Consider the following 72089-nt stretch of genomic DNA (forward strand, 5'->3'; position numbering starts at 1 on the left):
GCCCGACTTCTGTGACATGTTAAGTTTTCCCAAAATACGCTGTGAAGCACTATCATCATAACAGAGCAAAAATCTAGGCATTTTTTCTGTCATAAATATAATTAAATTTCAAGTCAATCGGTGAGATATATTTTTGCAAATAAGGACTCCCAATGGGAAAATACATGCTAAACTTGTTTCCTCACACTTGAAAATCAAATTCAATTTGCAGAGTTCTGTATTATGAAATTCATCAAAAATTTAACAGAAAATGATGAAGTTTGGGAAAATATTTACATCACTTTTTCGCCATAAACTGTCATCTTATAAAAGGATAAGCAGAGAGTGAACAACACCAACCGTCAACAAAACTTTGTTCAAGTGAATTAAGCTCATCAGAAAATTAAAAATCCTTTACAAACAAACTTTCACAGTGTCATAGTAAATCCTTCTAACTTACCTGTGGAATGTTTTCTCACAGCCACGAAACTGGCGATTAACGCATGGTTGTTTTGGGAGTATCAAGATGGCGGATGGCAACTTTACTTTTGGTGGCCAATGAGCCATCCAGTCTTTTTTTTTTTTTTTAGATCTTTGGTTGCCAGAGCTTGCTAGCCACTGTTGAAAAGAGGAACTTTGCGGTTGTGGGGGGAGGGGTGTTGGGGGGGGGCATTCATAACAGAAGCCAAAGTGTAACCTGGGCCCTCTTTTAGCCCCGCCCCCCAGATTATTGTCCAACCGAGATGGAGCAAAAGAGTTGAACATTTTGTTGAACGAGTTGAACGATTCAATACCTAATTGTTTATTCTTTGCACATTTTCAGCACTTATTTGGAAATCTGTATGTATTTTGAAACTAATCCCGAAAATGGCTCTGTAGTGAAGCAGAAGAGAGCTTGCATGTCATTCATGACAACTTCAAATAGTGCATGTGACAATCATATTTCAAGACTTATGTGTTGTTTTAAGAAGTAAGGCACACAAGCTCAGCGTGGAATTCACCCACGTATGATGTATTTACTTCAGTCTCCATTTAATTGAAATTGTCTCGCTAAATTTCCTTATTTTATGAATGCATCTTGCTAGCATGCATGGTGCCCATACTAAGCTGCTATCAAATCACATGACACATTTTTTACGATGTTTTTATAAATATTTCTTTTGAGGTATGTACGCAGCCATGATCCGTTCAAGAAGGCAAATGTCCCATGAAAGACAACCAGAAAATTGAAATGAAGATGATTCCAATTTCCCACTACACACAATTACTACTACTAATGTATATTGTACTATAGACATTTCATAAATCTATGCCAGTGCTAATAAGAGATGCGATAAGCACGTCTTCTAATGCTAATTTTACATGTTTTACATCCCAGCAGGATGTCAGGGACTGAATTGAATATGTCTTAAAGGTGCTGTTTGACATTAGAAAAGTCCAACATAATCCCTCTCATTCTTGAGTAACATTAGCATTTCTATCTTTAAGGTCAAAAGGGTATGAATAATACATTAACAAGGGCGTTAAGCCCACAACCGGCCATACGTAGCAGCTGAGATCAGAGATTGCTGCAGAAACGATCGATTCATTTCACTTCGGGAAGCTATATGTGATGCAAACACAGCGCAGCATCCTGGTGCCTACCGTACTGCGCTGTATTTAGAAGAACGCAAGGTCGGCTGAAGGCCTTTTCCGATGACGCGCGCCTGCCGATTTCACACCGTCCTTTGGAGTGGATGCACGCAAACACGCGTGTGCAAACATCTCGAGAGTGCTGGGTGCAACGTTGGGCAGTCCCATGTAGGTCGACCTCGGTTTAAGACCAAAATGAGTGCAAAAAAAAAAAAAAAATGCAGACGATTGGACGAATCCATCCAATCGACTCACCGTTTGATGACAAGACGCCGAGCAGCGATGGACACGCGATGACTCAAAAGACGGGACCGCGGAGCTCTGCGAGTTCTTCGTGGCACGCCGCTCCTAAACGCAGAACGCCATCCAAAGGCATGACATACTCGCCTAGGAATTATCTGGATTTCTCCAGGAATTGGTTACGAAATGTAATCTGATCTTCGCGTAAGTCACAACAACAGACATTCTTAAACTAATACCGCACGGGCGATTCTGTTTTTACTGAACACGGCGTGTAAACGTCACAGTGTCGCGTGGAAAAAGGAGGTGACCCTGGTTGAGCCTCCTTTGGGAGAAATATTGGAATACATTTCAAGTAGTTGCAAAGATGGAATTTTGGATCATTCCTCTCGAATTCATTTTTATTTCTTGGCACCTTCCAGGACACTGTACAAACATCCAGCCATTATCTTTGCCGCTTATCCTCACAAGGGTTGCGGGGAGTGGTGGAGCCTATCCCAGTTGTCAACGGGCAGGAGGCGGGGTACACCCTGAACTGGTCGCCAGCCAATTGCAGGCCACATGGAGACAAACTGCCGCACTCACAATCACACCTATGGGCAATTTAGTGTCCAACTAATGTTGCATGTTTTTGGGATTTGGGACTTAACCGGAGTTCCTGGAGGAAACCCACGCAGGCACGAGAGAACATGCAAACTCCACACAGGAAGGTCCGGGATTGAACCCCAGGACCTCAGAACTGTGAGGCCAACGCTTTACCAGCTGATCCACTGTTCCGCCCCTGTACAAACAAACATATGCAGATAAAATAAATCAATCAAAAGAACAAAAGATAAAGCAACACCTCAAATAAGTAGCAAATAAACGGCTTTTTACGCAACTTTATTTTTAGGACTGTATTTTATTGTTGGCCTTTATGGTGGTTTTTTGAGACTACTGTGGTAGAAGCCTTGTGTGGATAAGCGGCTTGGAAAATGGACGTGGCCATCGTTGTGCTGTAGTAGTGGTGTAGAACACTGCATGCTGTTTCTCATATTTTGCTTCTCTCATGTGACCAAAATATTAAGTAGCGCCGTTCGACACCACAGCAAAAGTACAACAGCCACAGGAAACATTACAAAATTCATCTCTGAGAAGATTAACCGTAAAAGTGTAGTATCGTCGTCATCTATGTGCAAGGAGATACTTTGATAGCGGTTTCACGTCGAATCGCTTTAAAATGGTTCCGGTGCATCTAATGTTCTTACTTTTGAGGTTATGCTATGCAAAGTGAGCAGCCTGGAATAAGGAGCATCCGGCTTAGTCCGCTCCGTGTGTGGCCTTCAAGGGACACGAGTCAGGACTCCGTACTACTTAGTTACGTATAAGGTTTAAGTGGCAGATTGTGAGGTCAGCAGCCGTGGTATCACATTGCTGCTCTGGACCAAAGATAGCAAAACAACACGTCGGAAGTCTGTTGTGCCTGATATTTGCTGAAAAAACTGAATGGTACTTTGAGTCGTGATTTGTTTTAAACGGGCTCAATAGATCCATGACCAATGCTGTAACGGGCCAAGAGTTGTTTTTTTTTTTTTTATGAATGTGGTTGTAGTTTGCAGTAGTGCAATACATTTTCCTGTTTCTATGCGCATGTAGGAATCCAATAATCTAATATGCCTTTCATCATGATACTTTGACAACAATGAACAATTCTCTGACAGTACATGAATTTATTTGTAACCGTAGAATTTTTGGTACACATTAGATTGCCAAGGCAAAGTGACTCAGCTGGTCAGCGTTTGCCTCACAGTTCTGAGGTCCAAGGTTCAATCCCGGCTCCGCCTGTGTGGAGTTTGCATGTTCTCCCCGTGCCTGCGTGGGTTTGATCCGGGCTCTCCGGTTTCCTCCCACATCCCAAAAACATGCAACATCAATTGGTCACTCTAAATTGTCCCTAGGTGTGATTGTGAGTGTGGCTGTTTGTCTCCATGTGCACTGCGATTAATTGGCTGGCGACCAGTTCAGCGTGTACCCTGCCTCCTGCCTATTGACAGGTGGGATTGGCTCCAGCACTCCCTGCGACCCTCGTGAGGATAAGCAGACAATAAAATGGATTACTGGATGAAATTGTCCCTAGGTGTGATTGTGATGCGGCTGTTTGTCTCCGTGTGCCCTGGGATTGGCTGGCAACCAGTTCAGGGTGTACCCCGCCTCCTCCCCATTGACAGCTCCGGCACTCCCGCGACCCTCGTGAGGATAAGCAGCTAAGAAAATGGATGGATTGCCTAATTGTGAACAAGCATCGGCCTACAATCTTTATCACTTATCGTATCCAGCACTTCTGGTTATCCTTGGAAATAAACAATGATGCTTTCATTGTCAACATATTTAATGGAGTGCTTTTCCAGCCCAAATGCCCCCCCCCCCCCCCCCCCATAAGACGTCGTGCGGCGTCACTGTTTGCCCGGGTCGGTCCACCCCCCCACCCTCTCTTCTCCGGCATAATTGGCCCGTCTCTGGCGTAAGTCCTCATCTCCAAAGGCACCCCAAAACTGTAACCTACCTCGCGTGTTCTCCACTAATTGAAATGCCTAATGAGCTCCCGAGGGCTGCAGCCCGTTACCTATGAATGAATTAAAGCCGAAGCTGCTCGCCAAAACGGCGAATCAAGACGCCGTTAAAAGAGCAAAAGCAACACGAGAGCGCAGGCAGGTTTGGCTGTGCTGGGACAGCGCTGACCTGCTTTTGTGTCATCTGATTTGGGACACTTCTACTGGATGTTGAAAAGGAGCAGATGTTCATTATGATTTTATTTTGTGTTTACTGCAGGCTTCAATTTTTCGTCAGCCCGGTTCCGGGGTCCTCATTATCCAGCGCGGTTTGCCTAATTGTGCTTTATTAAACATTAAACTGCGTGGCGGGATCAGCACGATTTTTATGGAGCCGTTTCCAGTTCAGCGCCGCGCACGCAATGACGTTCTTGGCCCGTTAACTCAGTTGACGAGAGTTTTATACAACAATGCTCATCGATAAAGATTTTTTGCGATCACAAGAATATAAATCCCGGCGACGCCGATTTGTAAAAATGACAATATTAAATCACGTGGACTACAAGATCCTGAAAAAGGGGGAAACATTTTGCCGTAAGAAACCATTTCAAATGTTTATTTAACATGTCAAAGAAGGGTCACACACTCGTGAATTGAAAACAGGGCTGAAAAATTATTGGCCAGCTCAAGGAGGAAAAAAAAAAAAAAAACAATGCTAACATTAATCAGATTTTGGCTACAAAGAATATGTTTTTGTTTGATTTTTGTTTTTATAAAGAAACTGTATGTACATTGGATCTTTTATACAAGAGGTTGACTTGGATAAATGCGTCAAAACAAAATCGGTTGGCGGTGAACTTTACAAAAAATACATTTTGTTTTATTGTGGGACGTAGAAAAGGAAAACAGTCAAATATTGACCAATAATATTTCTTCCTTTTCTTTATTTAGGAAAAAAAAAAAGGTGGCTCTACTACCTATCTTAAAGGAAAGCAATATACAGCTTAATAAATGGTAGAAAAAAAGGAGTTTTTGCAGATTCATTCAGTTGGTTTGGTAACCAAGGACAAGGGCTGTGACTGGAAGAGGGCATGGTGGGAGTGAAGGGCTGCCTGATGGAACGACGAGGGGGGGGAGAGCATGGAGGGGTGCAGAGACGCGAAGGGGATCGGCCGGCTCAGGATGGGCGTCGTCGGCTGGCCGCCCGAAGCGCCCATCGGGATGGAAACGGTCGGCTGGGAGACGGACGACGACGAGGAGAACGAGGAGGACGTGCCCCCCGAAGCTTTCCCCAGTACGGAGAAGTGGTGGGGCACGCGCCCCTCCGGTTTAGTGGTGAGCGACAGCGGCTGGGCCTGCTCCGAGTGGGTGGCGGCGGGGGCGGCCGGCGAGGCCAGCGCGGCGGACGGCGTGGCGGGCGAGTCCAGCATGCTTCCGTGGGACGACGCCGGGCTGTCGCACATCTTCTCGGAGGGCAGGTACTGAACGCACTGTTTCTTGCTCCTTATCGAGAAGTCTGATGAGCACAAAGGAGAGACGGAGAGAGGGAGGCCTTTGAATAATGGATCTGGCGGCGCCGGCTTAAAAAAAAAAAAAAAAGAAAGAAAAAACTGGTACACGTCCCTCAATGCCACCGACTGACAGAAGTCAACGAGTGATTATTAAAACAACGGGGATGGCAGCGATGACAGGTTCGAGTGAAAAACGCTCAAGACTCAACTTGACTAGACATGAATGATTCAAAAAAAGCGATACACTGAAATGTGGACGCCCCCCCCCCCCCCGACTTTGACCAACTTCTGATGTTTCAAATATTGATGGCACAACAGCAGACATACCTGCCGCTATTGGCACTGTACCTCATAAGCTGCTTGTCAAAGTATAGATTGAAGAAAGGAGCGTTAGTGAAGGAAGTGGAAAAACACAAAAGTACACTCAGAGTATTCATTGCACTTGAGCTTTGCTGCTGCTTTTAGAAGAAGAAAAAATATACCGTAATTTCCGGCCTATAAGCCGCAACTTTTTTCACACGATTTTTATGCAGTGATGCGGCTAATTTGTACAATTTTTCTCACGGCCGCAAGGGGGCACTCGAGCGGAAAAAGTAAGCGTGACACCGGTGGAATATATGTGCCGAGAAAGTAACTTTTACAGGTCCGACCCTGTTAGCGCTGAAGGTAGCGTGTTACTGCCATGTCTTAGTGATTTTTACCGGTAAGGTTCTTTTTTTTTAAACTGGCCCTTTTAGCTTGGCGCTAGCATTAGCATTAGCGCGGCGCTAGCGTTGAACTCTCTGTACCGTCTTTCTTTGTAAATATCTGTGTAGGCAGATACTTTGATAGCGGTTTCATGTTGGATCGCTTCAAAATAGTTCCAGTGCACCTAATGTTCTTATTTTTGAGGTTATGCTATGCCACATGAGCAGCCTGAAATAAGGAGTATATTTTGAGTTGCTTCTTCTACGTCTGGCTTAGTCCGCTCCGTGTGTGGCCTTCAAGGGACACGAGTCAGGACTCCGTACTACTTAGTTACGTATAATGTTTAAGTGACAGATTGTGAGGCGCTAGCGCTAGCTTTAGCATTAGCATCAATGCGGCGCTAGCGTTAAACTCTGTGTAGCATCTTTCTTTGTAAATATCTGTGCAGGCAAATACTTTGATGGGGCTTTCATGTCGGGTCGCTTTAAAATAGTTCCGGTGCACCTAATGCTCTTATTTTTTAGGGTATGCTATGCCGCATGAGCAGCCTGGAATAAGAAGCATATTTTGAGTTGCTTTTATAATTCATAATAAGGCTACGGCTGCCTTGGTCCGCTACGTGTGTGGCCTTCAAGAGACGCGAGTTGGGACCACGTACTCCTTAGAACGTATAAGGTTGAAGTGACAGATTGTGAGGTGCTAGCGTTAGCGTTAAACTCTTTCTGTGTACAGTCTTTCTTTGTAAATATCTCGTGTTTCAATGCGGGCGCTTGCGGCTTTAACACAGCTGCGGCCTATGTATGTACCAAATGGTATTTCCTTTACAAATGTACTGTGTGAGCCTTATAACCAGGTGCGCTCTGTAGGCTGGGAATTACGGTAAGCGATCGACTCGTTACCTTCTGGTTTTGAGTCGGGTTTATTGTCCCGCTTCCTCTTTTTCCGTTTTCCCTGCACACATTAAAAAAAAATGATAACATTGCTTAACGTTTGCAGATCCGCCTGGATGCCGAACGGTGAAATGGTTTGGCTCACGTAGTTGTCTCGCGCTGACCATCCAGGGTAGAGCTGCGAGTGGAGTTGCCTCTCTTTCCTCGCCAGCTCGTAGTATTTGGCTTGTTCCTCTCTCGACAGGGAATGCCACTGTGGTAAAAAAACAGGCAACGTATATCAAAGGTTCAGTCGACGTCCCGGCGGACAAAAGATTAAACACATAGTACCTCTGTCGGGGCCACTTACCCGTCTTCCAAGGATCTGGTTGATGGCGGCGCTTTCCTTCAGAGTGCACTCTGCCACTACTTTGGCTCTCATCTCCTTCATATACAACATGAAAGCGTTCAGAGGCTTTTTGATATGCGGCTTCTTGTCCTCGTCTTTCTTGGGAGGGATGGGAGATTTCCTGCTGATCCAACAGATATCACGTTAATGAAGCGATTGTCGCAGCAAAAACTTGATTGGAAATCAGAATGTTTGCTTTGTCGTACGCGTGCATCGACGGGCTGCTGTTGTCGCTGTTGGGCTCCTGCTTGATGGCCGGCGACACGATGGCAGGATGGGGGATGCCGGTCTGGTGGAGGCTGTGAGGTGGAGGAGTCACCATGTGAGGGGAGAAGCGACTGGACACCAAGCTAGGAACAATAAAACAACCCCCAAAAAAGAAATAAAATAAAAACAGGCCGTGAACTCAACATTAAAAAGGTTGATTGAACATACTCGAAAATGTTTCCCTTCTTGAGAAAAACTTCAAAACTAAGCATGTGTGTCTGTCTAGACTACATTTACACACAAACAATGAGCTACATGCTTGCGTTTTTTTTTCTTCTTCAAATAAAGATTTTTGAAAGGACCCCTTTATTCAGCAAAGGAAAGAGAAAGTGAAGTGTGTTGCTACCATGGCAACAGCATGGCCGTGACACCTGAAACCACTTTCCTTGCCACGTTCCAGACTAAGGGAGTGTGTTCGAACAGCCTTGCACACAGAACACCTTTTTTAAAGTAACGTTCAATTTTTTTTTTCTTCCCCCCCAATGCTTTATACAATGAAGCTCTGTGGGAAAAAATTAGGCACCATAACCCGACGATCACGAGGGCCTGTTGGATCGGACAATTCCGCGATTTTGTCTTTTCGCAAAGTTGAACGCATCAGGAATGACGCGACACAATAAAAGCTTGTTTCCCTCCTGAGTTAAAATGCAAAGTCAGCAGGTTGACTTTAAAATGCGCACTCAGTCGGCGTGAGCCTAAATGCTGTGTGGGGGCTGTTTCAGTGGTTTGGAAGAGATTTGGCGAACTTCACGATTTGTAGAAGTGTTTCAGTAAAGGCAGTCTAGTGACGTTTGCCAACATATATAAATACATACTGTACTCCGAATAATTTGACATGAACCAAACACAAAATAACATTCATTGTTTTTTGGGGGGGCGGGTGTTGTTAAATAATTGCGTTATGCTTTTTTCGGTGTGAGTGCATCTTTGACTGATGTTGCATGATCTGAAAAAACATTTTCAAAATGCATTTTTCAACCATCACCACGAAGCTATCAACAATTCCATTTTGAGTGAGGCTCAAAGTTGACTCTGCCTTGCTTCAGATAAGCTGGGATTTTGTCCCGAATGAGTCTTTGCTCAGTACGTATTTTGTAGTGACCCACAAAATCCGGGCATGACTCAAAACTTTAGCATATTTTAGATAATTTCTAATTTCTTTCTAAGCAGTCTTTTAAGTCATTAATTGCTTTTCGATCTTAACAACACAAGTTGTCTAGTATCTGGCATGTTGTCATCGCCATTTTTTTTTTGGTTTGTTTCCCAATGGTTCGACTTGTCAGCACTGACAATTGGAAATCATATCTGTAAACACACAAACGACAGGAAGTGAAATTGATTCATTCGTACGAGCCCAAGAATGGAGTTAAGATTTATTTTACCCATCCATCCATCCATCCATCCATCCATCCATCCATCCATCAATCCATCCATCTTCGTAGCCGCTTATCCTTACAAGGGTTGCAAGAGTGCTGGAGCCAATTGCAGGGCACATCGAGACAAACAGCTGCACTCACAATCACACCTACGGGCCATTTAGAGTCTCCAATTCATGTTGCGTGTTTTTGGGATGTGGGAGGAAACCGGAGTGCCCGGAGAAAACCCAGGTAGGCACAGGGAGGACATGCAAACTTCACACAGGCGGATCCGGGATTGAACCGGGGACCTCAGAACTGTGAGGCCCACACTGTCCAGCTGATCCACCGTGCCATCAAGATTTACTTTTTTTTTTTTTTAATTAAATGCAGTACAAACACTACTCTCATGTTTACCTATTATGTCCGAGTTTCACAATTAGGCTACCTAATTACCAACACGACCTTACCTATGTGAAAGCAAATCAAAATTAAAAACAAAAAATAATAATAATAATAAATCCATCAAAAAAGTCATTCGTAAACCGAGGATCCGTTGAATAAAATTTCACTCTTCGAGAAGGTGAGCGTGTTGCTCAAATGGATCCACTCACCTGGACATGGATGCATTCATAGCGAGTGCTGGATAGGGGTGACGGAACCCCCCAGGAGGGATGGAGTACATGTGCTGGCCCTGCCTACGAGATAGAAGGAGAATGTGATGGGAACGTGAGGTGGATCTCACGCAGCTGACAGCAATCCCAGCAGAACTAATTCCCTAACTCATCAACTCAAATCCCCCGCTTGTGGAAAAGCACCGTGGAAAGCAGTTCCGTGACTCCTGGAAGAATTCCAAAATGGCCCGAGTAACTCTTGACTTTACCGTCTGTTTTATTGATTTGAAGTCTGAAGCGCAGATTTCGCGTTGTAACACAAAATGGATATATTACACTAAACATTGCACATTTTCGAGTGGTGAGAAACTTACTGTGGCATGAGCCAGCCTAACGGGTGGGCAATAGAACCGACTGCGCCGGGAGACAAGGGGTAATACGGAGAAAGTTCCGATGGGTGGGGTGTCCGAGGAATACCTAAAGATGACAACAAAAAAGAGCAGTTCAGCTGCTGAAGTGACACATTCTTCTCAAACCGGGACTTGAATGGAAAAAAAAAAAAAAAAAAAAAACATAGCTCGAGCCAGTGGAATTGACAAAAGATTCAAACAACAACAACTAAGGGTGGAGCACTTCACAAAATACACAGTTCAGTTCCTATCTCGGCCATGCGGTCACGGTTTTCACTTCAGTACATGTTGACGCTTGTGTGGAAAATGTAAAGTACCGTAATTTCCGGCCTATAAGCCGCGACTTTTTTCACACGCTTTCAACCCTGCGGTTTATTCGGCGATCGGTAATTCGTGCATTTTTTCTAACGCCCACAAGGGGTCACTCGAGCAGAAAAGGTAAGCGTGAGACCGGTGGAATGTATGTACCGAGGAAGTGACTTTTACTGGTATGTTTTTTTAACTGGCCCTCTTAGCGCTGTGCTAGCGTGTTGCTGCTGTGTTACTACCGTGTCGCCGTGATTTCTACCGGTATGTTTTTTTTAACCAACCCTGTTAGTGCTGCGGTAGCGTTAGTGCTGTGCTCGCGTGTTGCTACTGTGTCACTGCCATATCTCAGTGATTTAGGTGTGTTTTTTTTAACTGGCCCTGTTAGTGACGTGCTACCATGTTGCTACTGTGTAGCTGCCGCGGCTGTTTTTTTTTTTTTTAACCGGTAAGTTTTTTTTTTTTTTTTTTACCAGCCCTGTTCGTGCTACCATGTTGTTGCTATGTTAAGCTAAGCTAAGGTATAAAAACTTTGAAAACTCTTTCTCTGTACCGTCTGTCTTTGTAAATCTCTTGTGTTCCAACGTGGGCATTTGGGGTTTTTACATAGGTGCGGTGTTGGTATACACCAAATGATATTTCCTTTACAAATGTACTGGGTGAGGCTTATAACCAGGTGCGCCCTGTAGGCCAGAAATTACGCTATTCAAATGTGTTTCTATTCATCAGAGATGTTAAAGTGTTATACTGGCATACACTGGCTGGCAAATGATACAATAATCTGTGTTTCCACCTGTTGCAATTCATGCGAGAGAAGTGCAACAGATGTCATGGCTTCCTGAAAATACCTCACAGCTTTTTGTTCAACCCAACAAGCCCAAATGTCACATTTCACGTTACATTTGTGAGTACATTGAGACAAGGTCGTTATTTCACCATGCATACTTTGATAATATTTATGTTTGGTGCTTTACTGTGTGGTGTTTCTAATGTGAAATAAATGCCCTGGTTCCAAGAATGCTTTGAAAACACTCATGTAGTCATTACTCACAAATAAAAGCTTATATGATAAGAAATACTTCTTCATCGGTTCTTTCACAGGACATAGACACTACTCGTTTTAAATTTTTGGCTCTCAACCCCACCACAGTGGATTTTTAAAGAATTGAACAAGATGTGCAATAACTTTCATCTTGAATTTGAGGGCAATTTTCCATCTAAATCAGGTAAACGGTGAATTCCCACATCCCAAAAACACGCATTCATTGGAGACTCTAAATTGCCCCTTTGGCGTAATTGTGAGTAGTTCTCTGTCTGCATGTGCCCTGCGATTGGCTGGCAACCAGTGCAGGGTGCCCGAAGAGTGCTCCGGCACTCCCGCGACCCTCGGGAGGATAAGCGGCTCAGAAAGTGGATGTATATGTCTCCCAGTTTTAAGGGACCATGCTAGCTGCATTGTAATATCCTATATACATATCCTCGAGTTAAGCCAAGTTTCCATAGTAATCCATCCATCCATCCATTTTCTTTTGCCGCTTATCCTCACAAGGGTCGTGGGGAGTGCTGAACCCAATCCCAGCTGTCAACGGGCAGGAGGCAGGGTACACCCTGAAATGTTTGCCAGCCAATCGCAGGGTACATAGAGACAAACAGTCGCACTCACAATCACACCTCGGTGCAATTTAGAGTGTTCAACAAATGTTGCATATTTTTGGGATGTGGGAGGAATTTGGAGTGCCCAGAGAAAACCTGCACAGGCACGGGGAGAACATGCAAACTCCACACAGCCGAGGCCGGGATCGAAGCCGGGTCCTCAAATCTGTGAGGCCAACGCTTTAATTGCTGACATGTTGGCGGGATAGACTCTGTACAGACGGTAAGATGAACTTGCTCGTCATTATTATGAATCCCGCTCGGGTACCGGGCAGGCTGCGGCATGTTGCAGTAAGATTTGTTTGTCGCACCGCTGGAAGGTCTTGTCCAGCCTTGAACTCAAGGGGGCGTCGGCATCTTCTATGGCAAAAACCGCTACTGTACTGTACACTGGTTTGCCGCATTTTTCAATATGGATAACAAAAGAATACCTAGAAACCGAAAAGGGACACATGCAAATGGAACCAAAACAGTTGAACCGAACCATTTGGATGCTTTTCAAAAAGGGTTCCACGCTTAAAAACAACTTTAAATGGAGAAAATGTGTCAGAAAGTGAAGCAGACCAACAAAGCGAGTTTTTCTTCACCCAAACACTCTTAAAATCAACAGCTTTGCTCAAGTGTGAAGAAACACAGCTGATTCATGAGCTGAGTACAAAGAGAGCGAGAAGAAGGCTGTGCCGATTTAGAAAACCCACATCAATGTGGTTGGTTTGGTCAGACTACATCTTTTTAAAGTTGTGCCTTCACGTAAGGTGAAAGTTTTATTTCAGTGTATCCAACATGAATTTGAGCAACTAGTGCATTACCTGTCTTTGGGTCAAGTATTTCCGGAGAGAGGTGTGATGGTGGCGTGCCAGGGGAGAAATGTTCATTGCTGTAGGTGATGAGGGGTGTCAGCGGGTGAACATGGTGGGCATGCTGCACCACAGGAACTTTATTTGACTGTTGATGCAAGAAAAAAAGAACAGTCCAAGTTAAAGGACCACTGTCATGAAATGCATGATTTTTAGTATGTTATTAATGAAAAAACGTTTTTTCACCCAAAAAAATTTTGACGTCTACGGCTTTTTGTAACTCCCGCCATGAAAATCCTCTCGAGGTATTTGTTTTCGAGAAGAAGCGGGAAGTGACGCACAGGGCAGTAGTGCACTCAATCGGTCTCGTCTGTTTATCCTAGTTTTACCTGCAGGACGGTAGCTCGTTGTTTCTACGTGTTAGCCAAAATGTCGGCTCTTTGTATTGCTGGATATTGTTCGAACACTCGGGAGGATGGATTCGCTCTTCATACTTTTCCAAAAGATCCGTTTCGTCGTGAAAAATAGATTGGAAAGGACGAGAGCTTTGTGGGTTCCAAATGACACCTAGGTGTGTATACAGCGATGAAAAAAAAAAACAATAGTTGGGGGGGGGGGCGTAATCCGTAAATCATGGGTGCTAAATGTGTCGATGTGTGCATCGGAAGGCTTCTGTGCAGAAGCCGCTGAAGTACGGCCTCCGCAGGCCCTGTGGATCGCCACCGGCCTTGTTGACAACGCCAAGCCGGCCGCGGGTCTTGTCGGCCGGGGTGGCTCGTCACGGCGCCGGGCCGCGGTGGCTCATCTCCGTTGCGGAAGTGGATAGGACAGGGAGGCGGTTTGGCCGTGGCGTCGTCGCTCGAGGGTGGCGTTTTTTTTTATCACCACCACGCGGATCGGGCAGGGGAGGTGGTTTGGCTGTGATCCGCATATCATCTAAATATGGCTCGAAACAATAGAGTAATATTGCCCGGTCACTTCACTCGGTTTTGAGATGTTCTCTTCTTCAAAAAGAGCTTTCGTGTCAGAAGGGGTGTGTTCGTCTCCCGTAGTCGGTGGCACAGTGTGTTTTCAACGGCGAATGTCCGGAGTGACGTCAATATGGCGACCGCTTGGATGTCGAATGACACTTCCACAACTTTGCGCATGGATGACGCTCCACTCACATTTATTTTTTCGTATAAACATTGAAGTGAATAATGTTCCATGTATTTTTCATTTCAATATCTATTTTAGAATGTTTATAGTGATGACACTTGGGTTTTAAGGAAGTGATCACCGGCTAAAATCACACTAAAACATGGAATTCATATCCAGGAAATGTTTCGGCAATTGGGTATTGTTTGATAATCAAAGGAATAAGTTTTCATTTGCAAAAGGGCTTCGTGCGCGCAGCATGTGTCTGACCGTTCCTCTGATGCAATCTGGACCAGAACCAAAAAACACTTAAAAAGGCCTTGCAGACACATGCCAAGACCATTACAGCCATTTAGCAGAGGAAAGAACTGTTTGTTCAGCCCAACTACAAAAACAACAGCACCACCACGTCCAAATGTCACACCAGTAACTCACAAACAATCGGGCGAAGGTAAACTTGATGCCGGTAAACAACTGGAGACATCATCTCCCGCTCGGTCTGAAGAGCACTGAGTTGGCGCGTATGTGGGGAAAAAAAAAACACGAATGGCTGGATTACGCTGTGATACTGTACGCATGACCCCAACCAAATCTCACAAAAACACTGCAACTTCCTCGTGGAGAACACGAAGTCCTGAGATAACACCTAGCTTAATTAAAGCCCTGGCATGTTTTTTTTTTTAAACAAAAACATTGCATCACAAGGAAAGATGGGGATAATTTAGCAGATCTGACCAGTGTTCCCACTCCAATGAAGGCGAAGCTAATAACAACGACCAGCGTCTACTTTCATTAGGCAAGGCTCAGCCTAGCAGTCATTTCTCTCTGGCTGCCTGCTGAATGGAGCACTTGTTGGCTCAACTTGTCACATGGGAGGGTCAAGGGCTGGGGGAGGGGGGAAGGTGGGGGAGAAAAGAGTCTTGTTCATCCAGACTAACCTTTCTTCAATATCCCTCCCCTCCCCCCTTCCCAACCTCTCGTCTGTCCAACGAGGTCTGCAAGGGAACAAGGTTTGCATTGAGCGCATTTGTACGCGCTCTTGCTTCACGCTGCTTAGAATTGTTCCAAATCTTCGCCGTGCTATTTTTTTTTTCTCTCTCTGCCATTTTGAAGGAGGGCCCTGCCATTTCCTCCTTTTAAATCCTAAGCAAATTCTTTTCTGCAATTTATAAAGGATACTTTGATTCTGGTGTTGCCAGATGGAGAGAGGAAAATATTTACTGGTGTTAAACATGGCTATATTAAGATCCCTTTGCTCTGGGATTTTCGACTTTCCCCAGACCCCGGAGCGTTTAAGGGCAATGTATTCTTAGCAAAAAAACATTTTATTTCTCTACAACTACAAGGAGGCTTTGATGAAACTTCCAAGCCTGAATTATTGTGGACTTGCTCGGTTGGAATCCCAGGTGCCGCATGTCATGTATATTTGAGTTGTACTTTGTTGTTCTTCTTGTGTACGATCTGCTGGAATTTTCCCTATATTGTGGAGGCTGTTTGAGACCTCTAGACCTGGGTGCCAGCACATTTTGGGAAGCAGTTCAGTGAGAATTTGAAATGATGCCTATTAATATTGCATAGCCTGGAATACGCCAATAGTGTGCTCTAAACATATCTTGGGAGTTTGAAGGCACAACTTTCAACTCCAAACTGCCTGACAAAATAACAAAATATTATGACCTGTTTTCTTCGGGTTGAGGGCACATGTGTTGAAGTCATCTTGCTATGCATGTCGAACGATTTAAGAATGAAAATGGTATTTTTCCCCTAAAGTAATCCCAACAGCGTTGATTAATATGTCCAATGTACAGTTACAATCAAAAAGCTAGAGTATGGCTCAAACCTAAACACAGTATAAATATGTCACTGGTTTAACGGACTCCATTTATTTTGGTAAGTGATGTTCCTCCAGTGTGCAGCTTCATATCGTAGTACGTGACCCACAAGAAAAGTATCCAAAGGAAACCTCATGTAACACGAGCTGTGTTTTAAATATCAACAACATCCACTTGGTAGCACATAAAACAAGCAACCTGGGACCAGATGGGATCGACAATGGCCGATAGAAACTACGCTCTTTACGTTGAGGTGCTTTCTGCAAACAACTCTGCAGCGTGCTGCATAAATATTAGCCAGTAACTAAAAACAACCAAGGACTGGTCCTGCAGCGATAAGACCTAGTCACGGGAATTTTAACAGGAAAAAAAAGCAAATGAGATAGTCCAGAGGAGATATATCCGTCTCACACCATGAGGTTCTGAAGCTAGCTAAAAAGGCAGAGGTGGCAGTACCTCGCCGGGCTGTCCAACTTGGAATGGCGCTAAGAAAAGCACAACCCTTAGTCAATGTGGGTGGAGGGGTGGATTTCATTCAAGCAAACATGTTTTTGGATCCTGCACATCTGAATTGAATTACTAGGCAAACAGCCGATGGGGAAGAGAGCTTAGAACAAACTGAATAACCCTGCAGCTTTGTGTGTCTTTATGCTTGGCAATTCTGGGTGGGAGGCTCAGAGGCCTTTCAAAACTCCAGGAAAGACAGGGTGAAAAGAATGTCTGGCATGCTGAGAAAAATCCAAGCCTTGTTTGTCAACGCCAACAGGAAGCGGACGTGAGAGGGGGACTGACCGTGTCCTATGTCTTTAAAATCAACCACTCCAAATACCGCCATTTGTCAAAGACAACGTGGTTTACGTCTGGTCATTGAGTCTCAGAAAAGGTCAAATGCAGCAATATTGCAGGGTTAGAATAATAAAGCGCAGACTGGCATCATATTACTGCAGTCGCCAATTTAGGGTGTGAAAATCCCCCTCGGTCATTAAATTAAGGGCACGCAAAATCGGCAAAGCATCTGCGGGACGCAAGCTTAAATCCTCTGAATTTGTTTGGCTGGTACACAAAGTGACAGAATAGCAACAGTATTATAACCCCCAAAGGAACTTGTATGATTCAGACTACAATACAGGAACCGGTTCCTTCATTTTTAAAGTGGGATGTTGTGTCTTGAGTGTAGCAAGACTACAAGACCGAAGATCACTATTCAGTTCATTCTTCTGAAAGCCTTTGATTTCACGATGGATCCCCTTTTCTCCCCCGGCTTAATACAAAACGAGGAATTCTCAACAGGCTCGCTCTCACAGGGCTGCTGAACCAATATTGATCAAAAGCAAGTAAACATTTAACTTTAATATTCATAATAAATACAATGTACTGTAGATAGCAGTTGCCTGGAAACCCAACGGGACTTGACGCTACATGCAAAACAGAAGCAATAACAGCAAGAGGGGTGGTGACCGTGTAAGAGCCGCGGTCAGGATAAAAAGACGGGACTCCGTCCAGCATAGCAACGCCGGAGTTGGACTTCGGCTTCCCGTTGAATGGAAGAAACTGGAACAGGATTAAACCACCATAGGGCAGATGGGAAAGAGTCGAAGTTGGAGGAGGATAACCAAAGCAGGACAGAAAGTCATCCATCCGCCTGTGCCAGGAGCCTGCTAGTTGAGGGAGCTAGTTAGCTGCCATGAAAAAAAAACCTGCCAGCGAGAGCGACCCACAACAAGACACGTGAAAACCTATCTGGGTTCCATCATCAGGCCATTCAAGCTAAAAAAAAAAAAAGAACAACTATCTGACGGAGAAGCAGCAGACAAAATGGCGTGATATAAGACTACACTTCACGAATCACAGTCTGGCCCAAGAAGTTGACAGATGCAGGTAGACATACGACATGCGAGGAATGCTCCTCCCGACCGTATCATTTCAATTACTTGAAGAATTTGGTGACTAAGTGACTTCTGAGATGCTGACAGGATCATGTCTCTTATTGGGAGTTGGCAGTCGTGCAACAGTCGAACAAAGAGCCCAATTCTTACATCAACGTCAAGGGAAGAGCTTCACGTTTGAGCTGTGATCCCATAAGCATCTGGGGTCGGACGCTGGTCAGTTTTACCCCATTTAAGAGTCACAGCTTCCAATCACCAAGTCTAACGGCAGAGGGTATTGAGAATGGGAGAAGCCCTTCGAGACAGATGACTGGACGTGCCGGAACGAGCTCAACGGGTGTCGTGCACAGATCTGTTTTAGAAAATGATACACTTATAATTCATACGGCAGCATCTCTACTCTCAGGTCCAGCTTGACAAGTTCCTCATTGCGCATCAGCTGGCCCTGAAGCTCATTTGATGGATTATTCATAAAGAAGCCGGCAGTGGAACACAAACACCTATGAGGGCTTTTGGGGTCTGCGTGTTGTTTGTCTAGTGTCCGTTATCCTCACGGAAAAGCGTATTCCCTTCGTCCCAGTCTTCCCACTACCATGGTTACGGACAAATGCAATACTCGCTGAATGCTAAACAAACCTGTCTATTGAATAATTGAGGCTCTCGGGGTCAAAGGAGGCTTTGATTAGCATAGAAGCCCCATGGACCCAATCTGCATAGTGACAGAACTGGTCTTTCCATGACATTCCCATCCAACAAATATTAGGATTTCCAATTTGTAGTATTCTCCCTTGTCCTACAAGGGAAATGCAACTTTGACAAATACAATGCTGTTAGGGGTGGTGAGTAATCAATAATATTTTAAGGATTTGGTGATAGCGCATTCTCTATTGAAAACCAGGCTATGGTGTCGGTCCTGGATTTATTTTCATACATAGAATATAGATATGAGACTATTGAGAATCTCTCTTTACAAGTAGACTGAAAAGGCTGAATGTATACTATATGAGATTTATAAGAGCCTATGATTAATGTATGTCTGCTCTGGTGTAATATAAGAAGAAAAAGCATAATGCACACCATGTCAGGAAATGAGTACAAGTCTGCTTAAGCAGCCGCTTCTTGCGTATCATCTCCTCGGGTCTCTCTGTGGCTCCCTTTTCGCCCTGGGCAGTAATCCTTGGGACCCCCGCGGATGCCCACCCGTTCCCCTCGCTCTCATTAGTGCGGAGTTGGGGGCCACGGGAAGCCTGCAGGCCTGGGGAGACGGGCTCCCGCCACCTTCCCACACCGACTCTCTCCCTCATCTGGAGTAATGAGCACATAATCAGCAGAGGGGAATGCGGGCTGCAGGCCCCAAGTGAGGTGGCAGGGCACCTTCACTCAACTGTACCCAGGATACCTGAGATTAGCACCTTCATACATCAAATGATCCTCTGCTCACCAGATAAAGCGTGGTGAATTCCTCGTCTATTCCTATTCACTGGCAAATCTACAGCGCCAAATGTTCCCTTCCTTGATTCTGCATTTGAGCTCAACCGTCATTAAATTGTCCTTTACCAAACGAACTACATTGAAATTACATGCCATTAGGTTTATTGTAGTGAGATACATTGACCTGTTGCCTTGTTATTCCTGAAAAGCATCTCATTCGTAATGGAGTGTTATCATTACACTTAATATCTTCTTTTCCTTTCGGCTTGTCCCGATTAGGGGTCGCCACAGCATGTCATCTTTTTCCATCTAAGCCTATCTCGTGCATCTTCCTCTCAAACACCAACTGTCCTCATGTCCTCCCTCAAAACATCCATCAACCTTTTCTTTGGTCTTCCTCTCGTTCTTTTGCCTGGCAGCTTCCATCCTCACCACCCTTCGACCAATATCTTCACCCTTTCGCCTCTCGACATCTCCGAACCATCTAAGTCTGCTCTCTCGAACCTTGTTTTCAAGACATCCAACTTTGGCTGTCCCTCTAATGAGCTCATTTCTAATCCTATCCAACCTGCTCACTCCGAGCGAGAACCCCAACATCTTCATTTCCGCCACCTCCATTTCTGCTTCCTGTTGTTTCTTCAGTGCCACCGTCTCTAATCGTACATCACGGCCGGCCTCACCACTGTTTTATAAACTTTTCCCTTCATCCTAGCGGAGACTCTTACGTCACATAGAACACCAGACACCTTCCGCCAACTGTTCCACCCCACTTGGACCCGTTTCTTCACTTCCTTACCACACTCACCATTACTCTGTATTGTTGACCCCAAGTATTTGAAGTCGTCCACCCTCATTCTTCCCCCTCTGCCCTTCTCATTCACTCAATTTAAGTGGTTTAAAGTTTTATTTTTAACGAATGCCCAGGAGTACGTGACAAATGACTGATAGTGCTTCAGTCGCGCCTTTTGTTTCTGATTGGTGGATTTTCCTCAGGCCCAGTGATTTGTTGCATATCAAATTAGAGAAAAGATGGCAAAAAATAATAATCATAAAATAAAGAGACACATGATGGGGCCAAAGATAGCTGATTTTTTTTATAGTAGTAGTATAGTATAGTGTAAAACTAAACATGGTTGTTCATGTATCATTTCAAAATATGCCTTCAAAAATGTTCATGTGATAGCCAAAGGTTTATTTATTTACTGTTTTCTGATTCTTTTTGGAAGAATCATGTTGAACTTTTCCAATTACGGAATTTTCTGCACTACAAGGCGCACCACAATATAAGGCGCACCTGCAATAAATGCCCTATTCAAAAACTTTTTCCATATATAAGGCGCACCGCATTATAAGGCGTATAGAATGGACACTGCAGTAGAGGCTGGGGTTACGTTATGCATCCATTAGTGGGAGCTGCACTAAAGGCTCAATATTGATCCATATATAAGGCGCACCGTCGGCTTTTGAGAAAATTAAAGGCATGTAGGTGCACTTTATAGTGCGGAAAATGCGGTACTTTAAAGATATGAATAAATTCCCATCATATTATTAGCAAACGCCACCTAAAGTCTTTTAATTTAATTGTTACTTTCATTTTGGTACTTCAAAACCAAGTGAACAACACACAATGAGGTTGCAGAGCCACTGTGACTGTGACACGAAAATCCATCAGGGTCATTGGCAGGTCATGATGGTTTTTTTTTTTTTTTTCTGAGAAAATACTGTATTTATCATTGCTTTCAATTGAAAGCAGTCAGTGTTGAATTCCCACGGGCCAACAGCAACCCATCCACAACAGTTTTCATTGAATGGGCCCGATGAGGACATTGTCATGTGCACCACCGCGATTATGGGACGCGGCAAATTGCCCACAAACGCGGCAAACGTCTAGAAAGTCCAACTCAGGTCAGGCGGCTGAGTCACAATGGCTTCAAGTGTGACTCTTGTTCCACGTGGTGCCTGGCATGACCTGTCTATCAGTACAATCAAACAGGTGAGCATGTTGACAGATGCCAAGAAGTTCACACAAAGTTAAGCCATTAAAAAAAAAAACAAAAAAAAAACGGTTATGTTTTCAGTCCCACATGTCGCAGCCCAAACGGGTCTTCTGACGCCACGCATCATCTAACCGTGCTGAGACTCTATGAGGTCCACAGGCTCGCACCTGTGTGGGAAAGTTCAAGTCGGGCAAAGAGAGGAACGCTTGAGAGTTTTATGGAAGGAGCTAGAAAGAGTTATTGCCACATAGACAGACAAAGAGGTCAGGAGTTTGCCCCTGGGTGCTGCAGCTGTTTAGAACTGGATGTGCAGGGATGTGTTAAACCCAGGCTATAACTTTGTTATTGGGACTAACCATATTATGCTTATAGTTTGATTAAAGCATTTATTTTCTTCACTGTAAATGGATTCCCCCTATAAACCTGCATGATTGGTTTGATAATTTGATGAACGTTCTTAGGATAAAGTCTGGAGGAAACGTCATTAGTAACAAACATGCAGGAAGGAGCCATTTTTAGAGAGTGTCTACTCAGACTTGACCCCTGCACCACCCGCGACAAAAATTTTGAATGTGTTCCCCCCTTCTGGTCATGCAGCACTTTTGTCAAAACAGATAACTCTTTATCTCCGAAGATATCAATGCATCAACACAAAAGTTTCACTAATGTGAAAAAAATTTAATAGTCTGTAAAACGGGCAACAAGTCCAAATTTGATCCTCGTTCCAATTCAATATATCACTTAAGATGTTTACTCGACAGCTAGTGCGTTCCAGTGTTCATGTGCACTTACTAAATGGCCCGGCGTTGGGGAACGGGAGTCTTTGAGTCCTGCAGAGCCGGGGACGTCCAACAGGGGCCATTTCATCTGCAGGTACTGTGGGGAAAAGACAAAATAGCAGATTGAAGAAACAGCGCAAGGAATAAAGCTAGACAAGCATACATCAGTGTAGAGCTCGTGCACGTGACGTCACCATTTTCACGGCGCCATATTGCCGGTCAAAAAGAGCTGCTCTACAGTGTGGGGGAGATTGAAGCGGAGCAGAATATACACAATGCCCAAGACTTGTTGTGCTGTTGGTTATTATAACAGACGAGAAAGATATTCAAAGAGGTCATTTTATAGAATACCAGCTGAAAAGACCAGAAAAGATAGATGGATTTCGGCAATCAAACGTGACGGATGGTGCCCAACCAAATACACTTGACTGTGTCGCGATCACTTCATTTCAGGTAGGAATTATTCTTCTGAATCTCAAATTCCTAAGAAGTATTTATAATGCCAAGTTGGCTCATTTGAGAAAAATGCATACAAAAAAAGACAGGGAGACATCTCCAACGTACACGGAAGCGTATTGCGGCCACACGTTAAACTTTGGTAAACCTCTCCGCGACAGACGTTGTTTTTTTTTTTTTTTAATATGCATTGTTCTCAAATGAGTCCAATGCATATTTAAAAAAAGGGGAAAAAAACATTGGTCACACAGGGGTTTACGTAGGTTAACGTGTGGCCGCAACACGCTTCGTGTATGGAGGAGCCGACTCTTGTCTTATTTTTTTTTTACGCATCGTTCTCAAATGAGCCAACTTGGCATTATAAGTACTTCTTGGGAAACGCTACGGAGGAGCCGACTCGCTCAATCTGAAATTACCAATAAGTATTTCCAATACCAAGATGGCTACTTTGAGAGCAATGCGTATTAAAAAAGTCGCAGAGGTTTACGGAGGTTAGGTGTGGCCGCAATCGCTTCCGTGTACGTTCAGTGGGGACTCCGTCCTCTTTTTTTTGTGTAAAACTATCGGGTCATTTATGTAAATATTGGTATTTGTATTGATTACTATCTGAAAAGATTGATGGATTTCGGCCAAGGTTAATGTGTAGCCAAAGACACTTCCGTGTTCACGAGCCGTGTCCCCGTTGAGAACAGATCAAGCAATGAAGTATTTGTATGCATCCAGACTTTTCTACCCTTTCAAACTCTTCCGTGTAAATCTCGACGACTTACTCACCAGATCTATGTGTAGATCCAGTTGTCCAACACAAACGGAAGCGGGTTAACTGTCCAATTTCTTACCGGCGAAAACATCGATTTCAGGATTAAATATGGGTGTGTCTCTCATTTTTCCACGCACCTTCTAAATGTTTAACAGTGTCGGACAAACTCTGGGCATTGCGCAATAAGACGTATTTTCGTGATGTCGCCAACCGACTTAGCATTGAGCAATGCTTTGCTTCCCCGGCAGTATGGCCAGCCGCGTGACTTCGGTGACGTAGGTGCACGAGCTCTATAAGATTGGCTGCATTAATGCATCATGGTTTCTCATCTATTGACACCATTTACTAAAGTAAAAGTGACTGGTGTCAGCAGCAGACTGTGAAATTGCTGTTTGTCAAGGAAAAACAAGTGGCCAGCTGTGGATGCCCATCGCAGCGCGGGTGGGAAGCGACAGCTGGAAGGAAGCCCCAACAAGGGTGCAACCAAAGGTTGGGCTGCACACTTGACGCAAAGTCGGTCTCAATCGATTTGGCCTTTTTGTCCCACCTTCTGGATCACAGTTTTTCCACAGATATCATAAGGTTGTTTGCATTTAATATCGCTCACCATCACAGAAACTTGGAAAAAAAAAGAGAGCTGTGTACTCGAGTTTTTTTCCCCACCTCTTTTGATTTATAGAGCAACAAGCTGAATATTTTTTTTTTGTCCTGCAGTAATCGAGTTAGCATGAAGCCAGATTTCGAAAAGCACGTCTCAACCATCTGGTTTATGAATCACTTTAAATGTCGCGTACAGCAGCTTGTCAGGCCATGTGGGTTTTTTTCACCTTGGGACAACTTCAAATTAATTTTGCTCATCCTTGTCCGCATTATAAAAAAAAGGGTATCGAAGCTGATTTTTGTTGTTGTTTTTATCTTTTGGGCACATGCATTACGCGCTAGTAGTTCCAGCTCAGCTCACAACACCACTGTCATTTATTTACATAGCATTGTCCTAACAGCACAGTCTGCTCTCCATTGATACAAAAACTGCTGATGGATAGTTTGCACGTGACACTTTTGTGGTAATACTATTAAAGCAATATCTGAAATGTCCCGTTTTCAAAACCTTTTGCAGGATAAATGATGACAAACAAGCTCGGCGGAGGAGTCATGCCTTCACGTTTGGATTTTTAAAAGGCCATTCATCACTCTGGTTTGTAAAGAGGAAGGAAGCTTGGATGGCTGTGGGTTAAAAATGGAAAAGACATTATAACAGAGGGGGGAAAAGGGGGACTGGAGGGAAAAAAACATTTTCAGGAATGAGTTTGTCGAGCAGGCGGAGGGTATTGTTTCCTGACAGCTGGGGTCCAACAGAGTACCGGGCCAGGGGGAAGGGGACCCTTTTTCTCCTTGGAAAAAAAAAAAAGAAAGAGAGGGGAATTTCTTGACATCAGCCCGCTTCATTTTCCCGATTCTGAATTGTGCGTTCCAACTAATGGGCCCGAGTCCATACAACTGTCAGGAGCCAGTTGCTTTTACAGACTGCGAGCTCGCTATTGAAACTTTCTGCCACTGTGTGCATGGTGCCTTAATGAATGCTGCACTGTGGGGATAAAATCCAAAACAATGCAGTTTTCTACATCTAATCTATGTCAATCATGAGGCCTTCCACAATTGACACAAGTGCTATTGTGAGCATTTGGTTAAGCCCAACCCTGCCCACCATGACTCTCCTTACCCAATCCATCCACTTTTTGACAGCTTTCTGCCGAGAATGAGGAACGTGCCCCGAGGCCTGTTTTGTTTTTTTTGTTTTTTTCACCTTTCTTTTAATTGCCAGCGCATCCGATGGCGCAACTCTTCGCACACGGGCTAGTCGCTCACTGTCACATTAGCTGCCGGGCCTACGTTGCAAACTATAACACAATGCCACTCACAAACAGACGAGAGGGAGCGAAGCGGCGGGAGGGGATGTGAGTTGTTTCAGGAAACAAATGGGCAGGAATTGTGAGCTGCATTCCTCAGCAAAAACTTCTTAGTCACAAATGAAGACAGGAATGTATGATAAATTTGATGATTATACATTTCAAAACTAAAGCAAAAGCAAAGCAAAGCAAATTTATTTGGATAGCGCATACATGAGTAAAGGAATTTTAAAATAAAGAGATAAATGGGATAAAAACAATAAAAATGACAAACAATATTTTAAAAAAAGACAATTAAAACCACATACAGTGCAAGTAATATGATCAAAAAATTAATGTATTCTAAAAAGCATGAGGAAAAAAACGAGAGTTTTCAACCTGGATTTAAAAACATTCACACTTTGGGCTGACCTCACCTCTGTTGGCAACTTATTCCATTTGTATGCAGCATAATAGCGTACGGCCATCCTACCCTGAGCTAAGCTAAGCGGGTTTGGTCCTGGTTAGTACTTGGATGGGAGACCTCCAGGGAATACCAGGCGCTGTAAGCTTCTCTACCCGGCTAGATGCCGAGGGGTTGCGTCAGGAAAGGCATCCGGCGTAAAACTGTGCAGACAAATATATGCGTTCATCTAAGATGACACGCTGTAGCGACCCCTAACGGGACAAGCCCAAAGAAGAAGAAGAATCATCTTAATAGCTAAATGCTCCTTCACTATGTTTGCTTCGGACTCTGCGCTCCACTATTTGACCTGAGTCAGTCGATCTCAGAGCTCTATTGGGTTTGTATTCCGTCAGCATTTCTTTCATGTATTCAGGACCGAAACCATTTAGTGATTTATAGACCAGTAGCAGAACCTTAAAATCTATTCTAAAGCTGACTGACTGGAAGCCAGCGCAAGGACTTTAGGATTGGCGTTATATGCTCTGACCGCTTTTGATCCGAACTAGGATTTAATCACAAGCGTACCTACGTAATCTGAAGTAAATCGCAAACTAGACGGCTTCATTTTACTTTTATACAAATGGAACAGATGTATTGTCGTATGGACGTACAGTATGTCCGGTTCGGTGTGGGAGTTGGATGCACTGTTGCATTAAATAGACTCGGACGGGCAACTGAGAGAAATGTGTGGCTAAGTGATGCTTAGCCGATCCATTTTTACAATTCTTTAGTTGTCTTCCAGCCTCCCTTGCCGCCTCCAACACTCAGAATAAACATCAGTCAATGTGCTACTTTTACAGGACCCAGATGCAACAAAGGTGGCAAACACGCCACAGATTTTTTTTTTTCCCCAAACTGGAACTCTTTGGGTTTTTGAAGAGTGAATATGACATACGCTCCGGGGCGTATGGCCTGCCAGAGCAGCGTTCTAATTGTTACGCTGCTCTCAAAGAGCCCTGGAAAACGCAGCCAAAAGTCTTTGTCATCTCTGAAGTGTGTGATGCCATACTGCAGGCCAACATCGCAGTGCGGAAGAGACAGATGTTTGGACATTTGTTGTCAAAGTAAGTCACGCGCGCTGCCAAAGGGACAGAAAAAAGAAAATCCTCAACTATTCAAGCAACTAACCTCAAATTTTAGAGGCAGAGCAATCAGACGGACAAAAAATCTTTACAATTCAATCCAAAAACCAATACAAAACTTCAGTCGGAGCAGGATTCCGTTATGCTGCTCGTCGCTCAGATCCAATCAGACAAAGTCAAAGTGCAAACAGAGTGAATGCGTGCAAAGGGGCGGCTCAGACGAGGCCTCGCGCTTGTGAAATGGCTTCGCCTAACTTGTAGTGAATAGCGCAGCGGCAGGAATGCCTCCGCGGATCGCTCCAGCAGATAATGTCAATCACCTACTGTGTGGAGAACCCCTCCCCATTGTTTTCTTTTAGCCCCCAACAGCAAACAAATGGGCCACACAGCTTGCTCTTTTGACTGAGGTGTTAATTACCGTCCCCTGCCCATATGAACGGCAGCTCCAGACAATAGTCCTGTCAGGCCCCGACACAACAGTCCCTCCCTGGTTTGCTCTGCTCATATCACCTGCTTATGCGGGGCTATTGACACCTCAACCCGATCTGTGCATGAAACACAATTAAAGCTTTCGGGACAAAGAAGCTGCGATAAGTAGCCCCCGCCTTGTCTCCAACTTTGCATTAAACTCATTGTTTGCCAACATTAGAGGCAATTACACTGACAATTCTTAAGCAAACCTCGCCAGTCATTGTGCTAATTAGTGTGTAATTGACGGGGAAACGACAAGCAGCTCAGCTGGTCAGACCCGCAAAGCCCAATTGGGCCGAAGCAAAATTTTGAATGGCCACCAGTCCTCCTTATCCCATCACCGTGGAGTAAGTAGATTAGTGAAAGAGGAAGCCATTTATTAAGGGTATCTACAAAGAGAGTACAAACACAGAGGAACAACAAACATATTTAGGAGGCGGAGTAGAGAGCAGGTCTATAGACTGTTTTCGACCACGTGACTACATCCGGGGCGCTTGGCCGTGTTGGATGGGTTCACTCTACTTTTACATATAGACCGGTGTTACACAAATGTTCGTACGACTGTTAAGAGTGACGCATGATAGCTAAAATACTTTGGAAAGTTATCGGGGCTCATTAGATGTCGTTTCGAGAAACCCTTACGACAAGAAATGCGACCCATATGCCACAAACGGAGCACACAAATGCGGGGCGTCGGTAACCTATCCAGACATCGTACACTCTTTTCGACAATAGCTTACACGATGAACCAACTAAAGAATTAAAAAAGGTCTCGAGGCCTACAACCAATTCAGCAATGGCTGGGTTCGTCATGCGGCGGTATCCATTGTAAGCATAATGCTAAATTTAGTTAACCGCAGAATGCAATTTCAATATGTACCGCGTGATTACAGTGAGCGCTGTGTTAAATTATGTTGATTATACCAACGAAAGAGGTGTAGATTATTATTTTCATTTTTGTTACCGAGTGGGAGAGAGAGAGGTTCGACCGGGACGAGTACCAAGTGGAGCATGCACCTTTTTCTCCACTTTTTTCTACATTTTTTAACTCAACTCACGAAACAGCTAGCAATGCGGTAACTTGCTTTTGCAAACTCATTATGATAAAACAGAAAATACAGATTTTGGAGACATGCATAGCATTCACACACGAGTATTGTGCTTGCCTGCTAGATGGGCTCTGCTAATACGTGACGGCCGCAGTTGTCGCCGTTTGGTTGCTCACTGCTCCGTTTTCTCCCGCTGGTTCTTGATCACAGCTAGCAGTCGAAAGAAAGACGCTTTACAACGGCCATTTTAGCTACTGATAACATAGCAGTGCGCCTCCATTCGTACGCCTTTCTGAAATGACTCCTGCTTAGTTACGTGTGTTTACGTGAATTCACCCAACCAAGATGATGCCCGCGTTCTAAATCAAAAGAGTCTATTCTCCAAGATAAACGTCGTGTCTCTTGCACCCTGCAAAGTACCGCACACTCTCAACCGGCACTGACAAATTATTTCAAGCACTTGTGCAACTTATTTCTTACGAAGCGCAGCCTTCTTTTATTAACCCCGTCGAGCCCGCGATTCTGCGCCGGCGATAACATCCTGCCAATGGCGACCACATTTGAAGTGCCCATTAGCCTATTGAGGAATGAAGTTAAGTGACTATGTCAGGGACACTCCCTCGGTTTGCCGGGCTTCTTTTGTGACCTGCTTGGTCATCCCGCACTCTTATTCACAGCCGGTAAAAAAAGAAAAAAATGGGTCAAAGGTCAGACATCCAGAGTGCTGTGGTTTCTATGGCAACGTGGCCTATTAAGGCCAGGCTCATTGGCCTCTTAACATGCTCTTGTACACAAAAGAACTATTAGTGCAAAGAGGGAGAGAGGAGAGTGAAGAGTGGAGGCAGCGTCAGGGAGGTCCTAACAACACGGCTTCGATGTTTTTCCAAGATTTCCAAGATGATTACCACCGAGCCGCCGGCACCTCTGTCCAGCGATCGTATATTTTCAAATTAGTTCCGAATATTTGGAGAAAAATAACGTTAACTGTAACAGCAGACAGCGGCGTCACAGTGCGGCGCGTCTTGCCCGAAGCCATGCGCTCGAAACGTGTGACTGACTCATGCGTGTTCTGTACGTTATCAAACTGGCCCGCAAGCTGGGTTTATTTGAAAAGTCCTGGGAGTGAATTTACTGCAGATTCAGTCATAAAACAGCACGAACAAAACACAAGGCCAAGATAAACCCACCCCCAAAAGAGCGTCTTTAACATTCGAACCCAGCGAGTTGGAATTTTTGCAAGTCAAGCAACTTTTGCTGGATTTTTTTTTTCTTCCTACTTCATGACACGATCCTGAGTTATTGCTTCCTGTATCCACAGCTTTAGAGCTTTAACTCAGAGCTCGCTTGTGTTTTTTTTTTTTTTTAATATACCCAAAAGCTACCCTAACTAGCTGCCTTTCACCTCATTTTAATGGCATACAAATTCTTTACCTGTGGTTAAAGCGATGAATAAATGAGTTATTGTCCTAGGGAGTACAACAGCGGGTCACGGCACAATTAAATGCACCAGAACATAATTATGCATCTGGTTGGAGCGAGGCCATGTCATAAAGACAGAGAGGAGGGTGTAAAGCTGTTCAAGTCAATTACAAGAGTTAGTTATGTGGTTTCTCATACCTTGGAGATCTGTTTTCGATTGTCACTGGCACCTCTGCTCAGTGTCAGGGTGCTCCCGTTTCAAGACTCCAGTGTCGGAGCTGTCGTCACGTTTCGTATCCTGTGCCATTGTTTGCCCATTTGTACAGGAACACAACTTTTTTTTTTTTTTTTTTTAATTGTTCAGCGAGCAGTCTTATTTCATTGAAATTCACAGCCGTAAACGTCGGTATAATTAATTCCAGAGCACAAGGTGGTTAGCAGCACTCAGCTGGAGGTTTATAGCAAAGCTGGACTTGGAATACGGTATGAGTGTGCAACTCCAAGTCGACGGCGGCGCCGTGCAAGTGAGAACTTTTCATTTCGAACCCAACGCGGACTGATAGAATGCAGAATTCCTGCCGAGGCATAAGAGGTAATGATAAGCCACCTCACGGGGAACATTGTGAATAGCACGGCACAATGATTACTCCGCAAGCCCCGACCGCCATCTTGCGTTTCTAAGACGGGAGACAGTAAGTCTTTTTTTTTGGGGGGGGAGGGGGGGGGCTCTTCTTTGAATAAACATCCTTAAAAAGAGTGTTGAGAACAGACAATAAAGTGAAGAAGTTTGAAGCGGTGAGGTGGGCAAAAGTGCATGTAGGCAAGGCAAAATAGTTTTGTTTTTTTAAAAGTGACTAAATTAAACACATTTGTTTCAGCTCACACATACCACAAGTCTTATGAAAACAGAGGCCTGATTGTGTTCACTCTGCTGGTCCCCCCCCCACCCACACCCCATGCCCCCTTCCCCTCCACTCCTCACCACCACCTAACACCACCCAGCTTCCCCAAGCCGCCCCCACCCCCTGTCCCGAGCGGGAGCCCCCCAACCCGCCCCCACCACTCACACACACTCACACAGCTGCCTGCAGATGCCTCCTGTGTTTGCTCTGCGAACACGAGCACAAATCTCCAGGCCCACAGACTTCTGGGCCCTGCCTCATCTCACATTTTACTACCTGACATCCTTAACACCCCACCGTTAAACCCCACTCGGACTCTCCTGTCTGCCTGCCCCACCACCTGCACGCCAGCTCTGTCGCGCTCACACACACACACCCGCACGCCGCAAGTATGCTCTGACGCTCGGGCCTGTGGGAAATGCGCCTTTTGGAATATTTTGGCACACACCATCGAAAAATATCTTGAAGAAAATCATTGTCAAAGGTGCTGCAAGCAAAATCATTTGGTCGCATGTCGCCTTCCCAGTTCTGATTAAACTAGAGAAATAATAGCAAATGGAATATTCTGGCGTGAACTTTTTTTTTTTTTTAACTATACAACACGACTATCCGAACGAGAAATGTTTCTCATAACATAGATTCATCCTACCATAGTACGACACGAAACCAGACCGACTATCGTAACATTCCCCAGGGTTAGCTATGCGTATTGTCAGCAGACTGGAGTGAGAGCTGGATCGCGGCCCGGCATTTTTCAGCGGCTGACATTTGTTAGCAGTCCCCGCTTGCAATTTGCAGGCTTCATTTTCATCACCGTCTGCACGGTGACGACCGGTGAGCACATCTGCCTCGCAGCTCTAAGGTCGCGGGTTCAAATTCGCGCCCGGCCTTCCTGTGTGGAGTTTGCATGTTCTGAGTCGGTTTTTCTGCAGGTTACTGCGGTATCCTCCCATATTCCCAAAAATGTACACGGTGGATTCATTGAAGACTAAATTGTCCTTATTTATATTTGCCCCGAGTTTGTCTAGCGGTCAGTTCAGAGCGTATCCCGCCTCTCGCCCCAAGTCAGCCGGAATAACATCCAGCACACTCGCAAGCCTCATGAGGATAAACGATAGAGAGAAAATGGATGAATGGATTTTCGGCATTAAGGATGGAATCGTGTCACAGTGATATTAGCTATACATTGAACTGGGATTCTTCCAATAGATACGTTTTTTCAGCTGGAATGTTTTTTTGAGGCTTCATCAGACGCATTAATGTTTCTGCTGATGAACAATGCGAAAATAAACTATACAGTATACATCAGCAGTCAAGGGTGAACATTTTAAACAATAGATAGATCTTAAAGCCTCGAGGTGACTATGATGTAAATATCAGATTTCCACTGACTTTGTTTGGTAAAATCCCCTCACTATTACATAAAATGCAAAGTATGAACCCCATACAAACACTCAAATGTTGTTATTTTATCGTCAACGTAACTGTCACTTTCAAGGTTTGTAAACAAAATGCAAGTAGGAACGTTTATCTTTCTTGAAGAGTTCTTTCTTAACCCTCAAACATTTGCCACAACAGAATAAACGTCTCGGTCCAAACTGCACACTGCTGCAAACAATTAGAGTAAACCCAAGAACTGTAAGTTTTTCTGAGCGAGACACTGAGGAAAAAGAAAAAGTGAAGGGGGAGTGACCAAAAGGAGGAGAGGGGTGCTTTCGCACAATTACAGCGGGGATTTATGGCCTGAGAAACAATTTATAAATCACAGTGCCTGTGCTAATGTGCTCCAGATTGTTCTCTATGCAGCTGCAATTTTGGTCTGCGTGAAACGGCATAATAAACTTGGCTGGAGGACATGTTTGGGTGGTGGCGGGGCAGGGAAAAGTTGAGATCGTGGGTGGGGGCTGATGAGGGTGAGGTTATGTGCTCGAAAGTTCCAGAGGTGTTTTGCACAAAGGAAATGTGAGCCCTTTTTTTCATCACCCGGTGTGAAAGTTTGCCGAAGCGCCCTCGTCTAAAACTCAATCTTTGAGAAGTATCGATGCGCTGGAAATGGGAAGACCGTGGATTCAAGCATCTTTTCAAAGTGAACATCGGATCGGCAAGGAATCGCAACACATTGCCCGGGCTTACACTCTTAAGTATCCAGGCCCAAATCCAACCAGATTTCTGACCTCGTTGGGAAACGCTACACTTATTACATTGTAACGTAAGTGAAATGAATCGTCAATTATAATAAGAAAAGGCAAATGTTGCAAGCTGATCCCTTCATTGTGGGAGAAGGTCGGTGTGGAAGGAGGGATCGGATGTGCCAAGGATAGCCGGAGCTTTTGTGGCCACTCAGCCAACTGGCCCTGAACCTTGGCCTCTAACCCTTCACCCTGGGGGGCAAACAAAGCTCTGAGTGACATCTGAAACTCGACACTGCGGAGAGAGAGAGTGTCTGCTCAGGACTCCAATAACCCCATTAATTCTGCAGGAAAAGATGTACGCCATTTGACAATGTTTATGATAGATCTTTACAATGAGCCTGTCGAAAGGGGACGCCGTCTTCTTTACTTATTCGCAAATCCATCTTGCGCGGAAAAGAGCAAAATGCTTCATATCGAGTGGCTCAAAGTAGAGTAGCGACTGTGAGTGATGCACACATGCCTACAATTAGGGAGTATCCAAATAAATTGCTTCTAATAAGAACAACATGAAGCTAATCTTCACTTTTTAAGAGACCCGCTGTTGCATTTTCCCCATCGCCTCAAAAAGGGATTCCGTGGATTGAGGTCCGCAGAGCGCCGGCATTAGCATACTGGAAACAAAAACAAGAGAGGGAAAAAGTTGGTGGCGTACGCGAGCCTCCGTCTCCAGTGCGCCGAGAGCCACTGTAGTATTTCAATCGGGCGAGGAGGGAGGAAGACCGGGCCAAGCATTCTGGAGCTCAGCTGTGAGGCTCTAAGCCGTTGCCCTAGGGTTTTTGTCCTGCCTTTCAGGGCAAGTCTGAGGTAGTCAAAGAAGCTATTCATGGCGGGCGCTCCCCCTGGCAACACACCCATACAGCCCCAGTTAAGTCAGCGGTGAGCTATAGAGCCTCCCCATTTCACACGAGAATCAGACCTGCCCCTAAAGCCTGCTTCAGGGATCTCCAATGGCCGGACCCTCCAACCTATGTACAAATCAAACAAAAGGGCTCCTTGGCCCATTCCGTGTCATATAAGGCTGATTAGATCTTACCCGCCACCGCCCACCCACCCCCATCCCACGTAGATACTCAAAATTTGGAGCGAAACCCGGTGACATTTATCGGGATTCGGTGCCCGACCATAGAAACGCTCAATGGTTTTATGTCAACACAGCGCCATCACGAAGCTTCTAATCGCACTTGAACTAACCTGAACGTGTCACATGATTAAGTCCCCCAAACAAAGAAACCTAATCATTCGGATCCTCTGAAGCAAGCACAAGGGGGAATCTCACTCGTGTCTTATGTCTAAGGAACACAAGGTTTCCCAACCACAGCCATTACTTAAAACTAATCAAGAACATTACCATAACATTTTAAATCAAGCAGATAAAGGTCAAGAAAGAGTGATATTCTGCGGCGGAGGCCGACGTGACGCGGGCAGTCTGCCCGACGTTACGGCCGTCTCTTCCGAGAGGATCCGCATCTTGAGATAAGGCTGCTCCACATTTACGGTGACTTGTGCTTTTGCTTGGCTTTAATCTAATTTAATGCTTGCCAGAACATTGTGACTCCTTAACAAGTACAATTGGTTTACGGAGGTAACTGAGGGAAGTCGGGGGCACCCGGAGGTTGCAGAGTTCTGATTTCATGGGAGACTTGCATTAAAAGAATGAACCTATTATTGGCAGAAACACGGTCAGCAAATATTCAGTCAAGGAAAAATTTCCCTCTTCAAATGTAAAAAGTTTCATTGCAATTACAATTTGAACACAATTCCGACATTCCGGTGTTGCAGTACTCGCATAGCGTGCAAAGTTTCATATTTTCACTTAATAGTTTCCAAATATCAACAAAAGTATCAAACACATTCAGGTTGTTCTTTTTGCAGCCTCACGAAGAATACAAATGAGAATTGGTACGATATTAAAAATTTTACTTTGATACTACTATACCTGCATAAAATACGTTGCAACAAATCCCGAAAACAACACCACACTAAAAACCTAAAACATTAAGAAAAGCAGCAGAATCGTGGATGACAGAATTTGGAATTTCAAATATTTTGATAAATCCAAAGTTCTTAATGTTTTGAAAAATAATATTGGACTGGACGGCACGGTGGATCAGTCTGTAAAAAATTGGCCTCACAGTTTTGAGTTCCTGTGTTCAATCCCAGACCCGCCTGTGTGCAGTTTCCATGTTCCCCCCATGCCTGCGTGGCTTTTCTCCGGGCACTCCGCTTTCCTCTCACATCCCAAAAACAAGCAACACTAATTGGATCCACTAAATTGCCCCTAAAAGTGTGATTGCGAGTGTGACTGTTGTCTGTCTCTATGACCCCTCTGATTGGCTGGCGACCAGTCCGGGGTGTACACTGCCTCCTACCCGATGATAGCTGGGATAGGCTCCAGCACTACCGTGACCTTTGTGAGGATAAGCGGCTCAGAAAATGCACGGATGGACAGTCGGAACGGCATTTTTGATTTTTTTCCCCAACCTACTGTATCCCGTTATTTACGGAAACTCCAACCCATTTTCCCTTTTTTTTTATCCCCTGATTATCCACAAACCTGGGACACAATCCCCTGCTTAGTCACGTTGTTTTCCCCTCATGATTATTATAAGGAAGCCTCAATTATTTGCAGATATTCCGCTGTACACACACACAGACACACACACACACAACACTACCAGTAAAAAGTTTGTCATGCCACTGAATCAGAAGCCATGTTCAAACCTTTCAATGGTAGTGTCTATGTTGATGGACAGATATACACACATTTACGCTGATATTTATTTATTTTAATTATATAGTATATAATATATCCATCCATTTTCTTTGACGCTTATCCTCACGAGGATCGCAGAGAGTGCCGTAGCCTATTGCAGCTGTCAACGGGCAGGAGGCGGGGTACACCCTGAACTGGTCGCCAGCCAATCGCAGGGGACATAAGAGACAAACCGTCACACTCACAATCACACCTAGGGGCAATTTAGAGTGTCCAATTAATGTTGCATGTTTTTGAGATGTGGGAGGAAACCGGAGTGCCCGGATAAAACCCATGCAGGCACGGGGAGAACATGCAAACTCCACACAGGCGGGGCCAGAATCAAACCTGGGTCCTCAGAACTGTGAGGCCAACGCTTTACTAGCTGATCCATATTATATATTTATATCTTTATTGTATTTTATTTTCAAGAAAGTCTAAAATGGGCCACAAGTCAATTCACCGCTGTTACTGAGAGTTCCGTTTGTTTTACAGTACACTCGCAGTGTTTTGAAGGTGACCATAACATTGATGTTCATTTTCATGAGGGCGTCTATTATTATTATGGGATTATACAGCATTAGCATTAGACTAGAAGACCTCGATGAAGTGATGTGGTTTTTGTTACTGTAATATACCGTAATTTCCGACATACAACCCGTGACTTTTTTCACACATTTTCAACCCTGCGGTGATGCAGCTAATTTGTGCATTTTTTTGCTAACGGCCAGAAGAGGACACTCGAGTGGAAAACGTACGAATGAGACCGGTGGAATATATGTGACTATATGACTTTTACCGGCCCTGTTACACTGCGCTAGCGTTAGCGCTGTGCCAGCGTGTTGCTGTTGTGTTACTGGCGTGTCTCAGTGATATTTACCGGTAAGTTTTATTTTAACCGGTCTGTTAGCGCTAGCATTAGCTCTAGGTTTAGCGCTGCGCTAGTGTTAAACTCTTTCTGTGTACTGCCATTCTTTGTAAATATCTTCTATACATTGAATGTGGGTTTCAATGTGGGCACTTGCGGCTTTTACACAGCTGCGGCGTATGTATGTACCAAATGGTATTTCCTTTACAAATGTACTCGGCGATGCTTATAACCAGCTGCGCTCTGTAGACCGGGAATTACGGTACTGTTCTTTGTTTTAGGTGTTAGATCCATCCATTCAACTTCAGGTGGGAGTTGTCATCATATTGTGAATTTGACTTTTGTAGACCGTAGCTTTAACTTTTGATGTCCCTCTATGCTTGCTATAGTGGCACCGAGGAACCGCAAAGGTGAACTAAAGTATGAAAGCATACGCCGCAGCACACTGGTTTGGTGGTCCTTCTTTCCAAAAACAAATATTTTACAGGAGTGACAAATAAGCAGCTTGAAGGGAGCACACTTAGCCTCTTATGGAGAACTGTTCACGCTCTGTCACCTGAGGGTGCAAAAAATCTAAGCTATAGAAATTTTTTTGACAGCAAGGCATCACGGTACATTCTTGTACGGGTATACTATGGAACCTAAATACTAACACTATTTTAAGAGCTGGTGGGACGGTGGCGCAGCTGGTAAAAGTTCTGAGAACCTGGGTTTGATCCCAGCCCCGTCTGTGTGGAGTTTGCATGCTCTCCCCGTGGCTCCGTAGGTTTTCTCCAGGCACTCCGGTTTCCTCCCACATCCCAAAAACATCCACCATTAACTGGACAGTCAAAATTGCCCCGAGGTGTGATAGTTGTCGGTCTACATGTGCCCTGCGATTGGCTGGCAACCGGTTCGCGGTGTACCCCGCCGTCTGCCCGTTGACAGCTGGGATAGGCTCCAGCACTCCCCGCAACCCTTGTAAGGATAAGCGGCAAAGAAAATGGATGGATGGATTTTAAGAGCTTAATCGTCACATTTTGATATCCAGAAGATTTGCTTGTTTTGACTCGTGCAGTCATTTGTGTTTTTAAATTCCCTTAACATGAAATGCAACCAGATTGTTCCAACTGTAAATTACCATACATGGCCTGGTGGATTCAAAACGGATTTCACGGAAACGTCGTCTATTCAGCGTTGTTTGGAATGCTAAAGACCAAGTCAGTACTTTGACGGGCTGTTCGACAAGTGTATAAAGCCGTAATACAATGTACCTGACATTTCTATCAATGGACGCTATAAAATTGCGTCACCACCACTTGAACAAACTCAGCGGGAAGCTGCTAAAGTGATTTATAGGTTTTAACATGAACAACAGCTGCTCTGCTTGCTGTCACCTACTCTCATCCTGAACGGATATCCATTCACGTCTTAATTTAGTATGACCGCTAAAACCTCGCTGATACAAAACACATACAGTATGACGTGGCCTTTAGCCATCCCTCAGTGGACAGCGTACATACGGGGCGAGGGGCAAACCTGATAGAAATCTTAGCAGTACTGGATTGACATGTATGCGACTTGATAGCTTCCTGCTGTTTACTGATTGGACTGCGAGAGGGAATGGCAAGGCATGGTGCTCTGTGGGAGACAAAAAAAAAAAAAAATCCCCCGATAAGTGAGTGCCTCAAGGTCTGGAAGTGGGCCCACTTCAGGATAACAGGCAAAAGAATCGCGGGAGCCGTATCTGCCCCATTTTCTGCTCCCTCCACCACCATCTCGTCAACAATCTTCCTTGTCTTGCCTGCTCTCTCTTCCTCCTCTGCCGCAGCCTGTAGAGCTTAAACTGAAAACAGCTGCTCAAAATACCAGACTGATGAAACCCTGTTTAGCGCATTTTCTTTTTCTTCTCGCTGTACAATCACATTTTATGAGCATGGAGTGAAATGTTTAAGGCGCAATTATGGAGGATAAGCATTTTTTTTTTTTATGTGAACCAAACTGTAGTGTAAGGCGCTAGTTACAGATACCGTAGCAAGACACAATACAACCACTACACCCCACCCCTCTAAAAAAAACAACAACAAAAAAACAGCAAAGCCATGAAGAGATCACATGGCTGAGTTTGCAAGCTGCCGCACACCAGTTGACAATCGTACTATGTTTTTGTGAAAAAAAAATACAGCATAGTATTTTGTATGTGGCTCCTCAAACCGTGATACAGTGTCACAGTTTTTCTGTTGCATAATGTCGGTTGATGCACGGCGCTCTATCGCTTGGCTTGCGGCGAAGAGTCGCTGACTGTGTATTTTTGCGATTGTCCGCTCAGTGTGTGGCGGACGTTTGGACTTGGGTTTAAATTTTGTGCATCATCACCCAAGAAAAGCATGAGAAACAATACGACCATGTGCAGTGGTCTTCACGACATGCTCGATGAGCTCCAAAAACGATTGGATCTCATTACTATGTAATGACACCAGAAAGCAATAAAGCACCAAAAAAAATTTTTGAACGTGCTTTAAATTTTTCGCATATTACACTGAAAGTCCACATCACAATGAAAACGAGACACGTGAGATTTGCCCAAGTATCATCTTTTACAGATTTAATTTAATCATGGACCAGCACAATGGATCATCAGGTAAAGCTATGCCCTCACAGTTCTGAGGACCCGGGTTCGATCCCAGCCCCACCTGTGTGGAGTTTGCATGTTCTCCTCGTGCCTGTGTGGGTTTCCTCCGGGAACTCCGGTTTCCTCCCACATCCCAAAAACATGCAACATTGATTGGACACTCTAAATTTCCCCTAGGTGTGATTGTGAGTGCGACGGTTTGTCTCTTGTCTCGATGTGCCCTGCGATTGGCTGGCAACCAGTTCAGGGTGTACCCCGCCTCCTGCCTGTTGACAGCTGGGATAGGCTCCAGCACTCCCCGCGAACTTCGTGAGGATAAGCGGCAAAGAAAATGGAATGATGGACCAGCACCATTTTTTGTTGTTAAGAGTGAGAAATAAGGCCTAAAACTACGAGTTCCTGCCCCGGGAATCAATTTCACACCACAGAAAATGATATGAATGAAGATTCTGTTTGTGTGGCATACGTGTCTCCATCTCATCAATGATTAATGATAAGAAGAAAAAGCTGGAGGTTTTCAGAATCTTCCCCTGGCTGTCAGTCGCACAAGGGCTGAGTTGCACACTGATCTAGTGACCATCCACAACCAGCTCGAAGAACAACGCGTGATTACCCAGATACATGCAGCACAGTCGTAGGAATAAATTAGTCTTTGTTATTTAAGGCAATATTTTCCTCTCTTGAAAAGAAAGGGCTGTTCCCTGAAGCTATTGAACGTGCGTGGTCAACATCACACTTTCAGAGCTCTGAAGAGGAGTAAAAAAGGAGATGATGGAGTAATATCAGGTGAAGCATGTTCAGCTTTGGCCAACAACAACGTTCACAATACCTACAATAACAAGAGTTGTATTCGAATGTCAAATCACAGGTTGCATTACAACCACTGCACCACACCATTCATCAGTAGCTCCTTTCCCACATCTGGTCCTGGTCTGCCCTTTTCTGTCCTCTCCTTAAGTGTCCTATAAGTTAGGTGTTACGTGTCCAACCCCGTCTACAAATAAGAACACAATTTTACTTTTCCAGTGTTACTTGTGGTCATATACTACCTCTAGACCAGGGGTGTCGAACTCATTTTTGTAGAAGGCAGTTATGAATGTGAAACCACGAAAACCTTTCACTTCCTCATATTCACAGATGAAATTCACGAGCTGGTTTTGTAATCACAATCAAGGGTAATGTGTTTTTGAACTATTGCTGTTGTTTGGGCACAGGATATTTCTTGCAATATCGCAATGTTACCATTTATGATATGATGATTTGAAACTTCATCACAGATCTTTTTTTTTTTTTTTTTAAATCATGGGAGTTGATTCTCATAATTTTCCTTTGCGGGCCACATAAAACTCTGCGGCGGTCCAGATTTGGGCCATGGGCCTTGAGTTTGACACCCCTCATGTTCTGTCCCCTGATCCTCCCTCTATTCGGCTGCATTATCAATAAAAATGTGAGTATTATTTTAAAAATACAACAAATAAGTATTTCAAACTCCCTGTTGCACAGGGAAATTGTTCCAGCACAAAAGGCATACAGATCCACCATTTGGCACGGTAATACAGCTGAACAGCACAGGGGTTTTTTTTTTTTTTTTAAATGTTGACATGGCGAAACTATGTACTGAAAACCTGAGACTATGCAGTAGCATTAGCCAAATGCGAAGAGAAAAACACATCAATCAATAAAAACCCATTCATGCTGGAACATCAAAGGGATTCATTGATGTCGCCGAAGATGGGGAGCGTGCGGCTTGAGAGGGGACATGTTGGTGAGCCTTTCCAGAAAAAAAAAAAAAAAAAAAAACGCTGCCGAGATGCTCCTGATGGGGCCCCGTGCTGGAGGATCCAGAGTGCACTTTAAACGGAATTCGTAATGCCGGGCGGGCGGGCTGGGTAGGTAGGGAACGAGCTCGGCGGCGGCGGACACTTTCGCATTCACGCTCTTCCCACGAGGAAAGGCTGCAGACCAGGACTGACACCGTTTCCGACAGATCCACAAAAGTGTTGTGCGGAAATGCGAAACTGGCAAATCAACGTTGCGTTCCCATGAAAACCCAGAAAGACAGGTTGAGCGTAAAGGCACAGAGGTAACCCATTATTTAAGTGTCACTTGTCATGCCATCTGCTGATCTGACAGTTGTACGGAATGAGGACTTTTGAATAGTTGACAGGATGTCAAATTACCGCATTAATCAGCTTTACATTGTTATGCGATGATTAAACCTGGACAGACTCTTGATGAGCCACTCTGTAATGTGTGGAAAATACTGACAGGACAGTAAAGGACAATATTAGAATGCTTTGGAACCTCTGGATGCAGCTGAAACTTGGAATTTGATCAGTTTTCAGGAAAACTAGTCCTCTGAAGCAAAAGTTCAGCGTATGGTCGGCTCTGACGTCAAGCAAAAAGACATCAGACAGTTTGAAATTTGAGCATTCCTCACGAGATCTCAACTCTTGTGTGTTTTGCTTTTTCGCTGGCATTTTGTGGCAGTTTTAATGAGGGCCAGCCTCACCACGGGTGTTAACAGAAGAGTGAGAAAAGAGAGAAATATACAACTTCTATAAAGGTGACTCATATTTAAAGGGAACGGATGGACCGCAATGCACCTTTTTGCTAATATTGTACAGTTTTTATGCTGAATATGAATCTTAAATCTACAGAAGGGTATTGTTGTTACACTAAAAAAAAAATCCTGTTTTTCGGGGTATTTTTTCTGTTTATAGGACGAATATTTTTCCCTTGTTTCTCTGACTATTTTTTTCTCCCTGATTTTCGGGCAAATTTTTTCCCCCCCTCTGTTTTTCGAGCTTTTTTTTTTCCCCCCGAGTTATGGGGACACATCGAACCCATGCGAGAACCTGTGAACGACAAGTGAGTCTTGGGAGAATCTGTAATCAGGAAAATGACCAACCTGTTTACTTTTATAAAAAAAATTTATATGGGATTAAGACGCTGGGAGATACTCTTGTCTTTGAGACACATAGATGGTATCATTAACTCGGAAAAAAATAGCTCAAAAAACAGAGGGGAAAAAATTAGTCCGAAAAACAGAAAAAAAAAATTGTATGAAAAACAAGGGGAAAAATATTCGGCCGAAAAACAGGGTGAAAAATATTAGTCCGAAGAACAGAAAATAAGCCTGAAAAACAGGATTTTTTTGTGCGTGAGACAGTAATACCCTTCTGTATAAATATAAATAAAGGAAACATTTTTATTTTTCGAATATCTCCAACAAATGAACGCACATTCCTGTATCCGCTGGAAAAGGATGGAAATGTGGCGGAGAAAGCCGATCATGGACATAACAACAAGTGACTCTTGGCGGACTCCGTAATAAGGAAAATGACCGTCTTATTTACTTTGATCAAATTTTATTTTAATATGGGATTAAAACACTCGGAGATACTCTTGTCTTTGAGTCATATAGATGGTATCGTTAACTCTTAAAAAAAACAGCTCGAAAAACAGAGGGGGGAAAAAATAGCCTGAAAAACTGAAAAAAATAGCCCAAAAAAAAAAAAAAACAGGGAGAAAAAAGTAGTCCGAAAAACAGAAAAAAAATTGTCTCAAAAACAGGGGGAAAAATATTAGTCCAAAAAAACTGCAAAAAATAGACTGAAAAACAGAAAAAAATTAGCCCCAAAAACAGGATTTTTTGTTGTTGTGTGTGTTTCACAGCAATATACATTTTTATATTTCTAATATTTGTAACAAATGATCCCAAATTGCTGGATTCGCTGGAAAAAGATGGGAATGAAGCAGAAACAGCCGATCGGGGACGTGACGTAGGACGTTGTGACAACGTCGTGGATTCCGTAGGGATGCACTGTAAGAACGCCGATTAATTTTCCGATAATTCGAGCGCTGAACATTATTCTGAAGGGTCACACGAAGACGGTGAAGAATACGAGCTTTATGAAGGCGTAAAAGGTTATCAATTTGAGCTGGCGATGAAGAAGCCGACGCAGCAGTCAGACCCTTCGTGGAAGATATGCCTCGTGCTGGAAACATCGATTGGTAAGCGTTTCTGAAGTTCTTTTTTGGTTTACTTTAGTTAGTGCAATTAATGATTTGGTACGCGACAACCGTGGCAACTACTTTGCGTGTAAAATGCTTATTATTGCACCAGAACACACAGAAGTCGAAAATGTAGTATATTTTATATGTTGGTATATTTTCACAAATAAGTAACAACATAATAAAACAATGCTGCTTTCTTTCGGCTTGTCCCGTTAGGGATCGTCACAGCGTGTCATCTCAAATGAACGCTCATATTTGTTTGGCACAGTTTTAATAATAATAATAAAATAAAAATAATAACAAATCATTTTTACGGATTGGTTTTAGCTTACAATCACTGAGGAATTCTCAAAACAAATGAGTTTTTCTTTGGTATGAATGCAAAAGACTCCCATCTCAACATCGTTCCAAAACAGCGCAACCCAGATTTTGTGACGTCAGAGGTCGGCCCACAAAATGAGTCGTTTTACAGGCAGGAGAAAAAAGGACAAAGTTCTCGGACTTGAAGTCATAAACGCTTATATTTTTGGGTAAAAACATCTGACAGGATATGCATTTTATGAAACAGTTGAAGATATATTTCCATCCAGATAAGATAATTTCCATTAGAAATTACACATTCCATAAATTTTAAAGTTCCCGGTGTTACTGGGAATGTAATTCATCTGGAATATTTTTGTCAGTTTTAGATTTTGCCCTTAGCAGTCGGGTTCGTTTTACGCCAAAGCGTGAGGTGCATCTGTGAATTCCCTTCGCATTAGGCACTTGCCGTTAAATTTACAAGCGTTTTGCAAAGTAACAGTGGCAAACCTATTTTTAAACGTGTATGACTGACGGGATTATCTGGGGTTTTTCCCCACATTGGGACGAGGGCTCCAGCTCAGCCGTGACCCTAACCAGGACAAGCAGGAGAGAAAACGGACGGATGGATCGTGTCGAATATTAGCAACTATTCAAACCGGCGCTGACGTTTTTGTGGTCGCTGCCAATCGGCCTCGAATTAATCAGTGACACTAAACTGATGTAGATGTTTGCCTTTAAAGGGAAAATCTTCTAAAAACTATATTGCCAGTCAAAAACGGTGCGCTCTGTTGACACGGCGCTTGGCTGAAAAAATATTTGCACTCCAGCATTCAGATTAGTCGGAGCAGAGGAATACAACACTGGGGGGGTTGTTAGAATGTGAGCGCCGGACACTGTTGCCTCTGTTGCAAAATATCCAGAGGGCTTCACCTGAACACGCCATCGGCACCTCCCCTAACCCTCGCAGACTTTGCAAATACAAACGTGCTTCGCGCATGACCGAGCGCGCGCACCAAGGTGAATAGAGCGCGCAACCTGATGAAAAGACGCCTCCACGCAAACAGCATTTGCTTATGTAGGGAGAGGCCCTTTTATTCACCGGGACAATGTCTGTGTTGACTTTTCTTTGTCCGTTTTAAGCAGCAAACGCAACAGAAAGGGGGAAGGGGGGGGGGCAGTCGGAGAGGCGTGCAATTGTAGCCTCTGACATGTTCAGACTTACACAAGCTCTCCATTCATATCTCAATCACCCACAAAATTCTATTCAACAATCATGCTCAGGTGTTTGTATGTTTGACGAAGATATATTTGGGAAAGCTAACCTCGCTCTCGCTTACTCGCAACTTCTCACACACAAGAGGCATTTCACTCTTTAGTGGTGATGATGATGATAGTTGCGGAATTGTTTCAAAGTGCTGATGAGGCTGTCAGACGGGGCCCACGGAGCGGATTCAGCCACGAAATCTGGCACCGCTCCGTCACTACGGGAACAATGAGGCGAGCATCGCGCCCGTGGACAGCCAAACAACGAGCCGGATTTAGTCTTGGTGGGACCGACCTCCACCCCTGAGCAGCCAGGCGTCTGCTGGAACATCTCTGCAAACATAAAACCTCCTCCTCAGCCCTCGCCGGATTACAGCGGAATGTCAGCTCGGAACAGCCTTTAAATCAGTTATGCTTGGCCCTCGGGGGAAGTCTGAGCTGATCCCACGTAGCCCGTCTCTCATTGCTCGTGATGGGCTCGCTGCATCCAAATTTAAAAACTCCACACCCAGGGAAATCACTGCCTGATTACTCTTCTCTGTATTTCCAAAGTTTTATTATACGGCGTTTGTATGTCAGAAAATAGAAGAATGCCATCTTAAATGAGATGACACCAAAAGTCCAAGTCCCTGAAATCATATGTACAAACACAAGCAAGCTATCTAAAAACAAAAAAACAAGCCTGCACGCATTGTTGTGGATGTAACTACCAAAAAATTTGTGATTACCCTTTAAAGCCATTAAATAGCAGCTCTCGACAGCTAACAAAAGCAGAAGCTCGTGTTACCTGCTATTAATCACATGATCTAATTGCAACTCGAGCGCGTCTCACGTTGCACAAACATACAAAAAAAAAAAAAAATGCACATAAAACAAACGAGTCGGGCCCAGAGCAACAAGGCACAATAAATAAACTCTGCCCGGGCCAATAGATTGTTTGTCTCTTCAAGCTCGAGGGATGACAGGGCATTTCAGGGTACCCTTGGGGCAAATCTTATCTCACAAGACATTCTGTGTCTTTTTTTTTTCTTCCTACAAACGTCTGTGATGAATGTAACTGTAAGGACCATAAGATAAACTTTCGGCCAAATGTCAAAGTAGGCTGTTAGACAAATGACTGTATAGCGCAGCACTTGACTAAAATGCATATACACACTGAAACCAGAGCTTTTTGGGGTCGGGGGGTGGAGGGGTGGGAGCCAAGCCACTCATCAATTAGACATAATGTTTAAAAAAAAAAAAAAAAACGTGCATTATGGAGACCCCAAGATGGCTCCCAAGTAAGCCAGCTTTTGTCCGCTTGCTTTTATTTCTGCGATGGTGATGATAGATGCGGTCAGCTAGCTCTGCCCCATTGACCTCATTCTTTCTTTGCTCATGTGGAGGGTCTGCGCTTTTCACCGCTTTCCCTCTTTAGCAACGAGCTTTAATTGAAATACAAAACGAGCAAAGACGCGGGGAATCCAACCAAGGAGCCAAACACGTGCAGGCGTAACTTATGAGAAGCATAGCAGATACAAAAAAATGGGCATAGACATCGACTACGGTGGGCAAAACCAACCGAAATATTACATATCGGCTACAAGTCGCTGTGTACGGCCCGGGGGAGCCCAGCATGGCCATTTAGTTAATGAGCCCCGATGGAGACCTCCAATGAAGCCATCAAGACTGTTCAGAATAACAATGGTCAACTAACGCCTTTCTAATTGAATGGAAGGTGAGGGGAGAGGGCCTGCAACAGTGAAAAGACCACCAAAAAAAAAAAAAAAAGATGGGAGGGGTTCTTTTCAGTTCCGTGCCTTGCAGGCCTTAAGGAAAGTACTTGTTTTGGGGGGAGGCGGGAGGGTTACGAGGGGTTGGGGGATGGACTAATCTCGGAAACTGCGTTCTCCGGTATTAAACTTCCATCCATTTTCCGAGGGGGTGCTGCAGCCTATCCCAGCTAATTTATAAGAAATTGTGGACTTTTTTTTTTAAAGTTGTGCTACTATAATTCTGGATTAAAAAAGAAAAACTTCAGGAATCACATTAAGCTTAGTGGGCTATTGTAATTTTTTTTTTTTGGGGGGGGGAATAACTTTCACCCACCGCTGAGCTGCACATAATACTAACTATACCAACAAAAGTACAGTATTTTTAGCATTCAAGCCACACTCAGCACGCAGTGTGACATACCGGTACTAAACAAGTCCCTGCAAGCTCTCCATCAACACGTTAACTCTGCCTCATCCAAAAAAAAAAAAAAAAAAAGTCTGTGGACAACAACTGTCACAGACACCGCAGTGCGATACCACTTATATATGTCAAAGCAAGGTATTACATCGTTGTTACTATTGGGAGTGCCCGGCAACTGCTTTTATAAAATGCACTGAGTAAACACGTCGACCTGATGGCAAGGAGCAAGCAAAAACAAAATAAAAAAAAAATACCGTCAATATTCAAGAGTATTCCACATGGAGCAAAGATTTCGCAATGTATTACGCATAACAATAATTTGGAAGAAGTTCACCATTTGCACAGTCAAAATGCAAAATTTGGAACACCCCCATAAGGACAAAAGTAGTTCCGACTCTGGAGGCCACTGAGAGAAGAAGGCCGTCTGGCGTGCCACAGGAAACCGAAAAAAAAGTGAATGAAGTTTGTGAGGAGTGGGAGAGACTGGAGGGGGGGGGGTGTTCGAGATGAGCCAAGGACTCGGAAACTTACTGTTCTTGCACCGGGAGAGAGCGAGCCGTTGGATAAGTAGGGGTTGCTGAGGTCTGGGATCATGAGAAACGGATAGCTGGGGTAGTGGGGGCTCTTAAAGAAACCTCCATCGTGCTGTCTTCGCAGTGCTGCAAACAAACACACAAAACCTTCAGCAACTCACGTACAATTACTTTGCAGGACACGCTGGGGTTTTTTTTTTTTTTTTTCGGTTTTTGTTGGCTCTTACCTTCAGTAAAGTAGTCTCTTGCTTTCTCATAACTTTCCGAGTCCGCTCTGGTTTGGGGACGCCTCTCCGCTTGCTGACGGGGCCCATGCGCACATACAAACTAGTTCAACTTTGCAACAAATTCAAATAAAGCGCGACTAACAGATGCCGGAATGAAAATGTACGGTATAAATTTGCTTCGTTCGTTCGTTTTTATTTATTTATTTTACCTCCGAGTCCGAGGAGCTGCTGTTGTTTTCCGACTCGTTTACCAGCGAGGATTTCACGTCGTCCAAATCTCTCTCCGCCGAGACGTTTTCGGAAATCTTTTCCTCCTGCTCCCCTTCGTCTTTAAAAGAGATCATTTCATCATTTGCCCCCAAATCGTCCCCGCCGCCTCCGTTCAGCTGAGGCATTTTTGCACACCAGTGAAGTGGCTCGACCGGAGGCGAAAAACAAAATAGAAAAAGAAAACAAACAAACACACCAAAAAAAAAAAAACGTGTGCAACCGCTAGAACAAACCACTTGTACTCAGATCGTCCAAAGGGCTCAGTGGAGACACACTAGGAACTACAAGAAAATGTCCGTTTTTCATCTTCTGGACGCGGTCCTGACGTCCATGGCGAGAATAATCCACGGAATTTGCAACAACTTGTCAAAGTTTGTCTCCTCGGAGGCGCGTGCGTCTCCTCATGTAGAGCCCCGGGGGCCACGAAAACTGCTGCAGTCCGAGCCCGCGAGAGGTTTACTCAATGCACTCAAGATCCATGTGTGAGGAAACAATGGCTGCAGCCCCCCCTCCCTGGAAGAAAAAAAAAAAAAAAAAAAAAACGCCAGTATGTTTGGCGCTCCTGAAGTTTGTGCCAACGTCTGGCTGTGTTCCCTCCGAGAAAAAGAAACGGGGGAGAAAAAAAAAGTCAAAATAGATTGTTGTAAAAAAAAAAATGAACGCGACGGGCATAAAAATTAAAAGTTAGGGATACGTTGATGTGGAGCTTTTCGCCTCCACATCGCAGCCCCGGAGAATGTGTCCTGATAACAAGTTGGCTGCTCAAGTGGAAGAGCGCAGCCCGAGCGAGCGTGCAGAGGAGGAGTTTAGTCGTCTGAAAAACGACACTTCTTCTTCTTCGCCGTCGTCGTTTTCTTCTTCTCCTCCTCCTCCTCCTCCTTCTTCTTCTGCGTCCGGCAAAGCTGCACCTCCTGAGCCCCCGAGACACCAGCGCGCAACCATTACGACCGACTTTTTGCGCTTCTTCTAAGCAATGTGGCAAATATTTACAAACTGGCCACAAAATTAGGGACACCAACACAACGTCGCGACGGAAGCTTCCGTTGTCACGAGCACGGGGATTTAAAAAAAAAAAGACGAAATACATTTCTGGACTTCAATTAGGTTCAGATTTTGTGGTCTTACTTGAATAATTGATTACAATTATGATTTAAGTCTTTTGCTCAGGTCATTATGGACATTTCAATCACTCGTAGAATAATAGCCAATCAGATAGCCGCATTGTCTGAAGCCCTGGTTTGACACGCCCCTCTCGCCGGGTTGTCCCACAAGCAAAGCTGGTTGACAGTAGCGTGTGCTTGGAAAAGTTAATGTTAGGAAGAAAATGGTCCTCAGATGCGCTTGGGGAACGTGCAATTCTGATGAAAGATATACTGGTAGCTTACATGATTCATTTTCCAAAGCCTAAAACACAGTTGACGAAGAGTCTACGATGGATTAATGCCGCACATACAATTAAATGTGGACAATGTCAATATGTTTGAAGGTAAGTGAGGCAGAAGTGTCTTCTCTGAGTTTGATAGAATTATTATCACTGCTTTAGACATTGCAGGAGAACAACTTTCACTTTGTTAGTGTATCACCGACCTGCCGAATGAAGTGTGGAATGTTTTATGCCGAAGTCGGGTTAGTGATACGTAAATGCGCCACGTCATGCAAGAGAAATGTCTATTTGCCTATTTGTATCACAGACTTTTAAGACAGAACACTGTGTTCCATTACGAGCCAAGTTCAAATGAATACACCCGCTCACTTATAAAGACTACAATGATATTACTAGTGATCACCCTGCTTTATATGCGCAGTACGATTCCACTATTTTATCCTGTTGGATTTCAATATGATGTTTATGAGGCGATCGCCAACGTTTCGCTGTAACTCAGACATTCCGTCCTGCTCCGTCCAAAATCTTAATTCCGTGTACATATCCTTGCGTGAAATAGTTGAGACCTCTCTGTAGAACTCTCTTTTACAAATCTGACGCATGTGGCAACAAACATACCCCAATTTTATCTGGAATATGCGATACAGAATCGACTTCAAACATGTTCTGTCAAATCGCCATTTTGAAAGCTTGTGGGACATGGCTAAGGGGGCGAAGCCTAAGATAGCCATCGTAAAGGTCAATTTTTCACACTCAAAGAATCAAAGGTTGTCTCTGAAAACTCACAGGGATTTTTTAATACTGTGCGTCGATGTCCATCTTCCAGGCCACTTATCCTCACAAGGGTCACTGGAGTCCCGGAGCCTATCCTGCCATTATCGTTACTTCTACTCCTGTACTATTCTGAAATAATAGTCCACAAAATTTTGATCTCCCGCTGTAAATTTTTTTTTCACGTTTAAAATATCTTACTTTTACCAGGATCCCTCGCGTGGGACTTTTTCTTTTTTTCGTTTTGTTTTTGTTTTGTCAAGAACCTGTCACCATTCCAGCTAGCCAACTAGCTACTTAGCTGGATGGCTACCTAACGGCACTAATCATCTTTCACCCTGTGTTTATCTTTTTTATTATTATTTATTATTTTATTATCTATTGTATCTCTTTTTCTTTAACTTTATCAAATACAATCTGCACACAGTCCGCGTTCGTGGCGCTTCCATATAAATCTGTGCTCGTACTTGGAGCTAGGCTAACTGACGCCTCCTTCAGTGGAAAGCTCTTTTTTTTTTTCAAACAGATTTTACGAATAGCTCAGTGACGCGACATGTTCTGAACTCAAAATGACGGCAGCCGTAAACACCGCAGGCAGCGTGGCAACACTTTCATCTCAGAATAAAGTACCGTATATTTTTCATTTTTTTTTTATTTATTGTGATTCAAACGCGAAAATTCTTATTTGACCTTTGTTTATTTTTGGTTTCACTTGCGAGCTCATTCAACTCACCACTGACTCTAGTTGGGCTAGTGCGTTGCATTACCCTTTATTTTCACCGTTTCATCCATTTTCTTCGCTGCTTATCCTCACGAGGGTCGCGGGAGTGCTGGAGCCTAGCCCAGCTGTCAACGGGCGCACCCTGAAGTGGTTGCCTGCCAATCGCAGGGCACATCGAGTCAAGCAGCCGCACTCACAATCACACCTAGGAGTATTGTTAAATTAATATTGCATGTTTTTGGCATAAGGGACGAAACCGGAGTGCCCGGAGAAAACCCACACAGGCACGGGGAGAACATGCAAACTCCACACAGACGGATCCAGGGTTGAACCCGGGACCTCAGAACTGTGAGGCCAACGCTTTCCAACTGAGCCGCCGTGCCACCGTCACCATTTTAGTTGATCAAATTTGTTTTGTCGTGATCAGTTGCCTCCGACTAAATATGTATTGTGTAACGTTGATTCACATCAGCGGTTAGCTAGCGCAATCGCCGGGCCCTGTTAGCTAGCTTGCTAGCGATGACTTCACGCCACCTCCTCCTCAGTCGACTGCTGTGGGCACTTTAGAGCGCCATCTTGTAACAGTATAGAAAAACTCAGCAACAACCTGCAGTGAGCTATTTTTCCGCACCTCAAAGAAGTACTGTGGTCATTTCCAAGCATGAGAAAGATACTTGATGACGTAGCATGCATTTTTCCAGTTTATAAATATGCCATTAGATTGACATTTGACAGTTTAGCAGGGTGCGGTTTCATAACAATCCTGTAATGTTTTTTACTTGATTTTTTTTTTTTTTATTCAAATTTGTCAGGGTGCTTAACAACACTCTTCTCCGTGTTGTGCCGTATTTAGAAGACATTCTTATTCATTTTCAATGAACAGTGAGTTTTATTCACTTTTTTTTTATGTCAAACTGTGCCACAGAATTGCATTTTGGGTAGTTGAAAAATAAATTAGGATCAGGCACGTGTTTTGTGTTTCATTAAAGAAATGCAAATGTCTGGAAGGGTTTTGATGTTAAAACTGTCAAGTAAATAAAGTAAAGTCACTATTTCATCTTTTGAGAGTTCTTTCATAATACAGAATTTTTACTTTTGTGGTCATCGTTTACTGTGGTGTAGAGCTGTACCGTGTCCTACTGTCCTATGTCTGTAAAGAATCATGATCAATACTAGTAACACATCATTTAAATGCAATATTTTATAATCAGGCAGCACGGAGGATCATCTGGTAAAGCGTTGGCCTCACAGTTCTGAGGTACCGGGTTCAATCACGGACCCACCTGTGTGGAGTTTGCATGTTCTCCCCGTCCCTGCGTGGGTTTTCTCCGGGCACTCCGGTTTCCTCCCTTACCCCAAAAACATGCAACATTGATTGGACACTCTAAATTGCCCCTAGGTGTGATTGTGAGTGCGACGGTTTGTCTCGATGTGCCCTGCGATTGGCTGGCAACCAGTTCAGGGTGTACCCCGCCTCCTGCCTGTTCACAGCTGGGATAGGCTCCAGCACTCTCCGCGCCCCTTGTGAGGATAAGCAGCTAATAAAATGGATGGGTGGATAAAATTGCCCCTAGGTGTGATTGTGAGTGCAACTGTTTGACTCTATGTACCCTGCGATTGCCTGGCAACCAGTTCAGGGTGTACCCCGCCTCCTCCCCGATGACAACTGGTATAGGCTCCAGCACTCCCCGCGACCCTTGTGAGGATAAGCAGCTAATAAAATGGATGGGTGGATAAAATTGCCCCTAGGTATGATTGTGAGTGGATGGATATCTTACAATCAAGGTTTCAGAAAATACTAACTTTCTGACTGTCTGTCTGCCAGCCATCAAACAGCGGTAATGACATGACAATGATATTATTACGACAGAAATGGTTGGAAAATATATCATATTGATATGTCGTGACAAAAAGTCCTTCGATGGTGTTCAAACGTGTTTTGATGAGCGTGTAAAGTATTCATGAAAGCATGCCTGTCATTATAATCAGTGTTCATGCTTTATTCTCCTGTCACTGCGAGTATCATCACAGTTCAGACGATACTACACAGTATGTGCCTTTTTTTTTTTTTTTTTTTTTTTTAAATTCAAGTTGAATTCGAGCCAGACTTGAGCAGCAATCTAGCCACGCTATCAAGACTTCACAACGCCTACTGGACCTCACCTTAAGTAGCTGACATGTCACAAGCAGCGAGTGTGTCATAATTACACGCTGCCATAATTGCATGGGCCGTAAAACAATCACCTGGCAGAGATACGAGCATGAGCACCTGGGATCAGTATGTCGGTGGCGCAACGCAAGGCCGAGTGAGGCAAGCTCGTGACCGTCCGGGGCCTCCTCTGAGAGTCTGCCTCTTGTTTTCTCTCAAACAAGATTGAAATACAAGGGGCCACGTTGTTCATTTGAGGAACACCACTGGAGCGTCGGTGTTGCAAGCAGTCAGGGAACAAGGGAAGTGGTTAGAATTTTTTTCTTTTTTTTTTTCCTGTGTAGTAACCTGTACATAAATCTGAATCGTGTCATACAAATACAAGAGACGTGTTGGTACGTTGCTACAGTTGGCGCTATGATGTTACAGCGAACAAAACAAGTATTTGAACACCCTGCTATATTGCAAGTTCTCCCACTTGGAAATCATGGAGTGGTCTGAAATTTTCATCGTAGGTGCATGTCCACTGTGAGAGAGATCATCTAAAAAGAAAAATCCAGAAATCGCAATGTAGAATTTTTTTTTTTTTAATGATTTCTCTTATACTGCTGCAAATAAGTATTTGAACACCTGTCCATCAGCTAGAATTCTGACCCTCAAAGACCTGTTAGTCCGCCTTTAAAAGTTCACCTCCACTCCATGTACTATCCTGAATCAGATGCTCCTGTGTGAGGTCGTTAGCTGCATAAAGACACCTGTCCACATCATACAACCAGTAAGACTCAAACTTGTAACATGGCCAAGACCAAAGAGCTGTCCAAAGACACCAGAGACAAAATTGTACAACACCACACGGCTGAAAATGGCGACGGAGAAACTGCCAAGAAGCTTGGTGAAATGAGGTCCACTGTTGGAGCAATCATTAGAAAATGGAAGACTTGGTCAAAGACCTGAAAAGAGCTGGGACCACCGTTTCCAAGGTGACTGTTGGTAATACACTAAGACGTCATGTCATGGTTTGAAATCATGCATGGCACTGAAGGTTCCCCTACTTAAACCAGCACATGTCAAGGCCCGTCTTGAGTTTGCCAACGACCATTTGGATGATACAGAGGAGTCATGGGAGAAAGTTTTGTGCTCAGATGAGCGTGTTTGGAGGAAGATGAATGATGAGTTCCATCCCAAGAACACCATCCCTACTGTGAAGCATGGGGGTGGTAGCAGCATGTTTTGGGGGTGTTTTTTTCTGCACATCGGACAGGACGACTGCACTGCATTAAGGAGAGGATGACCGGAGCCATGTTTTGTGAGATTTTGGGGAATAACCTCTTTCCGTCAGTCAGAGCATTGAAGATGGGTCGTAGCTGCATCTTTCAACATGACAATGACCCGAAGCACACAGCCAGGAAAACTAAAGAGTAGCGCCGTAATAAGCATATCAAGGTTCTGGTGTGGCCTAGCCAGTCTCCAGACCTAAACCCAATAGAACATTTTTGGAGGGAGTCAAAACTCTGTGTTTCTCAGCAACAGCACCTACGATAAAAAATTCTGACCCCTCCATGATTTCCAAGTGGGAGAACATGCAATATGGCAGGGTGTTCAAATACTTATTTTCTTCACTGTACTTAAATCGTGACTTACTCTACTATACACCCGCGGACCTGCAAAGTTCTAATGCAATTTGTCAGGGTTCCCCTCTTTGAAAAAAAAAGACATTTTTGAAGTTGCGGACCAGGTGTCACCATGCTGAGAGCTGACTGACAACTGAGTTTCTCCACGGGCCTCATTAGATCCCCACTTCCGAGTCTGTTTGTGAGTGTGCGTGCATGGAACTGTATTCAGCAAAAGGTAATTCATACTTGACATCACCGAGAATCGTGGAGAGGATCACGGTTTGCTTGTTTGCATAAATACATTTGCACTTTTAGTGTACATAAGGGACTACTTGCCCCCAGGCCAACATGCAGTCTATTTGTTTTCATCAGCTGCGGTATGTTATGAATGTGAATATGAACATTCTGTTTAATGTCCACACATCCCCCCCCCCCCCCGAAAATGTGCCATGCCGCCACCTTGCAGTTTAATGCACTTAAATGATGTCCCCCATCAAGGAAAACAAGAGGGATTTTCAAAAGAAATGACAGGTCAGGACAGGCATGCCCCAGCAGGTGCAACTGCAATTTTCCAGAGGCGATGAATAATTAATCATGTAAATCAAGTATCAAAACAAGTTGACACGGAAAAATGACGAAAAGCACGTGGTTGACGAATAGGGAGACGGGGTCACATTCACTTGCGTGCTATGTCTCGGCCGCTGCAGACGTGCAGGCAGACCGCCGTTGTTCACAGCACAATGTGGCAGCACAGCGAGACATCGCACGCTTGTGACAAAGACACAAATCATCGCTGAGATGTTTTATTCCGCGGAAAGTGAAAAGCGGGGAAGGAAAAACGGAGCCCTCCGCACGTCGCCGCCAAACAAAAAATAAAATGAGTTGAAAATGTCATTTTTCACACGAGAGGGTTTCCAGCAATGCCCAACTGTATGATGATGATGGGTAGTCAAAAGACGCTATCGGGTAAGAAGAAAAGACTGGATGGCTCATTGGCCACCAAAACTGAAGTCGCCATCCGCCATCTTGATACTCCTAAAATAACCACGCAGACCTGTGCAGCCAGTTTCGTGGCTCTGAGAAAACATTCCACAGGTAAGTTAGAAAGATTTACTTTGACACTGTTAAAGTTTGTTTGTAAAGGTTTTTTTTATTTTCTGATGAGCTTAATTCACTTGAACAAAGTTTTCTTGACGGATGTTGTTGCTCACCGTTCACTCTCTGCTTGACCTTTTAGGCCGACGGCTTTTCGCTTTTCCCAAGTTTCTTCAGCGGATAAGCGAGAAAACACATTTTCGATGAAATCTTTGATGAATTTCATCATACAGAACTCTGCAAATTGAATTTAATTTTCAAATGCGAGGAAACAAGTTTCAATTTTCTGTCTGAAATTCGACATCGCAGAGAAACAAATGAACAATGCATTTAGCATGTATTTTCCCATTGCGAGTCCTTATTTCCAAAACTATATCTGACTGACTTAAAATTGAATGTTTTTATGACAAAAAAATGCTTAGTTTTTTGCTATGTTATGATGATAGTGCTTCACAGAGAATTGGGGGAAAAGTTAACATGTCTCAGAAATCGGGCCCTCGGTAATATGCAAGGTTTCTTGGTAGTCACGGTGTTATATATCTTTCCTTTGCACTTAGCCTTTTTTGCCTTACCAAATCAAATTAAAAATCCTTCTTGATATCAGAACTGAAAAAAACGTCAAGCTCACACGACCAGTTTTAAGTCTACATGCCAAACTTTGAGAAAACCCCCACCATAATCCCACCTTTAAACCATGTCCACCACAGGTTTTGGGAGTACCAAGATGGCGGCCAACTGGCTTCAACCAATCGGCATACCCCTCGATGTGGAAGCGCTATCGGCTATCCAGTCTTTTTATTAGATCAGTGGGTAAGACCCAGAAGAACACGTAGTTGCTGCCCATGTCTCATGTTTCTTTACAAAGTACTATCGCCAACGACTGGCCTGGCATGTATATTACAATGTTTTCAGTCATTCCAACGGGGATAGATTTTACACAGTCATCAATACGGGAAACCTTTTCAAAATTCATGGGAAAAATGTTTAAATTTTCTTCCCATGGTGTTGTCCAAACAGCCCAAGAATGGAAGAATGGTCATCAACAAACCTGACCGAAAATTATCATGGAGCAATGGATTCGTGTTTGTCAAGTTGTTGTTTAATGTAATTCACGTTTTATCTTCAGTAAACGGCGGGCCTTTGCTGCCCTTACGTTCACCGCATCATCCTCTTCTCCCATCGTCGCAGGATTGATTTTAACGGAGAGATGATGAGGGGGGGTCGGCGGAGATTTGAACAGGCGCGATCTTGGCCCGAGGCCGGATGGACGGGTGGCCGGAAAATGTATTCACGGGATGTTGTCCCTACATCTGCTTCCTTTTGAAGTGGCTCGCTCCGATCCGGCGTGTCATACATGACCGCTCCAATCTCCTCCAGCGCTTTGACGAGTGTGAAAAGGCCACAAATACCGATTGGCGTTGCACGAGGTATTTGCGCTACTGTGTGCGTGTGTGCCGTCACGACGGAGAGAGAAAGCGGCGGAGCGACGAGAGAAAAAGAAGGGAACGAGTGGAGGGGATGGGAGCCAATCTGCACCTCCTCAGAGACTTCAAGGTCATCCTTCATGTGTTGCCAACCGTCGGCCAGTCACGTTCCAATTCAAGCGCTGCTTTAATTCAGTGGTCATTTCCATCTCATCGTGTTTTCACCTCATCCCTACCAGAGGAGTTCGCTTGTGATCTGCTTGCCGCGCAGCCAACGCGTCTTGCCAGGTCTGAGCCGCTGGGTAAAGCGCGCTCGTGATACTTGTACGTGTGGAGTTCACAACGTGCAGTACTACTACACGAACCGTCAATGTCACGTTTGTGTGATGTCGATTTTCCTTAATTTTCTCTTTTAACGGTGCCACAGTCATGTTTGACAATCACTATTGAACACCAATCGAGCTATTGATTTTGGAAAATAATTGGGATGATATTTTAGGATGTCTTATTTCCACGAGGGCGGCATGATGACCGAGTTGGAAAGCATTGGCCTCACAGTTCTGAGAACCCGGGTTCAATCCCGGCCCCACCTGTGTGGAGTTTGCATGTTCTCCCCGTGCCTGCATGGGTTTCCTCCGGGCGCTCCGGTTTCCTCCCACATCCCAAAAACATGCAACATTAATTGGACACTCTAAATTGCCCCTAGGTGTGATTGTGAGTGCGGCCGCGATTGGCTGGCAACCAGTTCAGGGTGTACCCCGCCTCCTGACTGTTAACAGCTGAGATGGGCTCCAGCACTCCGGTGGGAGTACTCTTGTGAGGATAAGCAGCTAAGAAAATGGATGGATGGATTCATTTAACTAAATACAGTTACAGCAACACAATTAAAAATGTGATCAAAATTCAACGTAATCTTTGTAACAATCTAAGTGTAAACACGTTTTTTAAAAAAGTTACACGTGTATGCTCCGGGAATTCTCCAAGATTGAAATATTAGATTTCCCAGTATTTGAACAAGTTAGCAGTTTATTTATGTATTTGTCACTGACTGCATTGCGGTTGACTCATTTGACTTCTGTTTTTTGCCTTTTGCCAAAGTCAAGCAGGATATCAGAAACTGGTAGAGAAAATGGATGGACTGAGGTCTACATAAGTCTTTACGACTGCATAGAACAGCGTTGTATCTTGAAATTGTTTTTTTTTTTTAATGTATGTGTATTTGAGTTACTTTATTAAACTACATGAACTTTTCATAATGGATTGCAGCATATGGCCTGGTGCGTGTAATTTTGTAGCGATCAATTGTAAACTTTATCGAAAATGCATCCTTTTATCTGTGTCTTGAAAAATCCAATACTTGGATGCATGTACCGTAATTTCCCGCCTACAAGCCGCGACTTTTTTAATACGCTTTCGACCCTGCGGTGATGCGGCGCTAGCATTAGCACGGCGTTTGCGTTAAACTCTTTCTGTGTACCGAGGCTTATAACCAGGTGCGCTCAGTAGGCTGGGAATTTCGGTAATTATAAAACTAATCCCAATGCAATCATGGTTCAGTTCAAATTCAGATAAAATGGGATTTGAGCAAATTTAGATACCAGGTAATAGATGCAAAATCCATTCATTTTGTATACAGTATACTGTATGCAGATATGCTTTGACATGAGAATCGGTGGCACGGGATGCTCATAGATTTGTTCAATAGCCTGCTTTGTCGTATACCTTTTAATTGAAAGGGATTTTGTGTGTTTGCATGTTCTTCCCGTGCCTGTGTGGGTTTTCTCCGAGCACTCCGGTTTCCTCCCACACCCCAAAAACATGCAACATTAATTGGACACCCTAAATTGCCCACAGGTGTGATTGTGAGTGCGGCTGTTTTGTCTCTACGTGCCGTGCGATTGGCTGGAAACCAGGTCAGGGTGTACCCTGCCTCCTGCCCGTTGACAGCTGGGATAGGCTCTAAGCAATCCCGTGACCCTTGTGAGGATAAGTGGCTAAGAAAATGGATGGATGGATGAAATTGCCCATAGGTGTGACTGTGAGTGCGTCTGTTTGTCTCCATGTGCCCTGCGATTGGCTGGAAACCAGGTCAGGGTGTACCCTGCCTCCTGCCCGTTGACAGCTGGGATAGGCTCTAAGCACTCCCGTGACCCTTGTGAGGATAAGTGGCTAAGAAAATGGATGGATGGATGAAATTGCCCCTAGGTGTGATTGTGAGTGCATCTGTTTGTCTCCGTGTGCCCTGCGATTGGCTGGCAACCAGTTCAGGGTGTACCCGGCCTCCTGCCCGTTGACAGCCGGGATAGGCTCCAGCACTCCCAGCGACCCTCGTGAGGATAAGCGGCAAAGAAAATGGATGGATGTTCTGAAGTCCAGTCTTTATGCCAGTCTTGTATTGCTCTGATTAACACCGCTAAAGTGAAGGATTTGCCTGTGTTGCCGCGTCCAAGTAGTGCACTTGGTTTTTTTTTCCCCGTCAATTGCTTCATAATGAATAATCATTTCGGGACAAAAATGAGAAATTGAAAGGACTCGTCATACAATTACCATTCCAATTTACTAGTAAAAATAAAATAGCAACCTATTTCCCCTAATATTATAGACCGATAAGGGCTTAATGGAGGCGAATATCCATTGCCTGACGTCTCTCTGCATCCGCATTTGTCGTGGAAGCTCGAGTCGTCAGTCATCGCGCAACATCTGTCTGGGAGTGGCTCATGCAATCATGGATTTTTAAAAAAGGGGGCGGGAAGGGTGGGTGTTGTGGGGGGGGGGGGGGACAACATCATATCCGTTCTAATCCATAGATAGGTCCCCTTTCCAGGCTGGTACGGGCATAAATGCCATTCAAGATTTTGTGAGGATATGATTGGATGATGGCTTTTACTGGCTTAGTCGCAAAGTTTTACTCCTGCTTTTCTCCTTCTTTCTGGCATAGCGTCGCATTTGCGGGATACCTTTTCCAGATGGGTCCTGATTTCAAGACAAGGGACATTTTTCCCTCTGTTGAACAGTCAGTGGAAAATTGAATATTGGAATTCTCATCCTCACAATTCAGTCCAAAATGTGTGAATGAGCGCAGTTTTGTAGAACTTGATCCTGCGTGTTTTTATGGACTCCAGCAGACAATTTCTGATTGGTTGAATAAACGCTTCATGATAAGAAGCCACATGGTGTTATTTTTTTGTCAGGTTATAACGTTGGAAGGGAAAGAAGACAAAACGCGTCTGCAGTTGCCGAGCACGGCTCATTCAGCCTCTTGACTGAGAGACGCGTTTTTCAGTATCGTCAAGGATGCTTTTAAGGGCTGTTTTTTTTCTGAGGGCTTCAAAGGTGACCAAGACCACTCTCGTTTTGGAGTGTGCACAGGTTGGAAAATGGAGAGGAAACTGCCCTCGCTGGCGAGGAGATGCTAACGCGGCGTGGTGTGACTTTTCGCCGTAAAATGCAAGACCTTTTATAGGCTTGGCTTATAACTTCATTTTCCCCCCATTTCAATTATAAGAAGACAATGTGTCAATCTATTTGGAGCATTTTTATGGTTGAAGTGGAAAAATAGCTCTGCCAAGACTATAAACAGGTCTTCTGTGGAGACTGTTTAATATGTACTGCTACTAAAGCTCCCTAACGGGTTGTTTACATGTGACGTCACCCGTTGGGCTGCCTCCAACGGCGGCCATTTTCCATCGCTGAGCTCCGTTACTCATACATACGCGAGATGGACGACATTATGTTTCTAACCGCATTTAGTGAAGACGCGACCGACAGCACATCAAGCCCAGACTGACTATTAGGCTACCGGGCATACACACGTCATGGGACTCAGGACTGCGTCACAAAGGCGCAGTATTGTGCCCTTGATCTTTTACTCGATGTGATGACAGAAATCACAAAGGAGGAGCACTTACATGTATGCTAACACGGACAACGAAAGGCTGTGGAATATTATTTTTTTAATCCATTCATGGGCAGGGTGGCAATTTTTTGCCTTATTGAGATAAAAGTCTCCTAACAGGCCACAATCAAGGAAATAACATCTCTTTTTCGTTTATGGTTAAGTTATATGATAACTTTACTAATTTATAATCTCGTCCCAAAAATGGGACGCTGCCCCCGAGAGGGTTCTTGGGTTTTCTTAGTAGATCGTCCCATAAACCAGAATCAGAATCAGATTAAAACACTTAAATCTTTTGATAGACTGAAGGATATAATGCGTGAAAATTAAGATGTCCCAAAAATGTGACGCTGCCCACGAATTTATAATATCGAGGCAAACTCTATTTATTCCCTTTTCCCTAAAACCTGGATATTAGTTCACCTCAAGAAAACCGAAATGTTTATTTATTTGATGACAAAGGCAAAAAGACAAAGCAATAAACAAATCCAGTATTTCACAAAATTCTCAAATCATTCAAGTGACTAGCAAAAAAAAACGATCTTAACTGTAATGTTGGCCTTCTGACAAGAGTATCGATTAAGCTTGTTAGCTTAGCTCGGCGACACATCAGCACGATGCAGGTTGAGACGGGCAGCGGGATAGCAGCGTCGGGCAATCGTCCACAAAGCCAAGTACGCAGTACGTCCAAAGTCTTTCGTCGGAAGCGTTAGACCATATCCCCGCTTACGCAGCCGGACTTGTGTACCGGATCGCAAGGCTTTGAAGAGCACGCCGACTAGCGACTCTGGAAAAAGCTTCAGCGACTTGGCGAGAGTTGTCGAAGAAAAGTCAGAAGAAGGCTCTCTGATGGTTAGCAAGTCCTCTCCTGAGACGCCCGTGAAACAGAAAAACACAAACCGAGAGTATTCCGTAGACTTCCACACTGGCTACACGTTAAGTAGAGAGGTTAAGTGGCGGAGCGCAGTGGTGTGTGGGTAATTCAACAAAAAAATGGATGTCAGTGAAAACGTAGTGTGAGCCAGACACTCTGCAGGTTTTGTTTTATTTTGCCACGGAGCCTTTATTAAATTCGGTTATCCTTTGCAAGGTCGCAGTCTTTAAGCGTCTGTGTTTTCTCAGCTGAGGATGCGTAGCTTGGCATGCTCGGAAGACTGGAAATTCTTTCCCGTGATGTAAACCAAGCCGAAGTGCGAGCCCGTTGACTTCATTGAGTGGCCCTGCCAGATTTTTTTTTTTAGAAGCTTTGTGCAAATGAAAATGGTTTGCATTACGTGTGACCTATACGTTCCGCTGAGGCATGCGCGGCTGCAGACAGCTGGAAGTAACTCGAGCCCTCCCTCGGTCACTTATCGGCGCTGGCATCCCTGCCATTTCCCATCGCCATCTCCAGGCCAGAAGAATCCAGACATTGTTTTCGTCTCTGCGGGCCCTCGCGTTAACGCTTGCCTGGCTGATGGTTGCCCGTATTGAGGGGGATTTTGCCTGTTGTGGTGCCGTGCTCGTGATGGGTGGGGGTCAAAGTTGATGCAGTCGCAGAGGACCCCCGCACCTGCACTGCATGTCGGCAGCAGGATCCGGGGCAGACCCTCGCGTAGAGTGCTGGCTTTCGCTGCAGTGGCTTCCAAGAAGAATGGAGAACAATCACCACGCAGCTTTCGGGCTCTTTGGCTTTGCCACCTCAGGATTATCCACCGGCTGAGCTGTCTACAGTCGAGCTTATTGGACTTCCTAACATCCTCTTGTTTTCCCCCTCTCAAGTTTCCAGGATGCTTTTTGACTGTCTGTTTTACACATAGAGACAGGGTCTCTCCCCCCCCCCCCCCCACGGGGGTTGTTAGGGGTGGTTACAGGAGGAGGCAACGGGGTCAGCGAGAAACTGTCTGTCTATTTCCTTTCTCTGGCCTTGGGAAACTTTGCACCGCAAGTCTTTCCCATATTTTTAGCTCGCTTGCTGTTTGTGTCCGCGAAGCCGCAAATGATGAAGTTATTTCAAGTTCAGTGGGACTTTTGTTTTTCACACGAATTACATATGATAAGGCTTTTGGGCTCCCTTTTTTACAGTCCTCTCTTGAACAATGTACAGACTGTCACCATAATGCACAGCGCCTTGAAGGCATCATTTTTATGTGCGTTTGCAAAAAAAAAAAAAAAAACTCTCGAAGAACTGTTGCATAAACCTCCGTTTTATGAAACAGCATATTTCAGTGTCTGAATGTGTGTGTGTGTGTGTGCACATACTACTATATGGGGGAAATCTTTTGAGAACGCCACTCTTTTGAAAATATTGCCATTATATTTTACAATTATACTTTTATTGGGCAGCACAGTGGGTCAGTTGGTAAACCATTGGCCTCACAGTTATAAGGTACCAGGTTCAATCCCAAACCAGCCTGTGTGGAGTTTGCATGTTCTCCCCGGTGACTGCGTGAGTTCCCTCCGGGCACTCTGGTTTCCTCCCACATCCCAAAAACATGCAACATTAATTGGACACTCTAAATTGCTCGTAGGTGTGATTGTGAGTGCGGCTGTTTGTCTCAATGTGCCCTTCGATTGGCTGGCAACCAGTTCAGGGTGTACCCCGCCTCCTGCCCGTTGACAGCTGGGATAGGCTCCAGCACTCTCTGCGACCCTCGTGACGATAAGCGGCAAAATAAAATGGATTGATGGATTATTATTGTCATATTATTATTCAATTATATAGTTCCAGTGTTTTGCATCCAATACATAAACTGTAGGAACTTGGTGTATTTTTTTTGTTCAAAAGGAAAAATACTGTCGTCACATTATTAATTTTATGTGTTTTTATTTTTTTTTTTAACTTTTTACATCAAACACCAGCATTAAATCTGGCTTTCTGTTAAGATTTTCAAGAAAAATTCACCTTCGCCTGATTGACATCGAACTAAACGCTCACATGATGGAATGCTCGCCATGTTCAAAGTGATGCGCGCTGGACTTTTTCCTTTGGCTTTGTGCAACACCTTTTCAAAAAGGGGCAGCAGTGCGAGAACGAGAAGAAAGGAAGTTACCGCAAAGTAAACAGACTCATTTAGAAGAGGAAGTACTTTGTGTTTTAGTGTCATGATACCTTGGAGATGAGCCCCAGTGGATGACTCAGCAGGGATGTCCTTAAGTCGAACTGACTTGGAAAGTAGGGCAAAATATTTCATTTTTGCGCAAGCGGTGGCCATCTTTGTGGAGTCGGCCATTGGGATGTGCACGAGCACATGGAAAATATCAGGTTTCTCTTTGATGTGAAGCCTAAATGGTGTGATTTGCTCTCCTGATCGTGTTGTAAATCTAACTGACATGAAAACACAAACAAAGAACAAAGAAAAAAACACAACTACATGATTAGCAATTATTTTCCTTTGGGTTTCCATCGGCAATTGCTGAATTGGTGCATTCAGCAGGATAAGCGAGCTGTCGGACACCTTCCCGATTAATGGAATCTAGATTGAGGCATTTACTGAAGCTCAACTTAAAGATGCTTTGGCGAAGATTATATTTCTCCAGGACACGTTTTACCTGCTCAACCACATTTCTTATCTCGAGATGCACAAACACTGCGCTCGCTCTCGTTAACGTCTAAGCTGAATGATGAGCTGCTCGTAAAAAAGCTCCAGTACGTCTTTGGAACAGATCCTCCATCTTGAAACCCCAGTTGAAGCTTCCCGCTCGGGCTGTCAACACCTTTACTTTTCTTACGTCAGGATCGTTCTTTGGCTTCGGGCAACAGTCACTATTTGTGTTTGTCTTGTCGTGTTTGCAGTTTGACTCAAGTATTTGTGCTCCTGCATCACACCAGAAAGAATGTGCGGTGAGTTCAGTGCGCAGGGTTTGCATATTGCAAAAAAAGATATTAGGAAGTCAGCGACTTGAAGGACAGATGGCCATTTGAACGAGGCATGTCATGTGCTTCATTCGGGCCCACCTATCCGCGATACACAACTGTGCAGCTGCACGGTGGAAAACAAACAGCGTAGTGCAGCTGGGCTCCATAAGACGGCGAATGGGGAATTTTAATCAGTTTTATTTCCACCCCCGAATCCCCCCCTTTGGCACCAGTCAGTTCGATTCGCTCATAAAGAACGGAAACCAACCCCATCATACGAGAAGGACTGAGAGGCAAGAGGGCAACGCAATTCGTGCCAGAAGTCGTTCGTACTGACGTCGAACCGATCGCGGAGACGAAGTCCAAAACGACGGCACACGACTGTCGGAAACGTCCGAGCGTCGCGACCGTCCTCTTGTGCCGATATCATTCGCGGAAAGTCTTTTCCCCCCTCCGTCGAAATGTTCCGGAGAGGCTCAGAGCAGTTCCAGCTGTCACGTCCCTCAGCCCGTGAATCCTAACCTGATATGACAGAGCGAGACAAGGTGAGGGTCAGGCCCCGAGGATGATTCATGACGTGTAACTCAAACCAGCAGCATTCTGATCAGAATTGCCGGCGGTTGAAAAGTGAAGACCGCCGTGCGCTGCGCCTTTTGTCTCTCATGTTACTCTCACTCTCATCTCGTTTTACATCAGACATATTGTCAGCCCTCACAAAAACAAGTACAACAACAATGGAAAGCCACAATAATGTGTAGTGTGACTCCTTGCATTGCTCAAGTACTTTACTTACTATTAAGTACAACTTTTACTTTTTTTTAAAAAACCTGTTTTTTCCCCCCTCCAAGCTTCTGGACTTTTGTCGCAATTATAATATTTAAATTCTACTTCCACACGCTTCCATAAAACTAACAGAACACCCACCCCACCCCCCCACACTCCCCTTTTGTTACTTTGGGCATATCCGGCTAACAAAATGTCCTCATCATCATGATCAAATATTGTCTGAATGAATAATAACCGAGGATGCTGCTGCTATTTACATTTGCAGAGTTAAATATACTGTTAACATTGCAGTTGATTGTTGTACTTTTGGAGATTAGTTTTGTTCTGCTCAATGTGACGCATTTGACGAGTCACATGAAGACTTTTGCACTGTCCGTTTGCACATGCACGGCGTGAAAGGCTTTGTTGTTTTAAAATATTTATAGTCATTTTCACGTAGTGTAACAATCAACGATAAAGATGATTAAGGTGTTATTTATGGTTCTATTCCATTTTTGTTTTGGAGGGTTCAGCTTCTGTAATTCAACATTGTAGAATTTGTTGTTGCTTTGTCCTCACTGTACAGATTTTTACCTTTATCTTATTTATGATTCTTGAAAATAAGAGTTGTAATTCTGTGAAAATCAAAAAGCAAAATTATGAATTGTAGAAAATTGTAATAACATGAGGATAAATTGTAAATGTATCTAATTATGATAGTAAAGGCGCAATGATATGGTGCATCAGCAGTGTCATCAGAATGATGAGGTTTAATTTCATAGTACATATGTTTGTGTGTGTGACGGGTCTTGTGAAAGAAAGCTTTTTACATAATGTTTTTCTCTTAATATTATAACTATATACTTTGCATGCACTCTTGTAAAACGCGGATTGTGTCCGACCAAAGGGGCACATAAAACAAACATGGAGGGGGAACAATATTTTTTTTTTTTCAGTATTTTTGGGGCATCGTCACTGATGGTGTAGTGTTACACACGCCTGCCTTTGGTGCAGGCAGCGTGGGATTGATTCCCGCTCAGTGACGGTCTTGCTATCTGCCCTGCGACTGACTGGCGACCAGTTCAAGGTGTAGTCTGCCTTTCGCACGAAGCTATCTGGTATAGGCTCCAGGTTTCCCGCAACCGTTGTGAGGATAAGCGACTTGGGGACACTTTTTAACGTCCATGCCCAGAGGTGCCCCACGGTACCAGAACCGCCTCAGCTATCAGATCACATTTTAAGAACAATTAGTGCAGAAATCCCGGTAATTACAAAGATGTTACATATGTTTCCGACTCTGTACGTTTATATACCCATCCATCCATTTTCTTAGCCGCCTATCCTCACAAGGGTCACGGGAGTACCGGAGCCTATCCCAGCTGTCATTGGGCAGCCAACCAATCACAGGACACAAATAGCCACACCCACAATCACACCTTGGGGCAATTTAGAGTGCTCAGGTAATGTTGCATGTTTTTTGGGCTGTGGGACCGGAGTGCCCAGAGAAAACCCACGCAGGCAAGGGGAGAACATGCAAATTCCACACAGGCGGGGCCGGATTGAACCTGGGTCCACAGAACTCTGAGGCCAACACTTTACCAGCTGATCCACCGTGCCGCATATGTTTATATGTATCGTATTTTCCGCATTATAAGGCGCACCCAGAATGAATGGAATATTTTAAAACTTTTTTCATATATAAGGCGCACCGCATTATAAGGCGCTTGGAATCGACGTTATAGTAAAGGGTGGGGTTACGTTATGCATCCATTAGATGGAGCTGCAGTAAAGGCTCAATATTGATCCATGTATAAGGCGCACTGGATTGTAAGGCGCACCGTCGGCTTTTGAGAAAATTAAAAGGCTTTTAGGTGCGCCTTATAGTGCGGAAAATACGGCATATACTGAACATGCATGTTTATGTAGTTTTTAGTGTTGCTAAAACAACACAGTTCCGCATGTGAGTATTGACTACTTCATGAACAAATCTTGTTGGTATTGTCGCAGCGGAAGGGAAAAGGAAGATACAAGCGTGATGCGGCAAACATCTGGGCTTTCGTTCAAAGCTCGAGCTTGGCTCGGTAAAAAGAGATGAACGTCTCCTTGTGAAATTCTGGAGGAAAGCATCACTTCCCATCCAACTCGTCCAGCACCTGGAGGCCCAAAGACAGGCTGCGGCCCCAAAAGTGGCCTGACCCACATTGTGGCCTCATACATCGAATCACAAAACTCGCCGCACAAAGCGCGTGAGTGTGCTCAACAGTTTCCATTGTGGGATCGTGATGTCTCTGTTTAACGTCAAAAAAACGTCTGGTGTCGTATATTTATTCGTGCTGCAAAATAGTACTTTCAGTCCATGCCTCTTTTAAGCTATCTTGTTAAAAGGGTCATTGCTAGCGTCAGTCTGTGTTTGAGCTCTGTCTGTGGTTTTGTGTGGTAAGAAGTCTACAATACAATCACTCCTTTCTTGGCCGTTCTTAGCGTTTTAATGATATGCTTCGCCCCGCTTTGCTGCTCGGTTTGTGTCTTCCATATTTGGATTGCTTTTCGACTCGAGACTTCCTTGGTTCCAAAAATGAAAGCGTTATAGAAGCAGATATGCGTGTTTTGTTTCGAAATACGCTCAATACATGCGAATTGGCCAGTGGCACATGTTTTAACTTCCTGGGCTTCATCCTCGCGTGCCGCTGTTGTTAGGTGCCGTGTTGGCCAGTGACATGAAGAGGTTAAAGGTCCACTGTCATGAAATGTATGATTTTTAGCATGTTATTAATGAAAAAACAGCAGCCGGTATGGACCCATCCGTTTTTTCACCACAAAACATGATTTTGATGTATATGGTTTTTGTAACTCCCACCATGAATATCCTCTCGAGGGATTTGTTTTCGAGAAGGGGGGGGGGGCGGTTTGGCCGCAGCGTTGTCGGCGCTCGCGGGGGGCATTGTTTTTATCACCGCCGCCACGTGGATTGGGCAGGGAGGTGGTTTGGCTGCATTCAGTTTGGCCATGATCCGCATATCATCTAAATGTGGCTCGAAACAATAGGGCAATATTGCCCCGGTCACTTCACTCGATTGTGAGATGTTCTCTTCTTCGAAAAAAGCTTCCGTGTCAGAAGGGGCGTGTTCGTCTCCCATAGTCGGAGCCATAGAGTGTTTTCAATGGCAAATGACCCAGTGTGACGTCACGGACTGAAGATGCAGCCAATATGGCCACCACTTGGATGTCGAATGAGACTGCCGCAACTTTGCGGATGGATGACGCGGTCTCCGTTCATATTTATTTTTTCGTATGGACATTGAAGTGAATCATGTTAGATGTATTTTTCATTACAATGTCTATTTTACAATGTTTATAGGGATGACACTTGACCTTTAAGTTGACTTGTGTGTTTATTTTTAAGATTTGAATCCACAGTAACCATTCCATTTTGAAGTTGCACGTGCTAGTGTGATTTTACATGGCATTACACACTCAGCACGTTAGTTTCTTTTCGACGCGTCCATCTGACACGGCCACAGCGTCCGAGAGCTGAGAGGTGGCCCTGATTATTCAAGTATTGAAAATTGATTTTGTACACTTCGCATTTTTTCAACAAAAATATTCACTCAAATTCGGTATGCTAGTTAACATTACTGTTCTCTGTGGCGTGTCGAATGTAGGTGACATTTTTGAGGCGGTTAGTGGTGTTTGGTAAATTTTGTATCAGTATTCTTCCATTTTTATTCCTGTGGAGGGACTGGAATTTTACTGTGGCGCAAGGAGAAAGAATGAAGTTATTTTAATGTTTTTTTTATGAAGAGGTACGTATGGGTGCGTGGGGGAAAAGGGGACTTATTATCACTCCTCAGTCCAACCCCTTTACCTCCCCTTTTGGGCCTTTAGGAGCATCCTGTGACCTCTGACCTCTCGGACAATGGAGGCCAGGACGTTTCCCAGTGAGCAGCGATGAAGCCAACAACAGGAACATGAGGGGTGCTCATGGGAAACAAACTGTTTATTGTGCAGCAGGATGGGCAGCCGCCGCCCGCCCCCACCCCCGCCCCCACTGTCCCAGTCACTTACTTACACGTTCACACACACGCATGCAAAACATGCTCTCATGCACACCACCGTATACACGTCTGCATTGTAACGTCGTGTGAAGGTCTTTATTCGGACTAAATAAATCATGTATAAATCTCCCATAGCCTCAGAAAAAGAAGGGCCTGTATTTGTCTCTTCAAATAAAAGCGACTCCACATTTCAGAAGATTTGAACAAATAAAGATCGAAATCATATTTCGCGTAAGTGTGTTATATAAACCTAAAACTTGAGGATAGAATACAAAGTCAAAATGAAAACTATCAGTTCCCTGGACGCCGGATGATATGTACTCGACCTTCTTCCTTTCTTTTCACATTCGGCTTTGCTTGACGCATAAATGTCACCCAAAAAGTCACATTAATGCCAAAGAAAAATCAAAACACACTCGTATTTATTGTGTGGCGCGCTGAGGCCTCCCGTGAAATGTTAACGCGTCCATGACCTCTGTTCAATTTTTTTCATCCCAATCACCGACAAAATGTTTTCACTTTCTTGAACAGTTTTTTCATTTGTTTTCTTCCCACGCCCGTCTGCACTTCTTGAACGACAAATTTGTACTTCGGGTGACTCTGTGCTCGAGTAAGACGACCATGCGACTTGTTGGTGCTCCTGAAGCGAGTCCCGTTCGAAAGGAAATCCCTCCTTTGTCTCCCAAGGAAACCCGGCCAACGAGGAAAACCTGAAATCGACATCGGAAAAACCAACAGCTGGAACGTATTTGATGCTGGATGATAACCACTCGATGTGTTAGTCAACACTATATAGAGCGCTGGTGGGGAGACTCTGGGGGATTACTCATTGCGAGAAGCGCACACTTAAACATTTCACTCCAAAAAAAAAAAAAAAAAAAAAAAGCTATCAGTCAGCATGCAGTGAGACGCTTGGGATCGGCGCAAAAAGCACTTCGCCGCAAAGGAATACTGCTTCCTTATGATATGTTTGGTTTGTCTGGTTTCCACGTGAAGCGCATCTGATAAGGCCGCACCGGAGGCAAGGGGACTAGATCACGTAGCGTAGAAATTCCGAAAAAATAATTGCAGTGTAAAAAAGGAAATTCCGAAAAATAATTGCAGTGTAAAAAAGGCAGGCCGACGCTGGAAATCGCATTTGCTTACATCGGACGACGTCGACTTGTTTAGTTTGGATTCAAGTACGGTTGCAGTGTGAGCAAAACGTGACATTACAGTGCTACAGTTGGGTTGGATTGAGTGACTATTTCCTCTTTAACTGCAGTGTTTTACAAAAGTAAATCATCCTACATTCCTTCAAAGGCTAAAATTACCACAACTTTTCCAGTGTTAAATTATGAGAGGCACACTCCCTCTCCGCAAACTGTTTTGGGCTGATTGCTACCTCATGTGCTTTAATGTGCGGAATACTGTATACTGTACGACAGATTGACAATTTTACTCTGGATTAGTATGTGTTTTCTTGTTTAACTGAAGGTTTCGCACTCCCTTTTACTCTGAAGCATCCCTTTCCATCGGCGCTTATCCTCACTAGGGTCGCGGGGAGCGCTGGAGCTTGTCCCAGCTGTCAACGGGCAGGAGGCGGGGTACACCGTGAACGGATCGCCAATCAATCGTAGGGCACATCGATACAAACAGCCGCACTCACAATCACACCTTGGGGAAATTTAGAGTGTCCAATTAATGTTGCATTTTTTGGGATGTGGGAGGAACATGCAAACTCCACACAGGTGGGTCCGGGATTGAACCTGGGTACTCAGAACTGTGAGGCCAATGCTTTACCAGCCGCCAACTCTGAGACATTTAACTTCAATCTCAGTAGTGCTGTTCCAGATGAATGTAGAACATTTTATTACATTTGTTACTTTACTTTTATTCTTTTGAGTTGTATTATGTGAAGTATTACAAAAGCCTCTGAGTATAACAGAGTGCAATCTAACTGTACCTTACCGTTAATCAACAATTATTCGATAAATTGACAACTGATCTATTAGCAAATGAATTGAAAGCTATTTTTTTTAAATGGATACCTCTTTGAAGTTAAAATTGTCGAAATCCTCAAAATTTCAGTAAATATTCTCAGTTTTCTGTTGCCCTCTATAAAAGCAGACTAAATATCTTTGTGTTAAATGAAATGAGAAATTTACAACATTTTTGGCCCATTTTTTGACATTATGGACCAAACCAGCAACTGAATCATAATCAATTTACTGTGCTTTTAATTTAAAATAATATCATTTATTGAAACAAATGTGCTTTAAATCCCATCCGTGGGGCGGCACGGTGCCTCATCTTGAAAGCATTGGTCTCACAGTTCTGAGGTCGATGTTCGAACATGGCCCCGCCTGTGTGGAT

The 72089-nt window shown here is 44.2% G+C and overlaps 1 protein-coding gene across 4 annotated transcripts; it reads right to left on the reverse strand.

The window, feature by feature from the left end:
- Positions 1 to 4972: 4972 nt before the first annotated feature.
- Positions 4973 to 48883, reverse strand: tcf7l1b (transcription factor 7 like 1b). 4 transcript variants are annotated; one of them, XM_061817378.1, is made up of 12 exons: positions 47964 to 48883; positions 47755 to 47827; positions 47526 to 47653; positions 22333 to 22416; positions 13270 to 13405; positions 10466 to 10568; positions 10092 to 10175; positions 8062 to 8154; positions 7817 to 7979; positions 7613 to 7720; positions 7477 to 7528; positions 4973 to 5895 (listed from the first exon to the last, which is right to left on the reverse strand). In XM_061817378.1, exons 1-12 carry the CDS (start codon positions 48147 to 48149, stop codon positions 5420 to 5422), a joined length of 1686 nt encoding a protein of 561 aa, XP_061673362.1. In that variant the 5' UTR covers positions 48150 to 48883; the 3' UTR covers positions 4973 to 5419. The 4 variants fall into 4 exon arrangements, with proteins under 4 accessions (XP_061673362.1, XP_061673363.1, XP_061673360.1 ...); XM_061817379.1 differs by having other exon boundaries at positions 7817 to 7976; positions 47964 to 48882; XM_061817376.1 differs by having other exon boundaries at positions 8062 to 8205; positions 47964 to 48882.
- Positions 48884 to 72089: the final 23206 nt, after the last annotated feature.

Source organism: Syngnathoides biaculeatus, chromosome 4 (assembly GCF_019802595.1).
Source record: "Syngnathoides biaculeatus isolate LvHL_M chromosome 4, ASM1980259v1, whole genome shotgun sequence".
In the NCBI taxonomy this organism is placed as follows: Eukaryota; Metazoa; Chordata; class Actinopteri; order Syngnathiformes; family Syngnathidae; genus Syngnathoides; species Syngnathoides biaculeatus.

Coding starts and splice junctions, on each gene's coding strand:
- tcf7l1b (XM_061817376.1), bottom strand. CDS start 48,149: ATGCCTCAGCTGAACGGAGGCGGCGGGGACGATTTGGGGGCAAATGAT. Junction 10,569..13,269: donor AATACTTGACCCAAAGACAG/GTAATGCACTAG, acceptor TGTCATCTTTAG/GTATTCCTCGGACACCCCAC. Junction 7,721..7,816: donor ACCAGATCCTTGGAAGACGG/GTAAGTGGCCCC, acceptor TTTTTACCACAG/TGGCATTCCCTGTCGAGAGA.